The sequence below is a fragment of the Nicotiana sylvestris genome, chromosome 3, assembly GCF_000393655.2.
Source record: "Nicotiana sylvestris chromosome 3, ASM39365v2, whole genome shotgun sequence".
NCBI classification, from domain to species: domain Eukaryota; kingdom Viridiplantae; phylum Streptophyta; class Magnoliopsida; order Solanales; family Solanaceae; genus Nicotiana; species Nicotiana sylvestris.
The window spans coordinates 102412997-102485085 of NC_091059.1; the positions used below are offsets into that span (position 1 = coordinate 102412997).

The following is a 72089-nucleotide window of genomic DNA, read 5'->3' on the forward strand; positions in this document are numbered from 1 at the left end:
CGCGAGGTAAAGTATCCTAATTGGTTAGCCAATACTGTTGTAGTTCCAAAGAAGAATGGTAAATGGCGAGTTTGTGTGGATTACACGGACCTTAATAAAACTTGTCCTAAAGATTCTTTTCCACTACCACATATAGATCAGCTAATTGATGCTACTGCAGGGCATGAACTATTAAGTTTGTTTGATGCATATTTAGGGTACAATCAGATCAAAATGGATCCGGTAGATGAGGAAAAAACTTTATTCATAACAGACAGGAGGACTTACTGTTATAAAGTAATGCCTTTTGGTCTAAAAAATGCTGGTGCAACATATCAAAGGTTGGTTACTAAAATGTTTCAAGATCATCTGGGAAAAACCACGGAGGTTTATATAGACGATATGCTCGTTAAAACTCAGCATTCGAGAGATCATATATCACACTTGTCTGATATATTTCAGATTTTGCGCAAATTTAATATGAAATTAAATCCGAAAAAATGTGCATTTGGTGCCGCGTCAGGTAAGTTTTTGGGTTTCCTTATTTTTAATCGTGGTATTGAAGTGAATCCCGCATAGGTTAAGGCCATTGAAGAAATTCCTAATATGCTTTCAAGCAAAAAGGAAGTGCAGAGGTTGCACTTGCATTAATCATGGCATCTAGAAAATTAAGGTCTTATTTTCAATGTCATCTTATTGTTATAGTAACCGCTTATCCATTACACAATATATTACAAAAGCTTGAATTGTCAGGTAGGTTAGCTAAACGGGCTATAGAATTAAGTGAATATAATATCACCTACCAACCTAGAATTGCTATAAAATCTCAAGTGTTACCTGATTTCGTGGCTGATTTTAGCCAAGGGAGGCAATTAGAAGCAGAAAAAGAGTTGCAGGTGTTCAACGGAGCTAACCTAGGAACTTGGACCTTGTTTACTGATGGTTCATCTAACGTAAAAGGGTACTGGTTTAGGGATTGTTTTGGTACCACCTACGGGTAAAACTATTCGACAAGCTATAAAATGTCATTCTATAACTAACAATGAGGCAGAGTATGAAGCTATGATTGCAGGTTTAGAACTGGCACGAGAACTTGGCATAAATCAGATTATAATCAAAAGCAATTCACAGCTCGTAGTTAATCAAATGTTGTGGACTTATACGGCCAGGGAAGCAAGGATGCAACAATACTTAGAGAAGGTACGGGATTTGATAAAGCAATTTCAAACCTGGAAAGTAACACAAATACCAAGGGATGAAAATGTTGAAGCCGATGCCCTAGCTAATCTTGCATCTGCGGCAGACGTGGCAAGCAATGAAAACGCTTCAGTTATTCATTTGTTTCATTCATTTCTTCACCTCGATAAGAATGAGATAAATTTTAATTACTTAACTTGGGATTGGATGAACGAGATTGTTGCTTTTTTGCAGTATGGTACCGTCCCTGAAGATAAGAAGAAAGTTCATGCGCTTCGAAAAAAGGCTGTTCGGTATTGATTAAAGCAAGGCAATCGTTACCGAAAACTATTCGGTTTTCCCTTAGCAAGATGCCTCAGACCTTCTTAGACGGAATACGTAATAAGAGAAATACACGAGGGGCATTGTAGGAATCACGCAGGAGGAAAGTCATTGGTAAGAACCTTAATTAGGGCAGGTTATTATTGGCCCAAAATGGAAGAAGAAGCGGAAAGTTTCATGGCTAAATGTGATAAATGCCAAAGGTACGGTAATAATATGCATAGGCCCGCGGAATTATTACATCCGGTCATTACACCATGGCCATTTATTAAATGGAGGATGGATATTGTGGGACCAATAGCGCAAGCAAAAGGACAGATAAAATTTTTGCTCGTACTCACTAATTATTTTACTAAATGGGTAGAAGCAGGAGCATTTAAACAGGTGCGAGAAAAGGAAGTTAAAGATTTCATTTGGCGGAATATCATATGCTGATTCAGTGTGCCAAAGGAGATCGTGTGTGATAATGGTCCTCAGTTTATAGGCACTCAAATCACAGAATTCTTTCAAAGTTGGCAGATTAAAAGGATTACGTCTACACCTTATCATCCGGTGGGTAATGGGCAAGCTGAATCAACAAACAAAGTCATTATCAACAATTTAAAGAAGCGTTTAGAGGAATCCAAAGGTAATTGGCCAGAAGTGTTACCTGGTGTTTTATGGGCATATCGCACAACAGCAAAAATAAGTACAGGAAAAACACCATTTTCATTAGTTTATGGAGCTGAAGCTTTAATTCCAGTTGAGATAGGAGAGCCGAGTACATGATTCTCACAGGCGACAGAAGAATCTAATGACGAGGAAATGCGTGTAAATCTTGATTTACTTGAAGGAAGAAGAGAAGCTGCACTAATAAGAATGGCAGCACAGAAGAAGGTCATAGAACGATACTACAACCGAAAAGCATACCTCAGATTCTTCAAAATTGGGGACTTCGTGCTAAAAAATTATTTCAATCTACAAAGGCAGCAAACATTAAAGAAACGATAGAAGTCAAGGATAACAGGGTCAATAGCTGGTTTAAATCCTAAAGTGAAAGGGTATGTATAAACAAAGGAAAATTCGGTTAAGTAGGAAGTAATTCTTTGATTCGGATTGGGAATGATAATAGGAAAATGATGACTCCAATGGCAGTCTCTACGAACTATAGAAATCAAACCTTCAGTAATTTGAGTGGGATAGATATCAGCACGATCTAAAGAACATACTTGGTTTCTAAGAGACTCTCTGTCATGATAAAAAGACAGTTCCGCAGGAACTATCTCTTCTACTGAAGGCTCACGAAGAGGTTCAGAAGGTTCTTTACCCCTAGAAGAAGATCTTTGTGAAAAAGAACCTCTAGTTCAAGGGCCAGAACTAGGTGAAGGAATAGAAGAACCACGTGCAGATCCTAAACTACGGAGCCTACCTCCTCTTCTGCTCCTACTAGGGGCATTAGGGAAGGTATCAAAAATGGGAACCCTTCTAGGGTAAGGGTTTGATGAATACATGATGATACGATGAAGAAGCGAACAGAGATTTAAGAAAATAGGATGTTCAGAAAACTTTATGTGGTAAAGACAAAGAAGGAAGTTATATTTATACTGATAAGCAACCGCCAAAGGAAAAGGTGCAATGATGGAAGGACTATAATAATGATAACTGACGCTTTGTGAATAGTGAAACCGTGAAAAAGCCTTAAAAGTGCTGCAAAACTAATGAAAAGGTGACACGTGTGAAGAGCATTAAATGGAAGTGACAATTGAAGCATCAATTCTGTCATAGCATTAATGTGACAAAAATCCTCATTTTAATGAAATCCACTTCCCAAATATTCAAACGGTGAATAAATGGCAAGTGGGGGGACTATCTGTATTGGGAAAAATTGAGTTTACATATTAAAGTGGTGAAAAGATGACGTGTCATGACACATAGACTGGTCAAAGAGTTACAACTGGCAAAGAGGCACGAGTTGCAACAGATACGAGCAGAGGCAAAGGAAGAGGCACGAGCGGTTATCCAAAAGACTCAGCGCTCGTACTTATTTAAGTCCAAGAATCAAGGGGAATGAATATGACACTACATGGGAGTACAGATACAGTATTTAATGAGCCTTAAATACTAGAAACGTTAGAGAATCTGTATTAAATACAATGATTATGTAACGTAGCATTTAATGTCTTTAATTGTCCATAATGACCTTATTATGACAAAGGCAAAACGCATATCTCCAAAATAGCTATAAAAGGGAGAGAACATATCAATTGTAGGGACACAAAATATTATCTGAATATACCGATTTACTTGTTTTTCTTCTAATTATCTTATTGCTAGCCAAATTACTTTCTTTCATATATTCTTTTGATTATCAGTAACCCGAGTTCTTCTAAATTAAAGCTTTGACCGAAATCCCATTTTTTGGTTAAACAGAAGTGAACCTCTGTCTTTGAATCCTATGTTAAAAGGACAAGCGATGATGGAGCGGTAAATATTTATTTGTATCAGATATTTATATCAAATTAATTTAATTTATAATAGTTAAGTCATTTAATGAAGTAAAAATTGTATTAATTAACCATGCTTAAATGATGAAAGTTTATGGGCAAACATCAAATACAAATAGCATTAGTAGTACCAAAAGTGAAGTAACAATTCCTTTAGCATGAATAAGTGGACTTACCAAGCTTATGATGATCACCCTGCCATTATTTGATTTCTTTTAAAATTATCGTCGAAAATGAGGGCAGTAATGAACAATGGAAGTGTGGAAGGTAGAACAAGGAAATCTCCCAGTCCTAAAAATACAAACAAATTATAACCTTAAGTTGAAATAAATTACTTTGATAGGAGGAAAAAGGTAAGAGAAAATATTAAAAGTAAAGTACCTCTTCAATTTCAAGAAATAGCAAAATCAACTCTTGTAAGAAAAAAATTCATTATATATAGTTTTAATTTTCCAAATACCAAATGTCTAAAACTTTTTACGGAATGTTAAAACTAGCTCTTCTCTGTATAAATTGTTTGCAACCCCCATCCAGGGCAGGAATTTTTATAAGTGGTGTCGAAATTTATAGAAGAATTGAAATATAACTTTGATTATCATACGTTTAAACAAGAAATAGCCTTAGTCTATTGGCTTTGTTTAGTCTTAAGTTAGAAAATGTCTTGAGTTCAATTCTACTTCATCACAATTTTTAACCACAAATACTCTATCAAATTTGCTAATTGAGGTTTGAACCTTTGACCTGATAGAGCAAAATTAAGCACATAACCAACACACCAAGACACGACTTATTTCAAGTGCTGTCATTTTTTTCTACTTATTCGTTTCTGTATAATATAAATAGATATATTTAATAAACTTTTCCGACGAAACGATATCGTGTGACATTGCTTCGGTAAGCGTGCACCCGCCCCTTCCCCAAATCTTTTGCATTTGAAACAAACGAATACAATTGAATGCTATAGACAATTAGATAGATAGTGTTTGTGTAAGCTTACACTTAACCAAATCAATTTAAAGTACTTTTTAGTTTACCTCTATGCGTTTGGTAAATTATGGTGAAATAGAAATGCTTATAAACAATAAAAACAACAAAAACCCATAAGTTAGTCAGCCTTAATTTAATTCTTTGTTTTATCTCTCTATATATTTTGAAAAAGCGACAAAACTGCCCCTAATTTATTCGTTTTGATTTAAAAATACCCATGTCCGCCTATTTGTAAAAATTGCCTCTAACATCAATTTTTTGGCCCGCTCATACCCTAAAAACTAACGGTCCTATTTTGATTAAGAAAAAGTTTTATTACTTAATATATGTCAATTTCCTATTGGTTTAAATTAAAACCACATCCACATCTACTTATTAGCTTGCTCCAGGACCCAAAATATTCATACCCGACCCATGACCCGCTTATTAAAATGCCCTAACTTCACCTCTCAACTTCTACTCTTGCATCCCTGCCCTCCCACTCTACATCTTCTCTAATCATAAGGCCAAATACCTATGCGGCCCCTTAAACTTGGCTCGAATTTTTATTTTAATACTTTAACTAAGGCCAGTACCTATTGAACACTCTAACCTGGTCTTACTTGTACCTATTAAACACAATAGCTGACATGGCAAAAAAATGTGTATTTCACCACTCTTAAGCACGTGAATGGATCTGAAATTATATTTTTCCTTCTTTTTTATTTAAATAAAAACCTCTTTTTCTAAAGCAACCATATCACCACCTTATTAACTCCATTAATTCCGCTCTCCGCCATTAGTGCGACCATTTTCCTTCATTCTTCTTTCTCCTCACACCACCCTCCACCCTTCCCCTTCTTCCTCCTCCCTACCCACCACTGTCGCCACCACCCTCGATTCTTTTCTTTCCCTCCTTACATGAAATTGAGATTTAAAAATTTAGAGACGGAGAACAAGTTGACTCAGGAGGTTGAATTGATGAGATAATTAAAATTGATCAGAAATTGGATCACAGAAAATTGGAGAAGTATGAGATTGACGAAGAAGACGACGATGGAAAATTTTCCGACCATGAAGCTCTGCAAATTTCCCATGAACTTCAAATTATTTTTTGTCTTTAGATATTTATTTTTTAGTCAATGGATCAACCTCTTACATCGTCAATCTACTGCAGAGCTTGAAAGAAATCAGATTCCATAGAAGACTCTCCCCAATACTCAGCGTTTAAACAAATGGAATGAAACCCATTTTTTCTCTCTTTTTCTTTCTAGATTTTTTACTTTTCTTTTTCTTTGCTGACTTGTCTTTTCTTATTGGTGTCATTTGTTAGGTCAATGGCAAGTAGCTTCACGCTTTGAAGTCCGTTTAATGTTATAAAAAATGTGTTTAACAGGTATAAGTAAGATAAGGTTTAAGTGTTCAATAGGTACTCACCTTAGTTAAAGTGTCAAAATGAAAACTAGAGCCAAGTTTAATGGGTCGTACATGTATTTAACCATTGTCGACAGAGGACCATCGTCGGCTTAACTTTAAGATCTTCACCCTTCAGTACCTATGAATCTCCCTCTCCCACTCAAATTTTTCGGCATTAATTTAATTTTTAAATTAAAATTTTTTTTTGTAAATTTAATTTTCTGAGTGAAATTTGGTATTCTTTAGAATTGAATAAATGGTTCATTTTAAGATTTTAAGGTTGAATAAGTTATCTTTCTGCTTAAATTATATTTGTTGTTCGGCGGTGATTTGGTTGGAAAACTATCAACAGTGATTAAGTTGGGCAAGAAGAACATGGAAAGAGTTAGGGTACCAAATAATAAATTTATAAAAGAAAAATATGACATTTTGACAAATGGAACCTAAATAACGATTGGATCATAAGTCAGGTATGGAATTGGGTGTTTGAGAGGCTAAAAGTTTTATCGGGTTGGAACGATTAAGATGGATCATTAGTGGGTTATTTACAGATCAGATGTGGGTTAGAATGGGATTTTTAATTTTGACCAATAAGCAATTACCACGTCATATATAATAATAATTTTTTATTCAGCAAAGGTCTAGCAGAAATAAGGGCATGAATAAGCCAAATTTTAAACGGTGAGGGCAGTTTTTACAAAATAGGTGAACAAAGAATATTTTTAAACCAAAGCGAATAGGTTAGGAACATTTTTGACCCTTCTCCTATATTTTTTGTAATCCTCAAGTGCACTTCCAAAAAAAAAAAACACTACAGGTTCCATTTTTACTCTATTTCCATCATCGGACTTTTTCATGAAGAAAGAACTTTTAAATGTATATTTTTTGTTTTTACTCTATTTCCATCATTGGATATTTCCTGAAGAAAGAAATTTTAAATGTATATTTTTTGCACATGTTTGTAATTCTGAAATTATTGTGGATGAATATATTAAATGAGAATTGAGAAGAACTAAAATCATGTTGAAGGAGATTGTCTCAAAAGACCTATAAATTCTTGAAATTAATGCAATCAATACAAACTTAACTAAAAATATGACACAATAGAGAAAGAAGATCCATATAGTTGATATCCACTAATGGAAAATAAGTATAGAACTTTTAGTATTAATATTAATATTACCATTATTATTATTACTAGTAATATTTTTTTATAATTAAATTATTTTATAATTTTATTTTATTTGGTATAATGATGACATGAGTTGAGCTTAAAAAGAAAATTAGGATTAATATAGCAGACTCCAACTTATTTTGCATTGACGCGTAATGTTATATTTTTCTAAATAATTTTAAGGACATTTCAGTCATTTTAGTATATAATTTTTTTTAGTTAAACACACCAATATTTATTATAAGATTCAAGACTTTTATCTAAATATATAATTATATATTTATAAAATCAAGTTCAATGTCTTAAAATATAACTTGTCGAACATCAACTTTCAGTCAAACAAACTATACGAACTCATATATTGACTTTTAACATTTTCTCCCATAAAAATCAAAATACATCCTGAGCTTGCAGATTCTTTCATTAAAGCACACTCGGAGCTCAAAAAGTCGAAAAAAGACTGGAAGATATTTTCAAGATCAAGCAAGGAGACTCAGAATTGCTTAGGGAGTTCGTGGACAGATTCCAACGTAAAAGAATAACACTACCACGTGTACCTGATAATTGGGCAGCTATAGCTTTCACAAGTAATTTGAATGAAAAGAGCTCAGAAGCGACGAGGCGACTCAAGGAAAGTCTTATAGAATTCCCAACTACAACATGGAATGAAGTTTACAACAAGTATAAGCACGAAGTTAAGGATAGAAGAAGATACTGTTCCATGATTCCAAAAAGAAGAAAAAGTAAGTTCGAGATGGGCGGAAACCGAAAAAAGGTCCGGTAAAAACAGGTACGAGGCATACATGGGACCTGCGGGAAAAGATTCACGGTCAAAACAGGAGAATCAAAGGTATGATCACAAATCAAAGAATAGAGAGTCAGGCTATTAATCAAGATTTAGGAATGATCGAAACACCCATGAGTCACGAGACGATGATAGAAATTTGAAGGCGAGATTTGGCGGTTACAATTTCAATGTGAGCACTTCCGAGCTCGTAGTTGTTTTAAGAAGCATGGGTGATAAGGTACGGTGGCCAAAAGAGATGAGATCGAATCCAAACAGGCGCAACCCTGATCATTGGTGTGAGTTTCATAATGATAACGGGCATAAAACAGCAGACTGTAGATTTTTACAAAGTGAAGTTGATCATTTATTAAAACAAGGGTATCTCACCGAGTTATTCAATGAGAAAGGTAAGCAAGCTTACATGACGAATAGGCAGGAACCACCTAAACCACCTTCTCCTAAAAGGACCATCAACGTTATAAGCGGGGGTGAAGACATTAATGGCGTAACATACACTGCAACTAATAAAATTTCCAAAGTCACAATTACCCAAGGGAAACGGGTGCGACATGTATTAGAGGAAGACAACATTATATTTGATGATGCTGATGCGGATGGAGTATTATCTCCTCATAACGATGCCTTGGTAATATCTTTAATTGTACATGATACTAATGTGAAATGAATTTTGATTGATCCAGGTAGTTCCGTGAATATTATTTTGCTAAGAGTATTACGTGAGATGCAAGCTGAGGATAAATTAATACCAAAGGCGCATACTTCTGGATTTGACAATTCTAGTGTTGTGACTAAAGGAGAGGTAACACTCACCACATTCGCAGAAGGAGTTGTCAAAGACACAAAGTTTCAAGTAGTAGATATGGAGATGGCTTACAATATGATCCTTGGGAGACCATGGATCCATGAAATGGATGTCGTTCCTTCAACCTTGCATCAAGTTATTAAATTTCTATCACCATGGGGAATATGTCAAATCCGCGGGGATCAACATACGTACAGGAGCATCAACTCTGTAGAGATTCGAGTACAAAAAAAGAAGAAAAATAGCAATCACAGAAGACAATTGAGGGCACCACAGCACAAACCTCAACTGAACAAGGGCGGACAGATGTGGATTCAAGGCCTGATACCATTCAAGAACTAGAAGAAAACGAAAATATCAAAACAACAATTGAAGAACTGGAGGCTGTGATGTTATTTACACAATGGCCTGATAAGAAAGTCTACGTAGGGGCCAATCTAAGCCAAGGCATGAGAGGTAAGTTAATTGAATTTTTGAGAACTAACGTGGACTATTTTGCTTGGTCTCACTCTGACATGACAGGAATACCACCGGAGGTAATGACTCACAAACTGAATAAAGACCCAATGTACCCTCCTGTCAAACAAAAGAAAAGAAAGCAAGGAACTTTCAAGAACCAGGTGATTCAAGAAGAAGTTCAAAAATTGCTAAAGATTGGATCCATCCGCGAGGTAAAGTATCCTAATTGGTTAGCCAATACTGTTGTAGTTCCAAAGAAGAATGGTAAGTGGCGAGTTTGTGTGGATTACACAGACCTTAATAAAACTTGTCCTAAAGATTCTTTTCCACTACCACATATAGATCAGCTAATTGATGCTACTGCAGGGCATGAACTATTAAGTTTGTTTGATGCATATTTAGGGTACAATCAGATCAAAATGGATCCGGTAGATGAGGAAAAAACTTCATTCATAACAGACAGGAGGACTTACTATTATAAAGTAATGCCTTTTGGTCTAAAAAATGCTGGTGCAACATATCAAAGGTTGGTTACTAAAATGTTTCAAGATCATATGGGAAAAACCACGGAGGTTTATATAGACGATATGCTCGTTAAAACTCAGCATTCGAGAGATCATATATCACACTTGTCTGATATATTTCAGATTTTGCGCAAATTTAATATGAAATTAAATCCGAAAAATGTGCATTTGGTGTCGCGTCAGGTAAGTTTTTGGGTTTTCTTATTTTTAACCGTGGTATTAAAGTGAATCCCGCATAGATTAAGGCCATTGAAGAAATTCCTAATATGCTTTCAAGCAAAAAAGAAGTGTAGAGGTTGCACTTGCATTAATCATGGCATCTAGAAAATTAAGGCCTTATTTTCAATGTCATCCTATTGTTGTAGTACCCGCTTATCCATTACACAATATATTACAAAAGCATGAATTGTCAGGTAGGTTAGCTAAATGGGCTATAGAATTAAGTAAATATGATATCACCTACCAACCTAGAATTGCTATAAAATCTCAAGTGTTACCTGATTTCGTGGCTGATTTTAGCCAAGGGAGGCAATTAGAAGCAGAAAAAGAGTTGCAGGTGTTCAACGGAGCTAACCCAGGAACTTGGACCTTGTTTACTGATGGTTCATCTAATGTAAAAGGGTACTGGTTTAGGGATTGTTTTGGTACCACCTACGGGTGAAACCATTCGACAAGCTATAAAATGTCATTCTATAACTAACAATGAGGCAGAGTATGAAGCTATGATTGCAGGTTTAGAACTGGCACGAGAACTTGGCATAAATCAGATTATAATCAAAAGCAATTCACAGCTCGTAGTTAATCAAATGTTGGGGACTTATACGGCCAGGGAAGCAAGGATGCAACAAAACTTAGAGAAGGTACGAGATTTGATAAAGCAATTTCAAACCTGGAAAGTAACACAAATACCAAGGGATGGAAATGTTGAAGCCGATGCCCTAGCTAATCTTGCATCTGCGGCAGACGTGGCAAGCAATGAAAACGCTTCAGTTATTCATTTGTTTCATTCATTTCTTCACCTCGATAAGAATGAGATAAATTTTAATTACTTAACTTGGGATTGGAGGAACGAGATTGTTGCTTTTTTGCAGTATGGTACCGTCCCTGAAGATAAGAAGAAAGTTCATGCGCTTCGAAAAAAGGCTGTTCGGTATTGATTAAAGCAAGGCAATCTTTACCGAAAACTATTCGGTTTTCCCTTAGCAAGATGCCTCAGACCTTCTTAGACGGAATACGTAATAAGAGAAATACACGAGGGGCATTGTAGGAATCACGCAGGAGGAAAGTCATTGGTAAGAACCTTAATTAGGGCAGGTTATTATTGGCCCAAAATGGAAGAAGAAGCGGAAAGTTTCATGGCTAAATGTGATAAATGCCAAAGGTACGGTAATAATATGCATAGGCCCGCGGAATTATTACATCCGATCATTACACCATGGCCATTTATGAAATGGAGGATGGATATTGTGGGACCACTAGCGCAAGCAAAAGGACAGATAAAATTTTTGCTCGTACTCACTAATTATTTTACTAAATGGGTAGAAGCAGGAGCATTTAAACAGGTGCGAGAAAAGGAAGTTAAAGATTTCATTTGGCGGAATATCATATGCTGATTCAGTGTGCCAAAGGAGATCGTGTGTGATAATGGTCCTCAGTTTATAGACACTCAAATCACAGAATTCTTTCAAAGTTGGCAGATTAAAAGGATTACGTCTACACCTTATCATCTGGTGGGTAATGGGCAAGCTGAATCAACAAACAAAGTCATTATCAACAATTTAAAGAAGCGTTTAGAGGAATCCAAAGGTAATTGGCCAGAAGTGTTACCTGGTGTTTTATGGGCATATCGCACAACAGCAAAAATAAGTACAGGAAAAACACCATTTTCATTAGTTTATGGAGCTGAAGCTTTAATTCTAGTTGAGATAGGAGAGCCGAGTACACGATTCTCACAGGCGACAGAAGAATCTAATGACGAGGAAATGCGTATAAATCTTGATTTACTTGAAGGAAGAAGAGAAGCTGCACTAATAAGAATGGCAGCACAGAAGCAGGTCATAGAACAATACTACAACCGAAAAGCACACCTCAGATTCTTCAAAATTGGGGACTTCGTGCTCAAAAAGTTTTTCAATCTACGAAGGCAGCAAACATTAAAGAAACGATAGAACTCAAGGATAACAGGGTCAATAACTAGTTTAAATCCTAAAGTGAAAGGGTATGTATAAACAAAGGAAAATTCGGTTAAGTAGGAAGTAATTCTTTGATTCGGATTAGGAATGATAATAGGAAAATGATGAATCCAATGGTAGTCTCTACGAACTATAGAAATCAAACCTTCAGTAATTTGAGTGGGATAGATATCAGCACGATCTAAAGAACATACTTGGTTTCTAAGAGACTCTCTGTCATGATAAAAAGACAGTTCCGCAGGAACTATCTCTTCTACTGAAGGCTCACGAAGAGGTTCAGAAGATTCTTTACCCCTAGAAGAAGATCTTTGTGAAAAAGACTAGTTCAAGGGCCAGAACTAGGTGAAGGAATAGAAGAACCACGTGCAGATCCTAAACTACGGAGCCTACCTCCTCTTCTGCTCCTACTAGGGGCATTAGGGAAGGTATCAAAAATGGGAACCCTTCTAGGGTAAGGGTTTGATGAAGACATAATGATACGATGAAGAAGCGAACAGTGAAGAAGCGAACAGAGATTTGAGAAAATAGGATGTTCAGAAAACTTTATGTGGTAAAGATAAAGAAGGAAGTTATATTTATACTGATAAGCAACCGCCAAAGGAAAAGGTGCAATGATGGAAGGACTATAATAATGATAACTGACGCTTTGTGAATAGTGAAGCCGTGAAAAAGCCTTAAAAGTGCTGCAAAACTAATGAAAAGGTGACACGTAAGAAGAGCATTAAATGGAAGTGACAATTGAAGCATCAATTCTGTCATAGCATTAATGTGACAAAAATCCTCATTTTAATGAAATCCACTTCCCAAATATTCAAACGGTGAATAAATGGCAAGTGGGGGGACTATCTGTATTGGGAAAAATTGAGTTTACATATTAAAGTGGTGAAAAGATGACGTGTCATGACACATAGACTGGTCAAAGAGTTACAACTGGCAAAGAGGCACGAGTTGCAACAGATACGAGCAGAGGCAAAGGAAGAGGCACGAGCGGTTATCCAAAAGACTCAGCGCTCGTACTTATTTAAGTCCAAAAATCAAGGGGAATGAATCTGACACTACATGGGAGTACAGATACAGTATTTAATGAGCCTTAAATACTAGAAACGTTAGAGAATCTGTATTAAATGCAATGATTATGTAACATATCATTTATTGTCTTTAATTGTCCATAATGGCCTTATTATGACAAAGGCAAAACGAATATCTCCAAAATAGCTATAAAAGGGAGATAACAGATCAATTGTAGGGACACAAAGTATTATCTGAATGTACCGATTTACTTGTTTTTCTTCTAATTATCTTATTGCTAGCCAAATTACTTTCTTTCATATATTCTTTTGATTATCAGTAACCCGAGTTCTTCTAAATTAAAGCTTTGACCGAAATCCCATTTTTTGGTTAAACAGAAGTGAACCTCTGTCTTTGAATCCTATGTTAAAATTGGACAAGCGATGATGGAGCGGTAAATATTTATTTGTATCAGATATTTATATCAAATTAATTTAATTTATAATAGTTAAGTCATTTAATGAAGTAAAAATTGTATTAATTAACCATGCTTAAATGATGAAAGTTTATGGGCAAACATCAAATACAAATAGCATTAGCAGTACCAAAAGTGAAGTAACAATTCCTTTAGCATGAATAAGTGGACTTACCAAGCTTATGATGATCACCCTGCCATTATTTGATTTGTTTTAAAATTATCGTCGAAAATGAGGGCAGTAATGAACAATGGAAGTGTGAAAAAATTCATTATATATAGTTTTAATTTTCCAAATACCAAATGTCTAAAAATTTTTACGGAAAGTTAAAACCAGCTCTTCTCTGTATAAATTGTCTGCAACCCCCATCCAGGGCAAGAATTTTTATAAGTGGTGTCGAAATTTATAGAAGAATTGAAATATAACTTTGATTATCGTACGTTTAAACAAGAAATAGCCTTAGTTTATTGGCTTTGTTTAGTCTTAAGTTAGAAAATGTCTTGAGTTCAATTCTACTTCATCACAATTTTTAACCACAAATACTCTATCAAATTTGCTAATTGAGGTTTGAACCTTTGACCTGATAGAGCAAAATTAAGCACATAACCAACACACCAAGACACGACTTATGTCAACTGCTGTCATTTTTTTCTACTTATTCGTTTCTGTATAATATAAATAGATATATCTAATAAACTTTTCCGACGAAACGATATCGTGTGACATCGCTCCGGTAAGCGTGCATCCGCCCCTCCCCCAAATCTTTTGCATTTGAAACAAACGAATACAATTGAATGCTATAGACAATTAGATAGATAGTGTTTGTGTAAGCTTACACTTAACCAAATCAATTTAAAGTACTTTTTAGTTTACCTCTATGCGTTTGGTAAATTATGGTGAAATAGAAATGCTTATAAACAATAAAAACAATAAAAACCCATAAGTTAGTCAGCCTTAATTTAATTCTTTGTTTTATCTCTCTTTATATTTTGAAAAAGCGGCAAAACTGCCCCTAATTTATTCGTTTTGGTTTAAAAATACCCATGTCCGCCTATTTGTAAAAATTGCCTCTAACATCAATTTTTTGGCCCGCTCATACCCTAAAAACTAACGGTCCTATTTTGATTAAGAAAAAGTTTTATTACTTAATATATGTCAATTTCCTATTGGTTTAAATTAAAACCACATCCACATCTACTTATTAGCCCGCTCCAGGACCCAAAATATCCATACCCGACCCATGACCCGCTTATTAAAATGCCCTAACTTCACCTCTCAACTTCTACTCTTCCATCCCTGCCCTCCCACTCTACATCTTCTCTAATCATAAGGCCAAATACCTATGCGGCCCCTTAAACTTGGTTCGAATTTTTATTTTAATACTTTAACTAAGGCCAGTACCTATTGAACACTCAAACCTGGTCTTACTTGTGCCTATTAAACACAATAGCTGACATGGCAAAAAAATGTGTATTTCACCACTCTTAAGCACGTGAATGGATCTGAAATTATATTTTTCCTTCTTTTTTATTTAAATAAAAACCTCTTTTTCTAAAGCAACCATATCACCACCTTATTAACTCCATTACTTCCGCTCTCCGCCATTAGTGCGACCATTTTCCTTCATTCTTCTTTCTCCTCACACCACCCTCCACCCTTCCCCTTCTTCCTCCTCCCTATCCACCACTGTCGCCACCACCCTCGATTCTTTTCTTTCCCTCCTTACATGAAATGGAGATTTAAAAATCTAGAGACGGAGAACAAGTTGACTCAGGAGGTTGAATTGATGAGATAATTAAAATTGATCCGAAATTGGATCACAGAAAATTGGAGAAGTATGAGATTGACGAAGAAGACGACGATGGAAAATTTTTCGACCATGAAGCTCTGCAAATTTCCCATGAACTTCAAATTATTTTTTGTCTTTAGATATTAATTTTTTAGTCAATGGATCAACCTCTTACATCGTCAATCTGCTGCAGAGCTTGAAAGAAATCAGATTCCATAGAAGACTCTCCCCAATACTCAGCGTTTAAACAAATGGAATGAAACCCATTTTTCTCTCTCTTTTTCTTTCTAGATTTTTTACTTTTCTTTTTCTTTGCTGACTTGTCTTTTCTTATTGGTGTCATTTGTTAGGTCAATGGCAAGTAGCTTCACGCTTTGAAGTCCGTTTAATGTTATAAAAAATGTGTTTAACATGTATAAGTAAGATAAGGTTTAAGTGTTCAATAGGTACTCACCTTAGTTAAAGTGTCAAAATGAAAACTAGAGCCAAGTTTAATGGGTCGTACACGTATTTAACCATTGTCGACAGAGGACCACCGTCGGCTTAACTTTAAGATCTTCACCCTTCAGTACCTATGAATCTCCCTCTCCCACTCAAATTTTTCGGCATTAATTTAATTTTTAAATTAATATTTTTTTTTGTAAATTTAATTTTCTGAGTGAAATTTGGTATTCTTTGGAATTGAATTAATGGTTCATTTTAAGATTTTAAGGTTTAATAAGTTATCTTTCTGCTTAAGTTATATTTGTTGTTCGGCGGTGATTTGGTTGGAAAACTATCAACAGTGATTTAAGTTGGGCAAGAAGAACAGGGAAAGAGTTAGGGTACCAAATAATAAATTTATAAAAGAAAAATATGACATTTTGACAAATGGAACCTAAATAACGATTGGATCATAAGTCAGGTATGGAATTGGGTGTTTGAGAGGCTAAAAGATTTAACGGGTTGAAACGATTAAGATGGATCATTAGTGGGTTATTTACAGATCAGATGTGGGTTAGAATGGGATTTTTAATTTTGACCAATAAGCAATTACCACGTCATATATAATAATAAATTTTTATTCAGCAAAGGTCTAGCAGAAATAAGGGCATGAATAAGCCAAATTTTTAACGGTGAGGGCAGTTTTTACAAAATAGGTGAACAAAGAATATTTTTAAACCAAAGCGAATAGGTTAGAAACATTTTTGACCCTTCTCCTATATTTTTTGTAATCCTCAAGTGCACTTCCAAAAAAAAAACGACACTACAGGTTCCGTTTTTACTCTATTTCCATCATTGGACTTTTTCATAAAGAAAGAACTTTTAAATGTATATTTTTTGTTTTTACTCTATTTCCATCATTGGATATTTCCTGAAGAAAGAAATTTTAAATGTATATTTTTTGCACATGTCTGTAATTCTGAAATTATTGTGGATGAATATATTAAATGAGAATTGAGAAGAACTAAAATCATGTTGAAGGAGATTGTCTCAAAAGACCTATAAATTCTTGAAATTAATGCAATCAATACAGACTTAACTAAAAATATGACACAATAGAGAAAGAAGATCCATATAGTTGATATCCACTAATGGAAAATAAGTATAGAACTTTTAGTATTAATATTAATATTACCATTATTATTATTACTAGTAATATTTTTTTATAATTAAATTATTTTATAATTTTATTTTATTTGGTATAATGATGACATGAGTTGAGCTTAAATAGAAAATTAGGATTCATATAGCAGACTCCAACTTATTTTGCATTGACGCGTAATGTTATATTTTTCTAAATAATTTTAAGGACATTTCAGTCATTTTAGTATATAATTTTTTTTAGTTAAACACACCAATATTTATTATAAGATTCAAGACTTTTATCTAAATATATAATTATCTATTTATAAAATCAAGTTCAATGTCTTAAAATATAACTTGTCGAACATCAACTTTCAGTCAGACAAACTATACGAACTCATATATTGACTTTTAACATTTTCTCCCATAAAAATCAAAATATATCCTGAGCTTGCAGATTCTTTCATTAAAGCACACTAGGAGCTCAAAAAGTCGAAAAAAGGATGGAAGATATTTTCAAGATCAAGCAAGGAGACTCAGAATTGCTTAGGGAGTTCGTGGACAGATTCCAACGTAAAAGAATAACACTACCACGTGTACCTGATAATTGGGCAGCTATAGCTTTCACGAGTAATTTGAATGAAAAGATCTTAGAAGCTACGAGGCGACTCAAGGAAAGTCTTCGTGAATTCCCAACTACAACATGGAATGACGTTTACAACAGGTATAAGCACGAAGTTAAGGATAGAAGAAGATATTGTTCCATGATTCCAAAAAGAAGAAAAAGTAAGTTCGAGATGGGCGGAAACCGAAAAAAGGTCCGGTAAAAACAGGTACGAGGCATACATGGGACCTGCGGGAAAAGATTCACGGTCAAAACAGGACAATCAAAGGTATGATCACAAATCAAAGAATAGAGAGTCAGGCTCTTCATCAAGATTTAGGAATGATCGAAACACCCATGAGTCACGAGACGATGATAGAAATTTGAAGGCGAGATTTGGCGGTTACAATTTCAATATGAGCACTTCCGAGCTCGTAGTTGTTTTGAGAAGCATGGGTGATAAGGTACGGTGGCCAAAAGAGATGAGATCGAATCCAAAGAGGCGCAACCCTGATCAGTGGTGTGAGTTTCATAATGATAACGGGCATAAAACAGCAGACTGTAGATTTTTACAAAGTGAAGTTGATCATTTATTAAAACAAGGGTATCTCACCGAGTTATTCAATGAGAAAGGTAAGCAAGCTTACATGAATAATAGGTAGGAACCACCTAAACCACCTTCTCCTAAAAGGACCATCAACGTTATAAGCGGGGGTGAAGACATTAATGGCGTAACATACACTGCAGCTAATAAAATTTCCAAAGTCACAATTACCCAAGGGAAACGGGTGCGACATGTATTAGAGGAAGACAACATTATATTTGATGATGCTGATGCAGATGGAATATTATCTCCTCATAACGATGCCTTGGTAATATCTTTAATTGTACATGATACTAATGTGAAATGAATTTTGATTGATCCAGGTAGTTCCGTGAACATTATTTTGCTAAGAGTATTACGTGAGATGCAAGATGAGGATAAATTAATACCAAAGGCGCATACTTCTGGATTTGACAATTCTAGTGTTGTGACTAAAGGAGAGGTAACACTCACCACATTCGCAGAAGGAGTTGTCAAAGACACAAAGTTTCAAGTAGTAGATATGGAGATGGCTTACAATATGATCCTTGGGAGACCATGGATCCATGAAATGGATGTCGTTCCTTCAACCTTGCATCAAGTTATTAAATTTCCATCACCATGGGGAATATGTCAAATCCGCGGGGATCAACATACATACAGGAGCATCAACTCTGTAGAGATTCAAGTACGAAAAGAGAAGAAAAATAGCAATCACAGAAGACAATTGAGGGCACCACAGCACAAACCTCAACTGAACAAGGGCGGACAGATGTGGATTCAAGGCCTGATACCATTCAAGAACTAGAAGAAAACGAAAATATCAAAACAACAATTGAAGAACTGGAGGCTGTGATGTTATTTACACAATGGCCTGATAAGAAAGTCTACATAGGGGCCAATCTAAGCCAAGGCATGAGAGGTAAGTTAATTGAATTTTTGAGAACTAACGTGGACTGTTTTGCTTGGTTTCACTCTGACATGACAGGAATACCACCGGAGGTAATGACTCACAAATTGAATAAAGACCCAATGTACCCTCCTGTCAAACAAAAGAAAAGAAAGCAAGGAACTTTCAAGAACTAGGTGATTCAAGAAGAAGTTCAAAAATTGCTAAAGATTGGATCCATCCGCGAGGTAAAGTATCCTAATTGGTTAGCCAATACTGTTGTAGTTCCAAAGAAGAATGGTAAGTGGCGAGTTTGTGTGGATTACACGGACCTTAATAAAACTTGTCCTAAAGATTCTTTTCCACTACCACATATAGATCAGCTAATTGATGCTACTGCAGGGCATGAACTATTAAGTTTGTTTGATGCATATTTAGGGTACAATCAGATCAAAATGGATCCGGTAGATGAGTAAAAAACTTCATTCATAACAGACAGGAGGACTTACTGTTATAATGTAATGCCTTTTGGTCTAAAAAATGCTGGTGCAACATATCAAAGGTTGGTTACTAAAATGTTTCAAGATCATCTGGGAAAAACCACGGAGGTTTATATAGACGATATGCTCGTTAAAACTCAGCATTCGAGAGATCATATATCACACTTGTCTGATATATTTCAGATTTTGCGCAAATTTAATATGAAATTAAATCCGAAAAATGTGCATTTGGTGCCGCGTCAGGTAAGTTTTTGGGTTTTCTTATTTTTAATCGTGGTATTGAAGTGAATCCCGCATAGGTTAAGGCCATTGAAGAAATTCCTAATATGCTTTCAAGCAAAAAAGAAGTGCAGAGGTTGCACTTGCATTAATCATGGCATCTAGAAAATTAAGGTCTTATTTTCAATGTCATCCTATTGTTGTAGTAACCGCTTATCCATTACACAATATATTACAAAAGCATGAATTGTCAGGTAGGTTAGCTAAACGGGCTATAGAATTAAGTGAATATAATATCACCTACCAACCTAGAATTGCTATAAAATCTCAAGTGTTACCTGATTCCGTGGCTGATTTTAGCCAAGGGAGGCAATTAGAAGCAGAAAAAGAGTTGCAGGTGTTCAACGGAGCTAACCTAGGAACTTGGACCTTGTTTACTGATGGTTCATCTAACGTAAAAGGGTACTGGTTTAGGGATTGTTTTGGTACCACCTATGGGTAAAACCATTCGACAAGCTATAAAATGTCATTCTATAACTAACAATGAGGCAGAGTATGAAGCTATGATTGCAGGTTTAGAACTGGCACGAGAACTTGGCATAAATCAGATTATAATCAAAAGCAATTCATAGCTCGTAGTTAATCAAATGTTGGGGACTTATACGGCCAGGGAAGCAAGGATGCAACAATACTTAGAGAAGGTACGAGATTTGATAAAGCAATTTCAAACCTGGAAAGTAACACAAATACCAAGGGATGAAAATGTTGAAGCCGACGCCCTAGCTAATCTTGCATCTGCGGCAGACGTGGCAAGCAATGAAAACGCTTCAGTTATTCATTTGTTTCATTCAGTTCTTCACCTCGATAAGAATGAGGTAAATTTTAATAACTTAACTTGGGATTGGAGGAACGAGATTGTTGCTTTTTTGCAGTATGGTACCGTCCCTGAAGATAAGAAAAAAGTTCATGCGCTTCGAAAAAAGGCTGCTCGGTATTGCTTAAAGCAAGACAATCTTTACTGAAAAATATTCGGTTTTCCCTTAGCAAGATGCCTCAGACCTTCTTAGACGGAATACGTAATAAGAGAAATACACGAGGGGCGTTGTAGGAATCACGCAGGAGGAAAGTCATTGGTAAGAACCTTAATTAGGGCAGGTTATTATTGGCCCAAAATGGAAGAAGAAGCGGAAAGTTTCATGGCTAAATGTGATAAATGCCAAAGGTACGGTAATAATATGCATAGGCCCGCGGAATTATTACATCCGGTCATTACACTATGGCCATTTATGAAATGGATGATGGATATTGTGGGACCACTAGCGCAAGCAAAAGGACAGATAAAATTTTTGCTCGTACTCACTAATTATTTTACTAAATGGGTAGAAGCAGGAGCATTTAAACAGGTGCGAGAAAAGGAAGTTAAAGATTTCATTTGACGGAATATCATATGCCGATTCAGTATGCCAAAGGAGATCGTATGTGATAATGGTCCTCAGTTTATAGGCACTCAAATCACAGAATTCTTTCAAAGTTGGCAGATTAAAAGGATTACGTCTACACCTTATCATCCGGTGGGTAATGGGCAAGCTGAATCAACAAACAAAGTCATTATCAACAATTTAAAGAAGCGTTTAGAGGAATCCAAAGGTAATTGGCCAGAAGTGTTACCTGGTGTTTTATGGGCATATCGCACAACATCATAAGAACAGGAAAAACACCATTTTCATTAGTTTATGGAGCTGAAGCTTTAATTCCAGTTGAGATAGTAGAGCCGAGTACACGATTCTCACAGGCGACAGAAGAATCTAATGACGAGGAAATGCGTGTAAATCTTGATTTACTTGAAGGAAGAAGAGAAGCTGCACTTATAAGAATGACAGCACAGAAGAAGGTCATAGAACGATACTACAACCGAAAAGCACACCTCAGATTCTTCAAAATTGGGGACTTCGTGCTCAAAAAGTATTTCAATCTACAAAGGCAGCAAACATTAAAGAAACGATAGAACTCAAGGATAACAGGGTCAATAGCTGGTTTAAATCCTAAAGTGAAAGGGTATGTATAAACAAAGGAAAATTCGGTTAAGTAGGAAGTAATTCTTTGATTCGGATTGGGAATGATAATAGGAAAATGATGACTCCAATGGCAGTCTCTACGAACTATAGAAATCAAACCTTCAGTAATTTGAGTGGGATAGATATCAGCACGATCTAAAGAACATACTTGGTTTCTAAGAGACTCTCTGTCATGATAAAAAGACAGTTCCGCAGGAACTATCTCTTCTACTGAAGGCTCACGAAGAGGTTCAGAAGGTTCTTTACCCCTAGAAGAAGATCTTTGTGAAAAAGAACCTCTAGTTCAAGGGCCAGAACTAGGTGAAGGAATAGAAGAACCACGTGCAGATCCTAAACTACGGAGCCTACCTCCTCTTCTGCTCCTACTAGGGGCATTAGGGAAGGTATCAAAAATGGGAACCCTTCTAGGGTTAGGGTTTGATGAAGACATGATGATACGATGAATAAGCGAACAGAGATTTGAGAAAATAGGATGTTCAGAAAACTTTATGTGGTAAAGACAAAGAAGGAAGTTATATTTATACTGATAAGCAACCGCCAAAGGAAAAGGTGCAATGATGGAAGGACTATAATAATGATAACTGACGCTTTGTGAATAGTGAAGCCGTGAAAAAGCCTTAAAAGTGCTGCAAAACTAATGAAAAGGTGACACGTATGAAGAGCATTAAATGGAAGGACAATTGAAGCATCAATTCTGTCATAGCATTAATGTGACAAAAATCCTCATTTTAATGAAATCCACTTCCCAAATATTCAAACGGTGAATAAATGGCAAGTGGGGGGGACTATCTGTATTGGGAAAAATTGAGTTTACATATTAAAGTATTGAAAAGATGACGTGTCATGACACATAGACTGGTCAAAGAGTTATAACTGGCAAAGAGGCATGAGTTGCAACAGATACGAGCAGAGGCAAAGGAAGAGGCACGAACGGTTATCCAAAAGACTCAGCGCTCGTACTTATTTAAGTCCAAAAATCAAGGGGAATGAATCTGACACTACATGGGAGTACAGATACAGTATTTAATGAGCCTTAAATACTAGAAACGTTAGAGAATCTGTATTAAATGCAATGATTATGTAACGTAGCATTTAATATCTTTAATTGTCCATAATGGCCTTATTATGACAAAGGCAAAACGCATATCTCCAAAATAGCTATAAAAGGGAGTGAACAGATCAATTGTAGGGACACAAAATATTATCTGAATATACCGATTTACTTGTTTTTCTTCTAATTATCTTATTGCTAGCCAAATTACTTTCTTTCACATATTCTTTTGATTATCAATAACCCGAGTTCTTCTAAATTAAAGCTTTGACCGAAATCCCATTTTTTGGTTAAACAGAAGTGAACCTCTGTCTTTGAATCCTATGCTAAAACTGGACAAGCGATGATGGAGCGGTAAATATTTATTTGTATCAGATATTTATATCAAATTAATTTAATTTATAATAGTTAAGTCATTTAATGAAGTAAAAATTGTATTAATTAACCATGCTTAAATGATGAAAGTTTATGGGCAAACATCAAATACAAATAGCATTAGCAGTACCAAAAGTGAAGTAACAATTCCTTTAGCATGAAAAAGTGGACTTACCAAGCTTATGATGATCACCCTGCCATTATTTGATTTCTTTTAAAATTATCGTCGAAAATGAGGGCAGTAATGAACAATGGAAGTGTGGAAGGTAGAACAAGGAGATCTCCCAGTCCTAAAAATACAAACAAATTATAACCTTAAGTTGAAATAAATTACTTTGATAGGAGGAAAAAGGTAAGAGAAAATATTAAAAGTAAAGTACCTCTTCAATTTCAAGAAATAGCAAAATCAGCTCTTGTAAGAAAAAAATTCATTATATATAGTTTTAATTTTTCAAATACTAAATGTCTAAAACTTTTTACGGAAAGTTAAAACCAGCTCTTCTCTGTATAAATTGTCTGCAACCCCTATCCAGGGTAGGAATTTTTATAAGTGGTGTCGAAATTTATAGAAGAATTGAAATATAACTTTGATTATCGTACGTTTAAACAAGAAATAGCCTTAGTCTATTGGCTTTGTTTAGTCTTAAGTTAGAAAATGTCTTGAGTTCAATTCTACTTCATCACAATTTTTAACCACAAATACTCTATCAAATTTGCTAATTGAGGTTTGAACCTTTGACCTGATAGAGCAAAATTAAGCACATAACCAACACACCAAGACACGACTTATGTCAAGTGCTGTCATTTTTTTCTACTTATTCGTTTCTGTATAATATAAATAGATATATTTAATAAACTTTTTCGACGAAACGATATCGTGTGACATCGCTTCGATAAGCGTGCATCCGCCCCTCCCCCAAATCTTTTGCATTTGAAACAAACGAATACAATTGAATTCTATAGACAATTAGATAGATAGTGTTTGTGTAAGCTTACATTTAACCAAATCAATTTAAAGTACTTTTTAGTTTACCTCTATACGTTTGGTAAATTATGGTGAAATAGAAATGCTTATAAACAATAAAAATAACAAAAATCCATAAGTTAGTCAGCCTTAGTTTAATTCTTTGTTTTATCTCTCTATATATTTTGAAGAAGCGGCAAAACTGCCCCTAATTTATTCGTTTTGGTTTAAAAATACCCATGTTCGCCTATTTGTAAAAATTGCCTCTAACATCAATTTTTTGGCCCGCTCATACCCTAAAAACTAACGGTCCTATTTTGATTAAGAAAAAGTTTTATTACTTAATATATGTCAATTTCCTATTGGTTTAAATTAAAACCACATCCACATCTACTTATTAGCCCGCTCCATGACCCAAAATATCCATACCCGACCCATGACCCGCTTATTAAAATGCCCTAACTTCACCTCTGAACTTCTACTCTTCCATCCCTGCCCTCCCACTCTACATCTTCTCTAATCATAAGGCCAAATACCTATGCGGCCCCTTAAACTTGGTTCGAATTTTTATTTTAATACTTTAACTAAGACCAGTACCTATTGAACACTCAAACCTGGTCTTACTTGTGTCTATTAAACACAATAGCTGACATGGCAAAAAAATGTGTATTTCACCACTCTTAAGCACGTGAATGGATCTGAAATTATATTTTTCCTTCTTTTTTATTTAAATAAAAACCTCTTTTTCTAAAGCAACCATATCACCACCTTATTAACTCCATTACTTCCGCTCTCCGCCATTAGTGCGACCATTTTCCTTCATTCTTCTTTCTCCTCACACCACCCTCCACCCTTCCCCTTCTTCCTCCTCCCTACCCACCACTGCCGCCACCACCCTCGATTCTTTTCTTTCCCTCCTTACATGAAATGGAGATTTAAAAATTTAGAGACGGAGAACAAGTTGACTCAGGAGGTTGAATTGATGGATAATTAAAATTGATCAGAAATTGGATCACAGAAAATTGGAGACGTATGAGATTGACGAAGAAGACGACGATGGAAAATTTTCCGACCATGAAGCTCTGCAAATTTTCCATAAACTTCAAATTATTTTTTGTCTTTAGATATTTATTTTTTAGTCAATGGATCAACCTCTTACATCGTCAATCTGCTGCAGAGCTTGAAAGAAATCAGATTCCATAGAAGACTCTCCCCAATACTCAGCGTTTAAACAAATGGAATGAAACCCATTTTTCATCGTCAATCTGTCTTTAGATATTTATTTTTTTACTCAGCGTTCATTTTAAGATTTTAAGGTTTAATAAGTTATCTTTCTGCTTAAGTTATATTTGTTGTTCGGCGGTGATTTGGTTGGAAAACTATCAACAGTGATTAAGTTGGGCAAGAAGAACAGGGAAAGAGTTAGGGTACCAAATAATAAATTTATAAAAGAAAAATATGACATTTTGACAAATGGAACCTAAATAACGATTGGATCATAAGTCAGGTATGGAATTGGGTGTTTGAGAGGCTAAAAGATTTAACGGGTTGGAACGATTAAGATGGATCATTAGTGGGTTATTTACAGATCAGATGTGGGTTAGAATGTGATTTTTAATTTTGACCAATAAGCAATTACCACGTCATATATAATAATAATTTTTTATTCAGCAAAGGTCTAGCAGAAATAAGGGCATGAATAAGCCAAATTTTTAACGGTGATGGCAGTTTTTACAAAATAGGTGAACAAAGAATATTTTAAAACCAAAGCGAATAGGTTAGGAACATTTTTGACCCTTCTCCTATATTTTTTGTAATCCTCAAGTGCACTTCCAAAAAAAAAAAAAACGACACTACAGGTTCCGTTTTTACTCTATTTCCATCATTGGACTTTTTCATGAAGATAGAACTTTTAAATGTATATTTTTTGTTTTTACTCTATTTCCATCATTGGATATTTCTTGAAGAAAGAAATTTTAAATGTATATTTTTTGCACATGTTTGTAATTCTGAAATTATTGTGGATGAATATATTAAATAAGAATTGAGAAGAAATAAAATCATGTTGAAGGAGATTGTCTCAAAAGACCTATAAATTCTTGAAATTAATGCAATCAATACAGACTTAACTAAAAATATGACACAATAGAGAAAGAAGATCCATATAGTTGATATCCACTAATGGAAAATAAGTATAGAACTTTTAGTATTAATACTAATATTACCATTATTATTATTACTAGTAATATTTTTTTATAATTAAATTATTTTATAATTTTATTTTATTTGGTATAATGATGACATGAGTTGAGCTTAAATAGAAAATTAGGATTCATATAGCAGACTCCAACTTATTTTGCATTGACGCGTAATGTTATATTTTTCTAAATAATTTTAAGGACATTTCAGTCATTTTAGTATATAATTTTTTTTAGTTAAACACACCAATATTTATTATAAGATTCAAGACTTTTATCTAAATATATAATTATCTATTTATAAAATCAAGTTCAATGTCTTAAAATATAACTTGTCGAACATCAACTTTCAGTCAAACAAACTATACGAACTCATATATTGACTTTTAACATTTTCTCCCATAAAAATCAAAATATATCCTATGGTACACTCTTAATACACGTGGTTTTCATGAAAATTCACAGGAAAAGCCAGCTGATATGGTCTAAAAAAAGGTAATCACTCGAAAACATTATGTAGCAAGTTGGCAATTGTTACTGACGTTGTACTTCAAAGGCCACAAAAATTAGTTGGTTCATGCGACCACTCGTATTGTGCATATCCGACAGGTAAGCAACCCTTGATTTCCAAATATACATACAGAAATGGAAATAATGAAATAAAAAGGCAAAATCACAACCAGAAAAAGACTACCAAAAATCAAACCTTCGTCAAGTACACGTAGGAATATGCATCAAAAGATCCATCAACCAACAAAAAACAAAAATCAATTGGGTCATATCAAATCCTGGATGCCCATCATTTTCTTTTTTTCTTCTTCTTTTCTCATGGTGCAGTATAACCAACATAACATCCAAATAGATTATTGTTAACTATTTTTGATTAAATGAGAAACCTTATAGAAAGATATATATTATGGACATACTTTGGTGGACAGAGTCATTCTGATGAAATAATCTAAATACACCTAAATTGTCATTAGACACTTCTAAAACGTATATTATGGACATGTCATTTGGTACAAGGATGGGATACAAATAACTATTTTCGGTCTCATTTCTTGTTCTTTCCATATATTTCATTTATTTTTCAATCAAGTACATAAAAGAAAGAAAATTGTTGCAGATTTCTTAAGCCTTCAACTGGAAAAATGAAGGCCCACTCAACAAGCCGTTGTATCTCTTTTAGATCACTTCAACTACATGTTCCACCGGCTACTTTACTCCGGCGGAAACATATATTCAAAAGACTCAATTTCCACGTCAGCATTTCAGTCCGTTGTTCGGCCGACGGTACCGATAACTCCGCCGAGGTAATTAGTTCCTCGGCTACAAGGCGTAATGTACTGCTCATGCCTTTACTTACAATCGGAGCTTGTGCTCTTCGGTCGGCAGTGTCCAGAGCGGACGACAAGCCGCCGCCGGAGAGTACGCCGTCTACTCCGGTGACTACAGCTGAGACTCCGTCGCCTGCTCCGGCAGTTAAGGCGGAGGAAAAGAAAGAGGAAGTGATAAATTCGAGGATTTATGACGCGACGGTAATAGGAGAGCCGTTGGCTTTGGGGAAGGACAAGAAGAAGGTGTGGGAGAAGCTCATGAATGCTCGGGTTGTGTATTTAGGCGAAGCCGAGCAAGTTCCGACTCGAGATGATAAGGAATTGGAGCTGGAGATTGTGAAGAATATGAGGAAGAGATGCGCTGAAGCAGAGCGACCCATTTCGTTGGCTTTAGAAGCATTTCCCTCTAATTTACAACAACAACTCAATCAATACATCGCTAGAAGGTTAGAATTCCCTGCCAGTATTTCCATAATTGGTTATTGAAAATAAAATAAAAACTATTTTTTGCCCTATCTGCACAGTATAATATTTCAATGAAGGTGATTCAATTGAACCTCCTTCCTTCAAGCTAGCTCCGCCCCTGAAATAAACCTTGTTTAGGGTTAATGCGATATCGTTATCAAAGAGTTTGTTATAGTCCACTTGTTACATCTATAATATATAGAGAAATTTTCACATGAAATAGTTGCATTGAGATATTTGTATGATACAGTATCTGATGTTATGGACTTGATATTGCAGGATAGATGGAGAGAGTTTAAAATCTTATGTAGCACATTGGCCAACTCAATATTGGCAGGAGTATGAGCCCTTACTAAGTTATTGTCGCGACAATGGGGTTCGGCTGGTCGCATGTGGTTTGCCGCTAGAGGTACTTATTATCTGTGTTTTCATCTATTAGTTGACGGGCATGAACTAGAAATATTTCTGAATCCAGAGGAAAAAGCAGCAAACAATAGTACCTATGAATGATATTCAGCATAAAAAGGATGGACTCCTTTTATTATCATAAAAGATCTCTTCGTTCTTAAAATTCCAATTCTTTTCACTTCCTTTAAGTGCTCTGCATTGATCAACTTTTTCTAGCTTCATAAGTTTCATGTGGAAATGATAAATTTTCTTGTTTTTTTCTGGATTAGGTCCTACGAACAGTTCAAGCAGAAGGTATTCAGGGGCTTTCAAAAGCTGATCATAAGAAATATGCTCCTCCAGCTGGTTCAGGTTTCATCTCAGGCTTTACGTCAATGTCACGCAGATCATCCATTGATGTAAATCTGCTGAACCAGCCTACTCCTTTTGGACCAAGCTCGTATCTCTCTGCACAAGCAAGAGTTGTTGAGGAGTACAACATGTCCCAGATAGTTTTACAAGCAGTGATGGATGATGGAGCAGCTGGTATGCTTGTTGTTGTCACAGGTGCTACCCATGTCATGTATGGATCAAGAGGGACTGGAGTGCCTGCTAGAATTTCAAGGAAGATACAAAAGAAAAATCAAATTGTTTTACTACTTGACCCTGAAAGACAATGGTTAAGGAGGGAGGGAGAAGTTCCTGTTGCTGATTTCTTGTGGTACTCCGCAGCTAGACCTTGTAGCAGAAATTGTTTTGATCGTGCAGAAATTGCCCGTGTGATGAATGCAGCTGGCAGGAGACGAGATGCCTTACCACAGGTTAGTCATTTATGCTTCAAGGTGAAGGACTTTAACTAATCAGCTTCCAAAACTCACATTTGGCTGCAGTCAAACATACAGATTGAATCATTAAAACAGATAGTCTCCTGCTAACTGAGTCTGTCAAGCTTCTGATATGGAGCTTGAAGTTATTAACCAAAAAAATCAGTTATGCTTTACAAGATCTACCAATGCTCCTTCTACCTGAGTTCTTCAGAGTTGGGGTTTCAAAACCAAATTTCTTAGCTTGTACGTTATAGAAATTGAAGAAATGATGAAAAAAGAAAAGCTTGCTTCTTTACACCAAAAGCTTGTCAGATGAAGTTAATAGATTAATAGAATATCTTTAGAATGCACTAACATTCAGTATGGCGAAAAATATACAAATTACCGAACCTCTTATAAATCTTGGAAAAGTTTTAGGCCAAGACATCCATACCACATTTGTAGAGAATACTTCCACCTGGAGATTTGTGATTATGCTTTCTGAAGAGACTTATATCTAATGAAGGACCTGAGATCATTTGGCTGCAGAATCCTGCTCTCAGTCAGTAACCAGAGATGGGAATCTTCACTCTACCTTATCTTGATCTGGTTCAACATAACGTTTTCTTACTATCGCATGTTGTCTTTGCGAGGTATATTCTATATGTGAAGGATATCCTATAACCTCAAACAGCACTATATTCGATGTATGAGGTTCATGTTCGTGATTAAGACCAGTTACTGAATTGAAAATTATGCATCAGTTCACTCTGGTCCATGTTCAATGCTCTCTCCTTGGCTGCTTTATCTGATTCCCTAAGATCCTGTCTAGCTTGACTTGTCTCTGGGCCCATTAGCAATTAGATATTTCTCACTTATTAAAATGAATTCCATTTGCAAATGGACTTTTAGTACTGTGGAGAAGAACTTTTCTGATTGAATCCTACCCTTCCCAGATTTGCAATTATCATGTTCCGGAAGCACCGTCTAGTTTCTCTCATGTGCATCACATCTACTTCATTTTCTTATGATGATGGTGTTCGGGCCAACTTATGCGCACATCGGCTGCTACCTCCCACCAGCACCGATTCTGCTTGAATCTAGCCACTAAAGCATAGGCAAATGGGAAGAAAGAACCTAGTGTTTTCTTCATCAAGAAATAACCTATTGTATTTTGTCTCTGCTAGGATTTGAACCCTGGTCTCCAAGGTTCGCACCACTTCATTAACCACTAGGCTACATCTGCTCACGTCTACTTCATTTTTGAAACCATCTTTTCAAGTGGCAATAACTTTCATACTACAAGACCCACTCCTTGTATAATAAGAGTCCTGCACTGGTGGCATTTATACCATTTACCACAACCTTGACCCGTGAATAGTGTGTTAAAGGTCATTAGATGCAACTTTCTTCGTTCTATCTGCTGTATTGAATTGGTTTTTGATACCTCTGCTTGTTTATTTGTTAGGTATCTTCTCTGCTTTAGCAAGCATCGGTCATATTTTCATCTTCTCTGCTTTAGCAAGCATCGGTCATATTTTCATCTCAGTAGTAAACTAGATCCCACAATTTTTTTTGAAGTTACTCATCATAAACTTTTCTATCACATTTTGTGGACATGGCTTGGCGCACCGGTAAAAGTTGACGCTATGTGACCAAGAGGTCAAGGGTTCAAGCCGCTAAAATAGCCGCTTGCAAAAATGCAAGGTAAGGCTGCGTGCATAATACCTAAGGTAGTTTGGCCCTTCTCCGGGCCCCGCACATAACGGGAGCTTAGTGCACAGGGCTGCCTTTATTTTTATTTTTTTTGAACATGGCTTCCTGGGCATTTAATGGATGCACAAAATATTAGGTGTTAATTGAAAAATCTCTTACTGCAAATGTACTAAATAATTCCAGAAGTAAAGGGGTTACAAGTTTCATAATTCATTACAGGATAATTGCTATTCCGACCAATAAACCGCAACACCCTGCTACTTTCGTATACTACAACCAAGTTTGAGTTTGGATAATAATGCCCGTTAAACATTTGGGTCCCAAAAGCATTAGTAAAAAGGGGCTTGTCCTTTTAGTCTTTGATCAATAAGTGAGAGTGACACAAGGCTTGTCTTTCCGGGTGTAATATATCACATCTTCATAATGGTAGAAAGTAATTGAGATAAAATTGAACTAAGTGGCACAAGGAACTGTTGGAAGTATTTGGTAAGAAACTTCATTCTGGAAGCACGTATTTTTTTCATTTGTGTATTTGAATCAATCAGCACTTTTTCTTATAACCAAATATCCTTGCTTTTTTCAGCTTCAAAACTTGGTGACACTAGGCTCACTTTTTACCCTTCTCCTTCACTAATCAGGATTCGCACTCGTGACGTGCCCCTACAACACATTCCGCTCTGTGCTTATTTGCCTTTGAACCAAATCCCTGGGAGCTATAGCACTTTTTTAATAGGGTGTAAGGCCCCGTGAATTTCCTGCTCAGAACCCCGAATCCCGTGGCGCCAAGTTAGGAGCATGTGTTAGGGTTCACAAAAAAAAAAATTCTTCGCTCGCCGCGGTTCGGACCCCTTTGGATACAGTGCATTAAAAAGTCTAAGAAATAATGTTTTCCAGAGAAGTGCGATTTTGCGGTCGAGAATGCGGTCGCATATCAGGTATGCGAACCGCATAGGGGGCATAGTCACCGCAAAGTGAGTCAGTGTGTTAGTCAAATTTAAGGTTAAATATGCGGTCCACTATGCGATCGCATAACCGATATGTGGACTGCATAGTCGTCGCATAATTTCCTTGGGATTTTGTAAGGAGCAGTTCTGCGGTGCATTATGCGACCGCAGAACGGGTATGTGGACCGCATTTCTGCCGCATACCCAGACAAAATGTTCAGATTTTGGGAGCACTTTTGCGGTCCATTATGCGGGCCGCATTTCCACTTTGCGATCGCAAACCTGACTCGGGCTCCAATTTTCTAAATTTTTATAACCCGACCCCATTTTAATATATAGTCTTTGGGGCTTCATTTGGGGTCATTTTTCTACTGATTTTAGAGAGAGTTGAGAGCATTTTAGAGAGAGAAGGAGGAACCCAACATTCAATCATCCAATCTTGCATCAATTTTCAAGAATCAAAGAAACCAATCACAAGTTCTTCATCTAAGAGGTAAGATTCTATACATTAGACTTTAATTTCGAGTTTGGGGTATAAGATGAGATATTGAGGTATGATTCTTGGGTGTAATACTATTATGTATACATGCATGTACAAATTAGGTTTGTGGAAAGATTGTTGAACATAAATGAGTAAAGATTGGGTTGGGAAATGAAGGAAATCTTGTAAAAGAGATTTGAAATCAAGATGCACAACTAGTATTTGATAAAATGCTCAAACAAGCTGAAACCATGAATACCTTCCTAATTTGTGTTCAATTTTGTTATGTCTCAAAGTAGATTGGGGTTGCTAGAATTTCCGGAACGTCATAGTAACTTAAGGAAATCTTAAACAAGGCATGTATGGCTAAAACCCCCTCCTCTTAGAAATTGAGCTCCCATGGTGCCCGTGTAAGTGTTGTAAGTTCGAAATGTGACTGATGCAATGCTTGTTATGTTAAGTGAATTGATGTTGTGAAAATGTATGTGGTAAGTACTTCTTTATGTGTTTAATGTGCTATTCTTATAAATGGAAGATGTGTGGAGAACATGATTTATGTGCTAAATGCCTAACTGTCATGCCAAGGTTACTTTGGAACTAACATGCCAAACTTGATGAATTTCCTTCTATGCTTATGACTTAAATTGCTTTTGTATATGCCTATGACTTTAAGTGGCAAGGTGAATGTTGGAAATGGGAATAATGTGAAACGTGAGTTATGAAACGTGGAAATTGTGGCCCCAAGCGCCGGTAAACTAATACATGTGTAGCCGAAGATCGGTATAAGATGAATAACGGAAAATGGTAACGTCTCGGGGAGACAGCTTAGCTGATCGGACCGTGATCGGACGCCATGATATATATATACACATGGTGGTAATGTATTGATGATTGAAACTGGAAGGTGTGAATGAAATAATGGTAACGTCTCGGGGAGACGACTTAGCCGATCGGGCCGCGATCGGACTCCGCTCACAGAAGCGGTGGTAATATGGATAATGATGCAACAGTGTGGGGTGCTCCAATCTAAAATTGCAAGAACCCTGTAGAAATCATGTGAACCTTCTTATATTGTTGGCATGGTGCTTATTTGAAACTTTGTTGCCTTTACTATTTCCTCTTTACTCTTGAATGGTTGTTCTTTCTAACAAGATGGTGTTTAGTTATACATACTAGTACTATTCCATGGTACTAACGTCCCTTTTGCCGGGGGCGCTACATTTTTAAATGAATGTAGGTGGCTCTATAGTGGATAGTACCGATCGTATGTAGCAGAGCATCCTTTTCTCAAAATCTTGGTGAGCTCCTTCCTCCTTCAAGGGGTCATGTGGTACACCTTTTGTTATAGATATCCATTTTGAGGTATAGCCGGGGCCTTGTTGCCGGCGTTGTTATCACTGTCTTTTGTATCCTTAGAGGCTCCGTAGACGTTTGTGTGAGTTATGTACGGGTATTGGATAGGTCAATGAACCATGTTGTGACCTTGTACTCTTGCTTTCCTTTAAACTATAACTGTGTGGAATCTTGGACACTTAACTACGATTTAATGTTGTGATATAAAATGAACTAAAATGTTGAATGTACTATCTTTCCTTGTCTAAATAAATGAAAGCATAGTTTCCCTATTCATATTGAGTTGGATGGGGTAGTGTTTTATGAGGCTTGCTCAGTTGGGTTCACTCGATTGAGCACCGGTCGCGCCTCCCGAGGTGGGGCGTGACAAACTTGGTATCAGAGCCTAAGGTTTGGAAGTGTCCTAGGATGTCTCGGAGCCGTGTCTAGTAGAGCCCTTCTTATCGGTGTGTAGTCGACCACATATATAAATTGGAGGCTACTTGGGCATTTAGGAATAACACCCTTCTTTGATGTTCTGGATCGTGCGGTGAAACTGTCCCTCTCTAATCAGTGCAATGTTCTATCTTTTAGTAAATGATACCTAAGAAGAAAGCGAGAACTGGCCAAGCAGCTAATGCCACCTCAGTAGTGGCTGATGATTCACTGCTTGATACTGTTGATGAGGGTAGCCGCCTTGCTAATGCTCTGCCTGGTTCTTCTACTCCAGAGCAGACTACCCCAGTTCCCACACCCGTGGAGGGTACCACCATCCCTCCCGTTGATACTCCTATCCCGCCTCTAGCTCCAGCTTCCGGTTCTGGTATTTCGGATGGGGATCTTAAGAGAGCTATTCAGATGTTGACCCAGCTAGTGGCCTCCCAGGCCTAGAGGTCGAATGTTGCGCCTAGTTCATCCAGCCAGCAAGGGGATTCTACTAGTTCCAGAGTGAACAGATTTCTTCAGTTAGACCCTCCGGTGTTTACAGGTGCCAATCCAGAAGAAGACCCTCAGGATTTTATTGATGAGATGCACAAGACCCTCAGGGTTATGCGTGCAACTGAGACAGAAGGAGTAGAGTTGGCTGCCTACCGCTTGAAAGGGGTGGCCTATTCATGGTTTGAGTTATGGGAAGATTCCCGTGAGGAGGGGAGCCCTCCGGCGAGGTGGAGTGAGTTCGCTGATGCCTTTATAGATCATTTTCTGCTGTTGAGACAAGCGCAACCCATGCAGCGGAGTTCGAAAATCTGAAACAGGGTAGCAGAAGTGTGTGGGAGTACCACATGGAGTTTGCTCGCGTGTCCAAATATGCTATTCACATGTTGCCCACAATGGAGGCTAGGGTGCGTCGGTTTGTTCAGGGCCTTAATCCTTTGACCATTAATGAGTCCTCTACAGCTGCCTTGAATTTTGACATGAATTATGGGAAGATGGTGTGTTTGCTCAGGCTACAGAGAACCGCAAACTGAAGAACAGAATGGAGAGAGAGGGTAACAGAAAGACCCGGTCTGCGGGCAACATGGGTGAGTCACTGGGTGGGGGAAGACCAGCTTTTCGGGGAGGATCATCAGGACCGTCCCAGTCTGTTGCACAGTCTTCAGCTACTGCACCGCCATCAGGGCCCAGCCAGCAGCAGCAGTGGAGTCATTTCAGGCCCAGTCAGGGCAACAGAGGATCCTATCAGCGGGGTCGGTCAGGAGAGAGACCCCAGCAGCAGTAGAGGTCCCCACGCCCCAAGTGCGGGAAGATACATTCAGGGGTTTGCTACTTGGAGTTACCCGTGTGCTATGAATGCAGGATGAGGGGTCACATTCAAAGGTATTGTCATGCATCTCGCCAGGGAGCAGGTAGGGGCATAGCACATTCATCCGGTTCAGCAGTTTCTACATCTTCAGCCCCCTCTCCAGCTCAAGGTACCCCAGCACCCGCAGGGCGATGTGCAGTTAGGGGTGGTGCACAGAGTTCAGGAGGGTCCAGCCGGTTCTATGCTATGAGTGGACGCCAGACTGTAGAGGCTTCCCCAGATGTTGTTATAGGTATTCTGACTGTCCAATCTCATGATGTGTATGCACTTATTGACCCCGGTTCCACCCTGTCATATGTTACCCCTTTTGTTGCTATGGAATTTGGGATAGAACCAGAGCAGCTTCATGAACCTTTCTCAGTATCTACTTCGGTTGGTGAGTCGATTTTGGCTACTCGAGTTTATAGAAGTTGTGTTGTCACGGTGCGTGTTACCATGGCCGATCTTATTGAACTAGGGATGGTGGATTTCGATGTAATAATTGGAATGGATTGGCTCTATTCATGTATTGCCAAGCTTGATTGTCGAACTAGAGCTATGTGGCTTGAGTTTCCTAATGAGCCCGTGGTTGAATGGAAGGGAGATAATGTAGTGCCTAAGGGTCGGTTTATTTCTTACCTTAAGGCCACAAAGATGATCAAGAAGGGGTGTATCTATCATTTAGTCCATGTTACAGACACCGATGCCGAGGCACCTAGCCTTGAGTCCCTACCTGTTGTGAATAAATTTCTGGATGTCCTTCCAGATGAGCTCCCTAGGGTTCCACCAGACAGGGAGATTGACTTTGGGATCAATGTGATGCCAGGCACACAGCCTATATCAATTCCACCTTACAGAATGGCACCAGCGGAATTGAAAAAGCTAAAGGAACAATTAAAGGATTTGCTAGAAAAGGGTTTCAACTGGCCGAGTGTGTCACCGTGGGGCGCACCGGTCTTGTTTGTAAAGATGAAAGATGGTTCGCTACGGATGTGTATTGACTACCGGCAACTCAACAAAGTCACAATTAAAAATAAATATCCCCTTCCTAGGATAGATGACTTGTTTGATCAATTGCAGGGTGCTGTGTGTTTTTCAAAGGTTGACTTGCGGTCCGGGTATCATCAATTGAAGATAAGGGAGCAGGATATTCCAAAGACAGCTTTCAGGACTCGGTATGGGCACTTTGAATTTCTGGTAATGTCTTTTGGGCTAACAAATGCCCCGGCAACTTTCATGGATCTTATGAATCGAGTCTTCAAGCCATTTCTAGACTCCTTGGTGATAGTATTCATTGATGATATTCTCGTATATTCCCGAAGTCAAGAGGATCATGCTAACCATCTCAGGGCAGTTCTGCAGACCCTTCAGCAACATCAACTGTATGCTAAGTTTTCGAAGTGTGAATTTTGGCTTGAATCCGTCACGTTCTTGGGTCATGTCGTCTCCAGGGGAGGAATTATGGTTGATCCTCAAAAGATTGCGGCAGTGAAGAAATGGCCTAGGCCTACCACTCCAACAGAGATTCGCAGTTTCTTAGGTTTGGATGGGTACTACCGAAGATTTGTGGAGGGGTTTCTACTCTTGCCTCTCCATTGACTAAATTGACCCAGAAAGCAGTTAAGTTCCAGTGGTCCGATGCTTGTGAAAGGAGCTTCCAGGAATTGAAATCAAGACTGACTACAACGCCGGTGTTAACCCTACCAGAGGGTACAGAGGGATTTGTGGTATATTGCGATGCTTCCTGGATCGGGCTTGGGTGTGTGTTAATGCAACACGGCAAGGTTATAGCCTACGTTTCTAGGCAACTCAAGAATCATGAAAAGAACTATCCAACTCATAACTTAGAGCTTGCGGCAGTGGTGTTTGCGCTAAAGATTTGGCGACATTATTTGTATGGGGTCCATGTGGATATATTTACGGATCATAAGAGCCTCCAATATATTTTCAAACAGAAGAGTTGAATCTGAGACAGAGAAGATGGCTAGAGTTACTCAAAGACTATGACATGGATATCCTCTATCACCCGGGAAAGGCTAATGTTGTAGCGGATGCTCTTAGTCGAAAATCCATGGGAAGTTTAGCTCATTTGGAGGCCCATCAGAGGACATTGGCCAGGGAGGTTCACCAGTTGGTTAGTTTGGGAGTTCGCCTTGCTGACTCTAATGAAGGAGGGGTAATCGTGCATAATAGGGCTGAATCATCGCTTGTGGCAGAGGTGAAAGAGAAGCAATTCGTGGATCCGTTGTTAGCACAACTGAGAGAGGGGATTCTCAAACACAAAACCACAGCTTTTTCCTTTGGCATGAATGATGGTACCCTACGGTACCAAGACCGCCTATGTGTTCCTAATACCGACGGTCTTCGGGAAAGGATCATGGCAGAAGCTCACACTTCCAGGTATTCCGTGCACCCAGGTTCCACGAAAATGTATCATGATCTCAAGGAAATTTATTGGTGGAATAACATGAAGAAAGATGTGGCGGACTTTGTGGCAAAATGTCCGAATTGTCAGCAAGTAAAGGCCGAACACCAAAGGCCCGGTGGATTGGCTCAAAGCATAGCAATTCCAATGTGGAAATGGGAGATGATCAACATGGATTTTGTGGTAGGGTTACCACGCACTCCGCGCAAGTTTGACTCAATTTGGGTGATTGTTGATCGACTCACAAAGTCAGCGCACTTCCTGCCAGTCAAATCTATCGACACAATGGAACGGTATGCTCAGTTGTATATCAAAGAAATAGTCAGGTTACATGGCACTCCAGTCTCAATCATTTCAGATCGAGGGGCTCAGTTCACAGCCAACTTTTGGAAGAAGTTTCAGCAAGGTTTGGGTACGCAGGTAAATCTTAGCACAACTTTTCATCCACAAACCGATGGTCAAGCATAGCGGACTATTCAGACGCTTGAAGACATGTTGCGCGCTTGTACTCTTGATTTTAAGGGTAGTTAGGATGACCATTTGCCACTCATAGAATTTGCTTACAACAACAGCTTCCACGCTAGTATCCAGATGGCACCATTCGAAGTACTGTATGGTAGGAGATGTAGGTCTCCCATTGGGTGGTTCGAAGTTGGAGAAGCGGAATTGATAGGGCCGGACCTCGTGCATCAGGCCATGGAGAAAGTCAAGATTATTAAGGAGAGATTGAAAACTGCTCAGAGTCGCCAAAAATCCTATTCGGATGTGCGTCGCAGAGATTTAGAGTTCAAAGAAGATGATTGGGTATTTCTGAAGGTTTCCCCTATGAAGGGCATCATGCGGTTCGGAAAGAAGGGAAAATTGAGTCGAGGTATGTCGGACCGTACAAAATCTTTCAGAGGATTGGTCAGGTGGCATACGAGCTCGAGCTGCCACCCGAGATGTCAATGGTACACCCGGTTTTTCATGTGTCCATGTTGAGAAAGGTAGTGGGAGATCCATCCTCTATTGTGCCAGTTGAGACTATTGAGGTTAATGAAGAGCTGTCATATGAAGAAGTTCCAGTTGCCATTCTTGATAGACAAGTTCGGAAATTGAGGAATAAGGAAATTGCATCCGTGAAAGTGTTATGGCGAAACCAGCAAGTTGAGGAAGCCACTTGGGAAGCCAAGGATGAGATGAAAAAGAAGTACCCACATTTGTTCGAATAGTCATGTAATAGCTTTTATGCACTTAGCTCCTATGAACTCTTATCTTCTGATTTGATCTATGTAAAACTGTCCTGTTTTGGTTATATATATACGTGTTGCCAATGCGGCCATGGTTAGTATTGTACGAGTTATGTCGCCTTATATCCATGGAATGTGTACCCGCTGCTAGGATATGTTTCTGGGGCTCTCTGACAGGTGGATAGGCCTAAATACAAAGGAAACTCTAGCGAAATTTTCGGAAATATAGGGAGTTAGCTAAATTTGGGGACTGGCAACATGTTTCAGGTTATAAAGACCAGAAGATTGCACTAAGACTGTTAATAAGTGAACCTTGATCCTCATTCGAGGACGAATGATCTTAAGTGGGGAGGATGTAAGGTCCCGTGAATTTCCTACTCAGAACCCCGAATCCCGTGGTGCCAAGTTAGGAGCATGTGTTAGGGTTCACAAAAAAAAAAAATTCTTCGCAGCGAGCTTGCTCGCCGCGGTTCGGACCCCTTTGGATACAGTGCATTAAAAAGTCTAAGAAATAATGTTTTCCAGAGAAGTGCGATTTTGCGGTCGAGAATGCGGTCGCATATCAGGTATGCGAACCGCATAGGGGGCATAGTCACCGCAAAGTGAGTCAGTGTGTTAGTCAAATTTAAGGGTAAATATGCGGTCCACTATGCGATCGCATAACCGATATGTGGACTGCATAGTCGTCGCATAATTTCCTTGGGATTTTGTAAGGAGCAGTTCTGCGGTGCATTATGCGACCGCAGAACGGGTATGTGGACCGCATTTCTGCCGCATACCCAGACAAAATGTTCAGATTTTGGGAGCACTTTTGCGGTCCATTCTGCGGGCCGCATTTCCACTTTGCGATCGCAAATGAGATCGCAGACCTGACTCGGGCTCCAATTTTCTAAATTTTTATAACCCGACCCCATTTTAATATATAGTCTTTGGGGCTTCATTTGGGGTCATTTTTCTACTGATTTTAGAGAGAGTTGAGAGCATTTTAGAGAGAGAAGGAGGAACCCAACATTCAATCATCCAATCTTGCATCAATTTTCAAGAATCAAAGAACCCAATCACAAGTTCTTCATCTAAGAGGTAAGATTCTATACATTAGACTTTAATTTCGAGTTTGGGGTATAAGATGAGATATTGAGGTATGATTCTTGGGTGTAATACTATTATGTATACATGCATGTACAAATTAGGTTTGTGGAAAGATTGTTGAACATAAATAAGTAAAGATTGGGTTGGGAAATGAAGGAAACCTTGTAAAAGAGATTTGAAATCAAGATGCACAACAAGTGTTTGATAAAATGCTCAAACAAGCTGAAACCATGAATACCTTCCTAATTTGTGTTCAATTTTGTTATGTCTCAAAGTAGATTGGGGTTTCTAGAATTTCCGGAACGTCATAGTAACTCAAGGAAAGCTTAAACAAGGTATGTATGGCTAAAACCCCCTCCTCTTAGAAATTGAGCTCCCATGGTGCCCGTGTAAGTGTTGTAAGTTCGAAACGTGACTGATGCAATGCTTGTTATGTTAAGTGAATTGATGTTGTGAAAATGTATGTGGTAAGTACTTCTTTATGTGTTTAATGTGCTATTCTTGTAAATGGAAGATGTGTGGAGAACATGATTTATGTGCTAAATGCCTAACTGTCATGCCAAGGTTACTTTGGAACTAACATGCCAAACTTGATGAATTTCCTTCTATGCTTATGACTTAAATTGCTTTTGTATATGCCTATGACTTTAAGTGGCAAGGTGAATGTTGGAAATAGGAATAATGTGAAACGTGAGTTATGAAACGTGGAAATTGTGGCCCCAAGCGCCGGTAAACTAATACATGTGTAGCCGAAGATCGGTATGAGATGAATAACGGAAAATGGTAACGTCTCGGGGAGACAGCTTAGCTGATCGGACCGTGATCGGACGCCATGATATATATATACACATGGTGGTAATGTATTGATGATTGAAACTGGAAGGTGTGAATGAAATAATGGTAACGTCTCGGGGAGACGACTTAGCCGATCGGGCCGTGATCGGACTCCGCTCACAGAAGCGGTGGTAATATGGATAATGATGCAACAGTGTGGGGTGCTCCAATCTAAAATTGCAAGAACCCTGTAGAAATCATGTGAACCTTCTTATATTGTTGGCATGATGCTTATTTGAAACTTTGTTGCCTTTACTATTTCCTCTTTACTCTTGAATGGTTGTTCTTTCTAACAAGATGGTGTTTAGTTATACATACTAGTACTATTCCATGGTACTAACGTCCCTTTTGCCGGGGGCGCTACATTTTTAAATGAATGTAGGTGGCTCCATAGTGGATAGTACCGATCGTATGTAGCAGAGCATCCTTTTCTCAAAATCTTGGTGAGCCCCTTCCTCCTTCAAGGGGTCATGTGGTACACCTTTTGTTATAGACATCCATTTTGAGGTATAGCCGGGGCCTTGTTGCCGACGTTGTTATCACTGTCTTTTGTATCCTTAGAGGCTCCGTAGACGTTTGTGTGGGTTATGTACGGGTATTGGATAGGTCAATGAACCATGTTGTGACCTTGTACTCTTGCTTTCCTTTAAACTATAACTGTATGGAATCTTGGACACTTAACTACGATTTAATGTTGTGATATAAAATGAACTAAAATGTTGAATGTACTATCCTTCCTTGTCTAAATAAATGAAAGCATGGTTTCCCTATTCATATTGAGTTGGATGGGTAGTGTTTTATGAGGCTTGCTCAGTTGGGTTCACTCGATTGAGCGCCGGTCGCGCCTCCCGAGGTTGGGGCGTGACACAGGGTTTCCGTGAGATTGTAGAGTCACGGATCCTGTAGCTACAATGGTAATATCTGTGGAATACATATTCCTCTTACTGTTTTCCTGATGTCCCATCTGTTGTGGTTAATTGACACTTCATAGTAGAAAGTCGAAGTAATTACTATCCATGGCTTCAAATTTCAACTAAGATACACTACTTGCAACTTGAAAGTATCTGGTACTGCAGCCGTTGAAAATGTTTACATGCTAGTAATTGTGCGTATTCTGTTGAGTTGCACTCTGAGGAACTTTATCTCATTACAGTAGCGACTTATTCTTTTTTTTTCAGGATCTTCAAAATGGATTAGATCGTGGTCTGGTGTCTCCGGAAGTGCTGCAGAACTTTTTTGATCTAGAGCAATATCCTTTCATTTCAGAATTAACTCATCGCTTTCAGGTGTGTGCTATGATAAACATCTATTTTTACACCACCAGAAGGAGAAAAGAGCATGAATAAAGAAAGAAAAACTTAAATAAAAAGGATAAATTTTTTCTCTCTTTATTTTGTTTATTTTACGCTTGTAATTGTGTATAAAGAAAATGCTAAGTTGGTCGAAGTTGAAAAAAACTTGTTCTGATGCAGGGTTTTAGAGAGAGATTGTTGGCCGATCCTAAATTTCTACATCGATTAGCTATTGAAGAAAGTATATCAATAACAACAACTCTCTTGGCACAGTATGAGAAACGTAGAGAAAATTTCTTTGAAGAGCTTGATTATGTTATTACAGACACTGCCAGGGGTATAGTCGTGGATTTTTTCACAGTGTGGCTTCCTGCTCCAACGATTTCTTTCTTGCCAGTTGCTGATGATGTTGATGCGCCTAAGAGCGTGGAAGCATTGAAAGGCCTCCTGGGTTCTATCCCAGATAATGCTTTTCAGAAAAATCTTGCTGGGAAGGATTGGAATATGAGCCACAGAGTTGCATCTGTGCTTGTTGGTGGCCTTAAATTGACCGGTGTAGGATTTGTTTCTAGCATCGGCGCAGTGGCTTCATCAAATATCTTGTATGCAATACGCAAAGCCTTAAATCCGACCTTTACTACTATCCAAAAGAGCAAGCGGTCTCCAATACTGAAAACAGCGCTTGTGTATTCATCATTTCTTGGTACATCTGCAAATCTACGGTATCAGGTACCTTAAAAATCCACATATGCTTGAAAGTTTAGTCTTTCATACCATTGTTTTCAGATCCAAGATGATGATTATTTATTTTCATTGGATATATCCCTTTCAAGTTTTAAAAGAAAGGCCATTGAACGGAAAAATCTGATTCTTAATCCGCTTTGGTCCCTTCATCTTTTACTAATATGTTTGACACGAGCGTTCACTCAAACATATAGTAGATGTTACTTTAGAATACCTATCTAACAATGATTGAACTGTTAGTTCTATAGGTTGGTGCCTTTTCAAGTTCCTTAACTTCCTATTAAGGTGTTTTAGGTTCAACTAAACATAACAATATACTTGAAATGCAGGTTATTGCAGGATTAGTAGAACACCGGATTGCAGATCAATTAGCGGACCAAACATTACTTGTAAATATGCTATCTTTTGTTGTTCGAACGATCAACTCCTACTGGGGAACCCAGGTTAGATATGGCCTAAAATTCGTTGAAGTTAATTTTTTTCTTCTTCTTTTTCTTATGAGTAACCGATGATGAACTTCTTTATGAGTATCGCAGTGACTAGTCATGTAGGCATAGGTAATGATAATCGAGAAATTCTCGAGGTCAAGTTGGCGCATGGTTCGGAACTCAGTGGATAATATGGCTGTCCCTCTACCCTACTTAAAACCTTTTATTCAAATTTCCCATTCTTTTCCATTATTTTCCTGGTCTTTATCTTTCGTCCGCTCCATTCCCAATTAGCCTTTTTTTTTTCTTGCAAAAAAAAATTGACACTTAGAAACATAGTAGGAGATACTGCTTTTCTTTCAAGAGAAGATCCCTCTAACCTCACAGTAGCTTTGAAGTAAGATGCAATGAACGAGTAATGTTACCAAACAAAACAAATCAGATTCGAACCAGGGTAATGAGCCCTACTGATCCAAGCAAATCCTCCAATAATGAACTGAACAAATACAAGTACTAATTAAGGGACTAGACTGTAGGAACATAATTACACTTGAAAGAGAAATAAGGAGAGAGACTAAGAAGAACAGAGAAGGTGGGACAGGAAACTAGAAAAGGGAATGAGAGGGACCAGATAATTCTCAAAACCATAGGATTTTCCCTATCATACTACTATTATTTATTTCTCCCATTATCCAAATTCATGCCTCACATGCTGTTATTCCCGGGTCTCACACATTGTTTTCTAACCTCCCAAACTTGCACTCCCATAGCCTCTTGCCAATTTCATTCATAATATAAGAGTTCAATGACTATTTCACATTTGGTTTGTTTCTTACTGTAAACGTTGTAGCGTTTAAGTTATTCGCCTTTCTTCGTTTTACTGATCATTCATCTACCTATCATCTCATTAGTGATAAAGTAATTTTCTGTTTGCAAATAATTAATACTTCTGTATCTCTTCTTCCGCAGCAATGGATCGACCTTGCACGGCTTACAGGATTGCAGGCTCAAAAGAGTGAGCAAGTTTCGGATCTTGCTCCAGATTCAGCAAATCCTGCTGCCGTTGGTTGCAATACACCAGAAGATACCAATATTGACGAAATCAACAATCAATAGTAACAGTGTCACTTCCTTATCTTCTCCTCTACTTTCTAGCATAACTTGTAAGCAGCAGTTTTGATTCTTTGCTGTATATCATTCATCTTTTAGCATGTCAATATATACATAGTTGAAACACACGTCCAATAAATCTTTTTGATTCATAGACTCGATCTACTTTGCCGAGAATAAAAGCTGGCTGAAGCTACATTAGAGCACTGTATACCTCTAAGCGAATACAGCAGCACTGGATACGTTTAAACACAATTGACTTTAGTTGCACTTGGACACCTTATTAATAATTAAAACTTTAAAATTGCATTTTTTTTTGCTGAAGATAGTGAAATATAGGAACTTACTGCGACAATCTGATACTATCAACACCGAACAATGAGATAAACTTTGTTTATCTAAGTTGCTGAATACAAGGTACTTAACTTACAAAAACTGAGAATCTTGTAAATGGCGAGGTGGACATCATTGATGAGCCCTATCTCTCAAAGTACGTCTATGCGCCAGCATTTGGTAATGTAGACTAGTAAAAGAGGAATAGAGGAAAAGGATAAAAACATGTACGCGAAAGATGCGCAGAAGCCAAGTTTTGATGGCTGTTTTCCCGCTTATTATTTAGTGCTTGAGAAATAGTTGCTACAGAGATTTGGATAAATTGAGAATACTTTAGAGTACATTGTCAAAATTGACTTCTCAAGAAATGTTTTAGTAAAAGTTGCAAACAAAGATAATCTTGATACAAGGCAATGAAACATTTTTATTGTCAGTTTTTAACCAAATGCCTTTCGTTTTTGAAGTACATTGTCGAAACTGAGTTCTCACGAAATGTTTTAGTAAACAATGCAACCAAAATCATCTTAATGATACAACAAATGAAACATTACAAGACCAAGAAAGCGAGTTATAAAGTTCCCATTCATTAGCATCCTTCAGCAGACTAGAACTTAGATATGATAGGATCCTGCAGCTCCTTCGACCTCTCTTCAAGCTTCTGTTTAGTTTTCTCCACTGCTACTTCTAAATTTTTCATCTGCACCTTCATTTTTATGTTCAGCATTTCTTCTCTTTTTGCTACTAAGAAATTATGATTCAGTTGCAGAATACGAAAATAGTATTATACCTGTTGCCTGGCAAACCTATTGTGTATGAATAGCCCGCTGAATAGATCAAAACTATCTCTAACTGAGCTCTCCTTCTGCATGTTGTCCAATTTTAGTGTGTAACAAAAAACCAGAGATCTCAGAAGTTGAAAGTTAGTTCTAGAGGAAAAACACGCTTAATTTGCTACAAGTATAATCTTGAAAAGGTACAAGTCAATGTTGTATTTACCACTTGAACAAGTTTCTGAAATCCCTTCGTGTCTATGGGGGTGGGTTCAACCTCCATTTCGGATAAGATCCTGTTAGGTGAAGAAGATTAATAGTAGTTGGTAATTGTGATGACCTCTTTCTACAGTTGTAGGTGACACAAGTTACCTGCCAATTGTGTGAGTCAGAAATTGACTTCGAGCAGCCAATTTGTCATGCTCTTCACAAGTCATTTCCAGCATTTTGCACCCCTGCAACAGAAGATTCGTGCAATACTCAGATATGGGGTTCTCTTTCCTCAGTTTTCCAGTCAATACAGGAGAATTTCAGCTCAAGGAGCTAGTAATAGAATGAACCATGCTAGTCTAGCTAGCCAAAATCAATGAGAAAGTAATAACATTGACGAACACAACTTTGGGCATATTTGAACTTCTTACCTCACTTGAGAATATTTGCAGAAAACTGGAACACAGAGATTTATCTCTAATTCGAATCATGTCGTACATAAAAGTCAAATCAGTCCATCCATCTTTTCCACTTTGTGGTCCAAACATTGGGTGAGTACACAGCAAGTCGCACTCCTCGGGCAATATCTTTCGAACACATAGTATGCAACCGTTGTTAGACATATTACTGTTCAACATACAAACGTATGTGAAGCTGCAGAAGTCAAAAGTCTTGAAATTAATAATGTTGGTGTGAATTGCATACTCGCAAAAGGACATCTTTTGGGTGTTCTTTAACTGAGAGTACATCAACGAAAAGTGTAGGCCGCTTGAGACAATGGAATGGTATGGACTCTACAACTCGTGATAGAGACAGTATCGACGTGCTAATTATAATAACCTCATTGTCTGATTCAAGAAATGCACCCATATCCCTGCAAGTGAATAAATGAACATAAGCAGTCATTAGCTGGAAAAGTTGTTCATTCTTTATTATCGAGAAATCGTCTGCATATACCTGAAGAATAGGATACCCAAATTTGCGCACAAGTCTGAATAATCTGATCTAGAAGTAGCCCTGATTATATGGCCTTGTTTTATCATGGTTTTGGTCAAAAACTGTGCGAAAGGACCAAATCCAATTATGCCTATACGCATAGTTCTTTGTTGGGAAGACGAAGAAGAAGATGAAGGAGACATGGTGCGAGAGAGAAAAAGATAACAGCGGCAAAGGCGAGGAAGAAGATGTACGTAATTAATGGGGTTTTATCTGACCAAGTAATGTGGGGTTTAATGAATCGGACACGTCTTATACTTTTCTCAGTACAGGGAGGCCGGTCAAAATGTTGTGATGCGACGAGCAAACGCGGGACGCTAGCTATAAAAAAGACCGAAACGGAAACGACTCTACGTCTTTTTTAAATGTCCCTTCTGGGATGTCGTGTTCGGTTGTCCGACGATGAAAAGCACCAAACTAGATCGGATATGGTTTTGCGTACAAGTTTATCATTAAAATCTAGGAATTTTTACATTCCTATGCCATATAGGAAATTATATTATCCTCAATGTTTAAGGTTTGATATAATTACATTTAGTATACTTAATTACCAATTATATACCATTAGTGGTTTTTAAGGGTATTAATTACACTCCTAATTTAATGGTACCGTATATTCCTTATAATACCACTCTTCCCACGTTTCTCTCTCCAATTCCCACACCTTCACCCACGTTTCCTTCCCACACCCACGATTTCTGTTTCAAAATCCCATTATTTCTTCCATAGCCAAGGCTTTGAATTCGAATTTGGGTTTTCAAAAGACATTGTTTGTTTGGATTGGATGTTGTTGCAAAGAATTGAAAATTCTCTCTACGTCTCTCTCTATCTCGCAATCCCAAATTTCAGTAATATAAGAGGAAAGGAAAAGAGAGCAACAATTCCACCATTGACATCTATTAAAAAGCTTTGAAGCTTTGAATTCTAATTTGGGTTTTCAAAAATCATTATTTGTTTGGATTGGGTGTTGTTGTAAATAATTGGGAATATGGTTTGGAGTTTATATCTCAATTTTTGAGGGGTTTTGGTGAAGATTAGACTTGGTTTTGGCTGAATTTCAGATTGAAACTTGAAGAAGAAGAAGACATGACATACATTATATTGCAGAAATTGTAGATAAATTGTAGAAAAATTGTAGACTGTTGTTTATTTATTTTTGAGCTTTGTGTTTTTGTGTTAAAAGTTTTGATGGGAGCTTGTTATTCCACTTCGTCTGTTTTGGAGCAAACTTGTGCAGAGGAGAAGATGTTTTTAAGTTATATATATTGCTATACCTTTAAATTCAAGAAAGTATGGTTGTATTGTATTTAAAAGAGGCATAAATTTGTAGAATATGTTGAATGTGAGGAATGAGTCAAATAAGACTTACAATGGCTTGGTTTCTACATTTAATCTACAACAAAACTACATATCATTTGAAAAATTAATATGAAAATACTGAATTTCAATGTTTCTACGAATTATCTACAAAATTTCTTAGGAAGATCTATCCTTTCAGCATGTTTTTTTGGATTCCATATTTAGCATAGCAGTTTCGTAAGGAGTAACAAGAGCATATAGGAGAATCACAGAATTGTAGCATAATCGGGATTTTCGACATAATTGCGTTTTTTGCAGAAGATTTGTAGAAGTTTTAGTCATTTTTGATTTGTGAAAACAGAAAACAAAGCATTTATAATCAGAACACAAATAATCTACAATTTATCGACAAAATATCTACAAACTGGGTACATTGAATTTTACTATCCCAATTCTCATTCAATTGTAGCATAATTGGGATTTTCGACATAATTGCGTTTTTTGCAGAAGATTTGTAAAAGTTTTAGTCGATTTTATTTGTGAAAACAGAAAACAAAGCATCTACAATCACAATACAAATAATCTACAATTTATCTATAAAATATCTACAAACTGGATATATTGAATTTTAATATCCCAATCATCAATTGTAGCATAATTGAGATTTTTGACATAATTGCATGTTTTCAGAAGATTTGTAAAAGTTTTAGTTGTTTTTTATTTGTGAAAACAGAAAATAAAGCATCTACAATCAGAATACAAATAATCTACATATTTGAACTCGACATGCTTCCCCTGAAATGTATGTTTCACATTTTTGATACATATTTTTGTCCAAACCAGTACTAAATCATCCACTTAAATACAATTTTTATACAATGTTGTTAAACATTCATACAATAGGTAAATGAATAAAAGAAAAAAAATAAACAACAGTCTACAATTTTTCTTCAATATTTCTACAATTTCTGCAATATACGTCTTCTTCTTCTTCTTCTTCTTCTTCTTCTTCTTCTTCTTCTTCTTCTTCTTCTTCGAGTTTCAATCTGAAATTCAGTCAAAACTGATAACTGTGATTTCTACGTGTTTTATACCCATTCTTACCTAAGCTTTATGCATTAACTGCCATAAATTAGTCCCAAAATACTTGCAAGTTGCGCTTGATTGCAGGTTTGAGCGACAAGATGACAAATACCAAAGATCGGCTCAAAAAAGAGTGAAATCTGCCAAGTGTCAAAAGACAACTGAAGTGGGGAACAAAATGACCTGTGCGGTCCGCACTGATGTGTCACGCGGCCGCACAGGAGAGTTCAGAGGCTGGACAATTTCCAAGTCAACCTGCATGGTCCGCACTGCTTTGCCACGCGGCCGCACAGGATAGTTCAGAGACCATGCAATTTCAAGGTCAACCTGCGCGGTCCGCACTGCTTTGCCACGCGGCCGTGCAGGATAGTTCAGAGACCATGCAATTTTCAAGTCAAGATGCGCGATCCGCGCTCCTTTCCACGCAGTCCGCTCCCAAGAGTGTCAGAGACTCAGTCATTCAAGGCAAAAGCCCACGCGGCCGCACGTCACATTTGTGCGGTCCGCGCCCCCAATGTCAGAAGCAAGATATGAAGACCCAAACCCCTACGCGGCCGCGCGTCATTTGTGCGCGGTCCGCGCCAGACCCTCAGGGGTATTTTTGTCTGATTTTTCCTGTGTAGTATAAATAGAACATTTTATTTTTTAGATGGAGTTTTTTTAGTTTTGGTTTTTATCAGATAGCAGCTGAACTCGCGATTTCATATTTTTAGCCTATTTTGGGCAATTTCTTCTAGTATTAACGTGGATTGAGTAGATTAACATTGTAGTTAATTATTATGTCAAATTGCATCTACTATTTCTTCAATTTCTGTTTCTATTATGGCTAGCTAAACCCATTAGCTAGGGTTGTGGCTCAACCCTAGTGTGGGTAATTAATGAGTGTGATTGTTTAGTGCATGAATGATGTTGGGTAGTTGTTATTTGGATTAATCTTATGTTTTCATTAAGATATGGTGGTTGCAAACACTAAGTCTAGCTAAGTGAGTCTTGACTCTTCTTGAGAAAGAGAGTCTATGACCCCAAGATTAATTCCAACAAGGATTTGGGATGGACCCATGAGAATGGTAGTCCCAATTAACGGGTTAAACCTCGAGAGAGTAATTACCCAACTTGAACCATAAGTTGCTTGGGCACATTGGCCTACCCAATTGGTCTCGAGAGAGTCAATTGGAAAAAATCACTCTCTCTACCGAGAGGTGTGAGAGAGGGTGCAAAAGTGCAACGGTTATAGCATAAGTCCCATATTCATCATTCTTGCATTAGAAATCTCTACCCGTTAGTTGACCAGCTAGGTACATGCTACGACCCTAGTGTCTTTCTCTATATTGCATACAACTTAGAATCAATATCTTAGCCTAACTTAGCTTTAAACTTGTAGTTGATAATCAAAAGAAAACCAAAAATGTTAGAAGATCAATTAGGAGCTAAAACATAGTCATAGACCATACAAACACTCAACTCCAAATTGAAGCTCCCTGTGGAAAATTGACCCTGATACCACTTTTGGGTAAAAGTATTAGCGCCCACTCTTCCTTAGGTTGAGTCCACTGCGATCAAAAAGTCTAATCTTCACCAAAACCCCTCAAAATTGAGATATAAACTCCAAACCATATTCTCAATTATTTTCAACAACACCCAATCCAAACAAATAATGATTTTTGAAAACCCAAATTTGAATTCAAAGCTTTCAAGCTTTTTAATGGATGCCAATGGTGGAATTACTGCTCTCTTTTCTTTTGCTTTGTATTACTGAAATTTGGGATTGAGAGATAGAGAGAGATGTAGAGAGAATTCTGGAAACAGAGTGTATCGCAAAAACAGAGTATGGAAAATCTTGATCTGCGTTGTGAAAGATCAGAGTGAAGCCGACGATAATTATGAATGTGCGTGATCTGCATTGTGGAAGATCATGAAGAATATTTAATTCCCTAATTTTAGCGCGCCTAAATAAGGAATCCTACAGCTACAATGATTCCTTATTTAATGCATTGTCTATATTTTGTAGGAATACTATTAGCATGAAGGGTAATATGCAAACTATAAACATATTTGGTAATATAGTTTCCTATATGGTATAGGAACGAACATTTCCCAAAAATCTATCTATATCTATCTATATAAAATAGAAAACACAAAACACTCTTAGAATTGTATGGGGTAAAATTGATTTTTAATAAATGGTAGCATGATACGTGAAATCGAAGATAGGCAAAATGTAAGTCAAATAACAACCAATACCAGATACAACAATTGCAAACGACATCGGGTAAAGCCCGAAGGGAGCGTAATCAGCGGAAGCAGATCATTTCATGGGATAGCATTTAATGATAGAATATTCTCTAACATTAAATGAGCAACCGTTACAGAGAATATTTGCATTTATGACATGCCGTTACATCAATGATACTTTTATTATCATTTAAGAAGAGTTTGATCCTAGGATCTTGCTTCACTAGATAAAAGTATAAATAGTAGGCTCAATAGCCATGGTAGGACACAGAATTCTTAGCAAACATATAATGTATTCTGCTTTTGCTCTCAATTAAAATAACTTTACTTGTTCTTTATCATTGCTTTCACTTTTGTCTCTGAAGACATTGCGTTCGGAGCCAGGCTTGTCATCTTCTTCAATTTCAATGCTAAGTCTCATTTTTAATCTTATTTCTTTATTATTTTTGGATCAAATCAGTTCGCTTGTTTATAAATTACGTAACAAATTTAATTGTACCGTTTTACGGGTAAACAGTTTGGCGCCCACCGTGGGGCTTAAACAATTGCGTAATTGCTTTGGTCCTTATGCTATGTCACTAACTTGTTTAATTTTTCCCTTAGATATGGAAGTTAATGATGTCAACATCACACACAACTTTGAGGGACACAAAAATTTTCCTCAACATGATGGTTCTCAGCGACACCTATAACGAAGGGGACGGAGCAACCCTGGTTAGTGAAGGGCAGTACCCCCGGCATGTCCATGAGCCAATTCCCGATGATGCGGAGGAGGAACATGTCGCAAAAATAATGAAAATCTTAAGAGAAAAACAGAAAGAAATCATGAGCCACCTCTCAAGGCAGGATCGGGTAATGACAGAGTTAAAACAAGCATTGGCAGGTACCTTCAATAATGCAAACGGAAGGGACCCAGTTCCTCCTAGAGCTCCTGCAAATCAAACAGCTCAGAGGGTCGACAACAACATCCCAAAGGGTGAAGTCAGTTTCAATGGCGATGAGAGAACCAGTACCAGATCTGGGAATGATAACAGGAATGGACCCTTTAAAACTGAGCTCATGAGGTTTATGAGGGAAATGAACGAATGAATGGATCAAAATTCTAAGGAGTTTCACGCCCGAATGGATCAGATTCTTGAGGTACCGCCGGTTCTGAAAGGCTCAAATTCAAAAAAATACATGCAATTGCCATTTAACCTGAGCGCAATGCCAGAGTTAATTCCGAAGAGGTTCAAAATGGCGGACATACCAAAATATGATGGTACCTCGGATCCACAAGAGCACATCACAATCTACACCACGGCTGTGAAATGGAATGGTTTGTCTCAACATGGGATCGAGTCGGTCTTGCTGAAGAAGTTTGGCGAAACCCTCACAAAAGGCGCTTTGACATGGTATTCACTCTTACCCGAGCATTCAATTGGTTCTTTTGAGATGCTTGCAGATTCATTCATTAAGGCCCATGCCAGGCAAGGAAGGTCCAAGCCAGGAAGGCGGACATATTCAGGATTGCACAAGGTGAGTCCGAATTGCTGTGAAAATTCGTGATCCGATTCTAGAAAAAGAGGATGATGTTACCGGATGTACCAGATGAGTGGGCAGCAGAGGCATTCACAAAAAGTTTGAATCCACGGAGCTCCGACGCCACCTGAAAGTTGAAGGAAAGCCTGCTTGAATTCGAATCAATCACATAGGTGGATGTCCATAACCATTATGAGTCAAAAATAAGGATAGAGGACGATTAACTCAGGTTCCCGACATCAACCAAGGGACGGGACCTAGAGAAGAACCAGGACAAGGTTAAGAGCGATTTTGATGTGGATCAGTGGTCTTCTAAAGGTCATTTCCTGCCATATGAAAGAACTGAGGGACGAAACTGGTGAGGGTTCTGGTCCTCGGATAGGTTCGATCTCGATAGAAGAACCGACCGTGGCCGGAACAACATGTCATTACAAGAAAAAGAGGTACCAAGGGCCTAAGACACCATATATCCCAGGTTATTGAATTGCAACTTCAACATCAGCTTAGTGGAGTTGGCATCGGTGATAAGGAATATCAAAGAAGAACGATTCCCGAAGCCAATTAGATCTGATCCTAGCCACAGGGATCCTAACTTGTGGTGTGAATATCATGGGACTCATGGCCAAAGAACTGGGGACTGCTCGTATCTACGTGAAGAGGTGGCGATGTTATTGAAGAATGGCCATCTCAAGGAACTTTTAAGTGATCGAGCCAAAAACAACTACGGCCGAGGCTGGGACAATGCAGAGCCTTCGAAAGCGGCAGAAGACTCCCCTAAGATGACTATGAACATGATTTTCGGAGGGAATGAAATCAACGGTATAACTTTCTCGGCGGCCAAGAAAATAAAGATATGATGACTCACAACAAGAGAGTACAGGAAGTCGCCGAAGATGATATCACCTTCACAGAGGAAGATGACGACGGACTTCTTCTACCACATAATGACACTCTGGTATCTCTCTTAATGTTTTAGATTTCAAAAATAAGTATGTTTTGGTTGACCCAGGAAGCTCAACCAATATCATCCAATGGAGAGTGCTGGAGCAAGCAAAGCTGACCAAAAGCATCACTCTACAACAAAACATTTAGTTGGATTCAACTTGAAAAGTGTGACAACCCGAGGGGAGATCCTATTGCCCTCGAATGACGTAACCAAGGCCACCTTATTCGAAGTGGTAGATGGCGACTTGGGCTATAATGTAATCCTCAGGAGGTCATGCATACACGAGATGAAGGCTGTGCCCTCAACGTATCATCAATTGTTGAAATTCTCGACCCCGTAGGAATCAACCAGAATAGAGGAGATCAATCGGATGCAAGGGAGATGAACACAGTAAATGTTTCCAGCAATAAGGGAAAAGATCCACCAAATAACAATCACAGGAACCGATGCCTTCTCCATTTTCAAACAAAGACGATAAAAACAAGGAGTCATCAGAATCTTATCAAGTTCCAAGATATTTTTAGGTACTGGAGGAGATGGATGCAACCAAGTCTATCGCAGAGGAACTTGAGCAAGTGGCCTTATTCGAAGAGTTCTTGGATAGGATGTTCCATCTAGGGACATGACTAAACCCCGAGCTCAGGTTAGGGTTTATAAATTTTCTTAAAGCTAATGTTGACTGTTTTGCATGGTTGCACACAGACATGGCAGGTATCCCATTAGAGGTGGCCATGCACAAGCTAAGCCTAGATCCAAACTTCCCACTAGTAAGGCAAAAAAATGCCAGATAGCGGAGGTCAGGAACATGTTTATTAAAGAATAGGTAACCTGATTACTCAATATCGATTCCATACGGGAGGTAAATTATCCAAAATGGTTAGCCAATGTAGTTGTATTTCCGAAAAAGAATAACAAGTTTAGAATATTCGTGGATTATAAGGATTTAAATAAGGCGTGCCCTAAGGACTGGTTTCCACTGCCAAACATTGATCAAAAGATTGATGCTATGGCAGGACACGAGTTGATGAGTTTCCTTGATGCTTACTCCAGGTACAATCAAATCAAGATGAACCTAGAGGATCAGGAAAAAACTTCTTTCATAACGAACTTTGGAACATATTTCTATAATGTGATGCCATTTGGGCTTAAGAACGCCGAAGCCACTTATCAGAGGCTCATTAATAAAATGTTTGAAATTCAGATAGGCAAGACAATGGAGGTATACATTGATGACATGTTAGTGAAGTCTTTGAATGCATGAGACCATTAGAAACACCTCCAAGAAACCTTCGATATCTTTAGGAAGCATAACCTAAAACTCTACCCAAAAAATATGCGTTCGGGGTTAGTTTTGGAAAATTCTTGGGGTTCCTGGTCTCGTAAAGAGGGATTGAGGTAAATTTTTTGACAAAAATAAAGCTATCGAGGACATTTCGAACTAATTGACAAATGTAAAAGAGGTACAAGGGCTGACCGGAAGATTGGCGGCCCTAAGTAGATTCATCTCGAGATGCTCTGAAATGTTTCATCACTTCCTCTCACTCCTCAAAAAGAAAAACATTTTCGAATGGACTCCAGAATGCCATCACGCCTTGAAAAACCTAAAAAGGTACCTATCAAGCCCCCCATCACTATCAAAACCAGGGGAAGGCGAGTAGTTGCTAATATATCTAGCGGTCTTGGAAGTAGCGATAAGTGCTGTTTTAGTCCGAGAGAAAGAAGGTACACAATTTTCTGTTTATTAATGTTAGTAAAATATTCGAGAGCTTAGACTCGCTATCCATATCTCGAAAAGCTGGCTTTAGCTATCGTAGTCGCCTCTCAAAAGCTTAGGCCTTATTTTCAGTACCACCCGATAACTATTGTGACAACCTTTTCCTTAAGGAATGTCCTTCACAAGCCTGAGCTGTCAGGCCATTTGGCTAAGTGGGCAGTCGAAATTAGTGAGTTCGACATTGAGTACAAACCCAGGACTATGATCAAGTCACAAGTTTTAGTCGACTTTGTGGCCAATTGCAGTCCCGGGTAAATGCCCTTAGCTGTTAAGGAAGCAGTGCTTGTGTCAAAAAACGATATCAGGAGTCTGGACCTTCTTTACGGATGGAGCTTCCAGTGTTTCCGGTCTCAGGATAGTTCTAGTCACGCCATTGGGAGAAACCTTGAGGCAGGCCATCAAGACTATTCCATTAACTAACAATGAAGCAGAGTATAAGGCTTTGGTTGCAAGAATTGAAATAGCCCATGGACTCGGCTCCAAAGTCATCGAGATAAAGTGCGATTCCCAGTTGGTAGTAAACCAAGTATACGAGATTTTTGACACGAAGGAAGAGCGCATGCAAAAGTATGTGAACAAATTTCAAGTATTGCTCGCACGGTTCAGGGAATGGTCGATCATATACATTCCAAGGGAAGAAAATGTGGAAGCAGACGCATTGGCTAATTTGAGGTCATCTACAGAGAAGAAAGGATCTGACTCTGGTTCAGTTGTTCAACTTCTACACTCGATGTTGGATGTGGATGGTTACTGTAAGGTCAATTCAACCAACCTAGTCTGATAATGGAGGAATAAGTTCGTCGAATATCTTCGACATGGAAAATTACCCGAAGACCCAAAGGCATCCCGAGCACTACGAACCAAAGCCGCTCGCTACTGCCTCGTGGACAGGAAATTGTATAGAAGATCATACCAAAGACCATTGGCCCGATGATTGGGAGCCTCGTAGGCGGACTACATGATGGGATAAGTCTACGAAGGAATTTGCAGGAACCATCCATGCAAATTTGTTAGTTCTAAAGCTGGTTAGGGCAGGTTACTATTGGCCCCGGGTGGAGCAGGACGCAAAAGCATTCATTCAGAAATGGGATAAATGTCTACACCATGCACAATTGGTGCACCAACCAGTAGAACTCTTGCATTCAGTCTTGTCCCCGTGGCCATTGATGAAATGGGGAATGGACATTGTCGGTCCTCTTCCACTGGGACCCGGAAAGGTAAGAATAGTTTTAACTGGCTACTTCACTTAATGGGTTGAAGCAGGTTGTTACCAAAAGATTGGTGAGCGAGAAGGGGTTGACTTCATGTAGGACCACATAATCTGTTGGTTTGGAATACCGAAGGAGATTGCCTGCGACAATGAACCACAATGCATAGGCTCAAAAGTTCACAAAACTTTTGGAAGATTTGAAAATCAAGAGGATTACATCCTCACCGTACCATCCAAGTGCTAATGGACAGGCAGAATCAATCAATAAGGTGATTATCCAAAACCTTAAAAATAAGTTAGAAGCTTTTAAAGGCAAATGGCCCGAAGAGTTACCAGGTGTGCTATGGGCATACCGGACAACGGCAAAATCGAGCACGAGAGAAACACCTTTCTCTCTTACATATGGCGCGGAAGCTCTGATACTGGTGGAAGTAGGGGAGACAACTTTAAGGTTTTCCCGAACAAACAAAGAATCAAACAATGACGTGTTGTTGGTATGGTTGAACTTGCTAGACGAACACAGGGACTTGGCGTACGTGAGGATGGCATCTCAAAAGTAAAGGATGGAACGATATTATAAACAAAGGGCCAATCTCTGCTTTTTCAAAGTAGGAGGCTTGGTTTTGAGAAAGGTGACTCAGAACACTCGGGAAGTCAATGCCGTGAAGTTGGGTCCAATATGGGAAGGTCCTTACTAGGTTTCAACTGTTACTGGTAAAGGGTTATATGAGTTGGAGAATCAAGATGGATTTAAGTTGCCTAGAAATTGGAACGTGACTCACCTCAAAAGTTATTATTGCTGATGGACCGTATCAATACTGAAAGTATGTGCTGCAATTTTTTCCCTTCGTCCAGTTTTTGTCCAATTGAATTTTTCCAGCAAGGTTTTTAAGAAGGCAGCAACGAAAAACATACTACGAAGGGAGCGCCATGGGCAAAGGAAAGACCTTTAAATATCAAGGCACAAAAATTTTCACATCATTGGCAAACAATTATGTGTATGGTTAAATAATCTTTGTTTCGATGGAAAGATTTGGCTTTCATCACTAGAAAAGTTTATTTAACCATCCACAAGTCATTTTTACTGGTGAAGCAAGACTTCCACTGTTTGAATTCGCATGCTTCACATCCAAACACTGGGGGGGGGAGGGGGAATAGTATAAGATACGACAACAAGAATACCACAAAAATTGGGGACTGCTAGAACCGGGAACAATAATGCCTTATCAGGATCGGGGACTGCATGATCATCCCCGTAGAAATAGGTTGTACAAGTTAGCCACATGTATTTGTAGTTTTTACTTTAGCAAATGAATGCTTATGTACTTTTAAATATAGAATGAATAAAATAATCCTTTTATTTTTATCTTATTGCTTGTCTAAATAATAAGTTAATTTTATCATTTGTAAGTTAACAAAAACTTCAAATGCTTGGGCTGGAATGAACAAGAGAAGTCCTCTTCAAGAGTATCGTAAACATAAGAGGACCCTCTCTTAACTCTTCATAGTAAAGGGTTGATTCCAGAAGAGTTTATGCCCGGGAGCAAAAGCTATTGGATGAAAATATACCCGAAGCTTTAACTAATTCAATGCAAAAGAAATATATTTTGCACAACACTTACGCAAAAAATTCTTCGTTTATCAAAGTGCCAAACCCGATGAAAAGTTTGGCATAATTACAAAGTACAAAAAAAAGATAAAAAAGAAACTAAGCATCATTGCTGCCGGAGCCCGAAGGGAGAGAGGGATCTGCGTTTCCCCTAGTGGTGGAAGGCGGATCAGCTGCCGGTTCTTGGCCTTCATCTTCATCTTCCTCAATCTCCCCTTCAGTCCCCGAATACTCTGAACCAGAGCTCGGGAAGTCAGTTGCAGTGGGCCGAGCAAGAAGGCGTTCACGAGTAGACAACTCCAATTCTCGGGCCTGGGCAATACAATCATCTATATTAGCAATGCCCATTTGGCCTCTTCCAAGGTTTTCTTCTTCATGTGAATATATAGCATAAGTCTTCTAAAAAATGAGGGAATCCCATTGGTCCTGGAGCTTTGCTTGGAGCCTATCAATTTTGGCTTGAAGGTCGTTCCTTTCGCATCTCAGGGCACTAAGGCGAGAATTGAGCTCAACATTTGTAGCTGAGTGAATCCGGTTTTGATCCATGTCCCTCTTGATCCTCCATCTTATCCCTCTTCTCCTCGACAACATTGGCATCCTCGATTTTGGAACTTAAGCTTGCCTTCAAATTATTTATTTGCTCTTCAAAGGCAGACTTATGCTCGGCAGCAGCAAGATCATCATCATGGAGCTCGGCGCACTTAGCCTTAGCCTCTTGAAGTTGATCGTAAAATTGAGTGGGTTCTTGGATGTGGGATATTTTATCTTGCTTGTTCTGGATCAATCAGGCCTCAAGATCGCCCATCTCAACAACTTTTGCCTCCAACACAGGGAGGCGCACAACACATTGTTTTCTTTCGGCCCACAGTTGATCCCGCTCAGAATTGAGTCCTTGCTTATCGAGGATCAATCTCTGCAGGCCTTTGAAAGCGAGAAAGTTGGAATCTAAAAAGAGTATCAAGGTTAGGATTCCTATTGCACCAGGTAAATGGAAAAGAAGTTATAAGAAAACAAGTATGGTACCTTTGTCGCGCTGTGCATGGCATTGTTTAACAGGTATTCTCCTAAAAAGGAGCATATTTTCTTCCAATCTTTTTCTAAAGTCAACGGATTCAGATAGTTCGCAAGCTCCACCGAGTTGGACAACAGATGGAACTCCTTCGAAACCAAAAGAGTAGCACTTCTACTCCCTTAAGGATCTGGGGAAGGGGAATTGTGCCCCAAATTCCCATGGTAGGGAGACCAAAGAGGATAAGCACCCCTTTCTCAAACATCTACTGTCGGTTGAGGAGATGCTGTTGGTGCTAGTGGCGAAGGTGTAGCTGGTGTTGAGGGGCATGAAGTTGTTTATATGGAAGGATGAGAAGCAGCTGCAGTATGGGTAGTGCTGATTGTTGTTTGCTCGGTTGCCGAAGGCAGAAAAGGCCCAAGGTCCAAACTCCTTAGACCGGAGGTAGAAATAAGGATTGGAAAGTGATAATTGGTATTTTCCACCAAGTCCATTATGACTCAAAATGCTTGGGTTTCTCCTACGGACGAGTTTTGAAGCTTCCCCGACTTAGCATCCAGTTGAGTTGATGAAGATATTTTCATCCTTTGGAGGGAAGCCTCTCCATCATTAGCTTCCCCTTATTATTAAGGACCATTGTGATTGTGGCCGGCTTGGTCATTGTTTCCTTTATCTTCTTCCTTTGAACCCCAGCTGAGGAAGAAAGTCATCTTTTTGGTTGCTTGTTCTCGGGTTAGGGCTTCCGAGAAGAGGTACCCTCACTGGAAGCATATCTGCTGCCACTGCTTCAATCAAGCTCACTTTAAAGCACAATCCTGGTCTCTTTGGGTTCAGCTAAGACGTCGACCTTGTGGTAGGTGACAGAGCCTTGCAAAAGTCCTGAATAAAAAAAGAAGTGAAGTTAGCAACTTTTTTATGAAGTTCCCTGTGTTCTTACAAAGATAAAAGGAAGAAGGACTTGCATTACCATGAATTTTGGCCTTCCACCCATATTTGAAGGCCATCTCCTTCCACCAGCGGGATTCTAGTGTTGTGATTTCCAGAATTTTCTGGACCCACTGCTCCAGACCTTGACTTGTGGTTGCTCCCATCGGGTACCTGGAACAAAAGAAATAAGAAGATCATCAACAATGGAATAAAATCTTTTCACAAAGGAAGGAATGAATTGAAAACTTAAGCGATTCCACGACTCAGGAAAAGACGGAGTAATGTATGGGATGATGTCCCTGGTAGCGATAATGATGAATCGCTCCATTGACCCGTGGTCATTGTCATCATCCACGCTGGTGAGAAGAGCATGGTGACCGTGTTTGCTGAAGTTTATTACTCCCTCACAAAACAATTAAGGAGAGTAAAGATTCATCATGTGTGCAAGAGTTATGGTTACTGATAACTGTGATTTCTACATGTTTTATACCCATTCTTACCTAAGCTCTGTGCATTAACTGCCATAAATTAGTCCCAAAATGCTTACAAGTTGCGCTTGATTGCAGGTTTGAGCGACAAGATGACAAATACCAAAGATTGGCTCAAAAAAGAGTGAAATCTGCCAAGTGTCAAAAGACAACTGAAGTGGGGAACAAAATGACCTGTGCGGTCCGCACTGATGTGTCACGCGGCCGCACAGGAGAGTTCAGAGGCTGGGCAATTTCCAAGTCAACCTGCGCGGTCCGCACTGCTTTGCCACGCGGCCGCGCAGGATAGTTCAGAGACCATGCAATTTCAAGGTTAACCTGCGCGGTTCGCACTGCTTTGCTACACGGCTGCGCAGGATAGTTCAGAGACCATGAAATTTTCAAGTCAAGATGCGCGGTCCGCACCCAAGAGTGTCAGAGACTCAGTCATTCAAGGCAAAAGCCCACGCGGCCGCACACCTAATCAGTGCGGTCCGCGTGGATGAAGTTCAGAAACACCCTACGCGGCCGCACGTCACATTTGTGCGGTCCGCGTCCCCAGTGTCAGAAGCAAGATATGAAGACCCAAACCCCTACGTGGCCGCGCGACATTTGTACGCGGTCCGTGCCAGACCCTCAGGGGTATTTTTGTCCGGTTTTTCCTGTGTAGTATAAATAGAACATTTTACTTTTTAGATGGAGTTTTTTCAGTTTTGGTTTTTTATTAGATAGCAGCTGAACTCGAGACTTCATAGTTTTAGTCCATTTTGGGCAATATTAACATGGATTTGAGTAGATTAACATTGTAGTTAATTATTATGTCAATTTCATCTACTATTTCTTCAATTTCTGTTTCTATTATGGCTAGCTAAACCCATTAGCTAGGGTTGTGGCTCAACCCTAGTGTGGGTAATTAATGGGTGTGATTGTTTAGTGCATGAATGATGTTGGGTATTTGTTATTTGGATTAATCTTATGTTTTCATTAAGATTTGGTGGTTGCAAACACTAAGTCTAGCTTAGTGAGTCTTGACTCTTCTTGAGAAAGAGAGTCTATGACCCCAAGATTAATTCCAACAAGGAATTGGGATGGACCCATGAGAATGGTAGTCCCAATTAACGGGTTAAACCTCGAGAGAGTAATTACCCAACTTGAACCATAAGTTGCTTGGGCAAATTGGCCTACCCAATTGGTCTCGAGAGAGGCAATTGGGCAAAATCACTCTCTCTACCGGGAGGTGTGAGAGTGGGTACAAAAGTGCAACGATTATAACATAAGTCCCATATTCATCATTCTTGCATTAGGAATCTCTACCCGTTAGTTGATCACCTAGGTACATGCCACAACCTTAGTGTCTTTCTCTATATTGCATACAACTTAGAATCAATATCTTAGCCTAACTTAGCTTTAAACTTGTAGTTGATAAATTGTAGTTGATAATCAAAAGAAAACCAAAAATGTTAGAAGATCAATTAGGAGCTAAAACATAGTCCTAGACCATACAAACACTCAACTCCAAATTGACGCTCCCTGTGGAAAATTGACCCCGATACCACTATTGGGTAAAAGTATTAGCGCCCACTCTTCCTTAGGTTGAGTCCGCTGCGATCACTTTTTGGCGCCGTTGCTGGGGAGCTTTACGGTGTTGACTATTTATGTAGCTAGTATTGTGTTTTGCTTCTCTTTCCTTCTTATTTACTAACTTTGTTTGTGTCGATCAATCAGGTACAATGGCTCTTAATGCAAATGACGCTCTCGGCAATGTGATAGCGGGGGAGGAGGTAGAGAATCTAGAACAAGATGAGGTCTTACCTCAACTTCCACGGAGAGGCCGACATGTCAATATAAATGCAAATGAGAACAACAACATTCCAGACCCTCCCCCGGTACCGCCGAGAGTGGCTCCCAGAGTTCTACCAAATCAAGGATATGCCAGTGCTATTGTTCCTCCCCGAATCCGGGCGTGGAACTTTCAAATCACAAATGTTATGCTGACCTTGCTCGAGCAAAGAGGTTATTTCATGGGTGCCTCCGATCAAAATGCCTACAAGCACTTGAAGGGGTTCGTGGATACATGTTGGGGTAGCAAGTAGACAAACGTGTCCGAGGATGCGTTGAGATTGAGGCTTTTCCCGTTTTCTCTTCGGGGTAAAGCATTGGATTGGTTAGAAAGGCTCCCCAATCATTCTATTACAACATGGGATGAATTGGCGGACAAATTTATTGCCAAGTTCTTCTCTCCAAGTCATATGGCAGCACTTCGTGATGAAATTCTAACTTTCAAGCAAGAGCCAACGGAACCTTTGCATGAGATATGGGAAAGATATAGAACAATGGTGAAAGAGTGCCCTCATAACGACATGACCGAAGCTATGATTCAACAAACCTTTTATCGGGGCATCAACGCCACAAATCAATGCATCGTGAACCAATTGGCCGGAGGGAACTTTATGAAACTTTCTTACCAAGAGGCATGTGATGTACTTGATGAAATGGCCGACAACTCTTCGGCATGGCAAAGTCGAGCAAACGTGCCCCAAGGTGAACCCACCGTCATCCATTTGCACAAGGAATTGCACGATCATGGCCAAGCTATAGCCGAGCTTACAACAACTATGAATCAATTGGCAAAGGTGCAATTGCAACAAGTCCAAAACCCGCGCCAAGTCAATGCAATGGAAGGTGTTTCTATGTTGAAAAGGAGGCAAAGAGGACGACAACAACCTCAAGGTAATTGTGAACAATATGACAACAACAATGATGGTGGTGCTTATTCAAATGAGTGCTATGATGATCAAAGCGAAGAGGTCCAATATGTCAACAACGATCAAGGTAATAGAGGTAACTCTTCAAACCAACAATGGCGTCCTCAAGGTAATTGGGGAAATCAACAACAAGGCGGAGGTAATTGGAATAACAACAACCAAAACAACAATTGGGGTAATCAAGGCAACCAAGGAAATTGGCATGGTAATAACAATAATTGGGGCAACAACAACAATCAAGGAGGGTCGAACAATGGCGGGAACAAAGGCAACTGGGGGAAAGGTTTTCAAAGGGCCCCCATGTACCAACAACCGAACAATCCACTCCCTTTCGCCCCCATGTGCCAACAACCGAACAATCCACCCCCTTTCCTTCTCAAGGTCCGAGTTCGTCCGGAAGCAAAATGGGGAGAATTGAAAGCATGTTCGAGCAAATGATGAAAAAGAACCAAGATTCTGAGGCCCAATTAGCTTCGCATAACACATATATCCGGAACTTGGAAGTGCAATTAGGCCAAATCTCTCAGTCTTTAAATACTCGCCCAAAGGGTGATCTACCAAGTGATACGGAAGTAAACCCCAAGGGTGGGCACAATAATCATGTGATGGCAGTGACAACGCGAAGTGGAAGAGGCGGTGATGTGCATGCCTCACGAGGAAACCAAGTTACGGTAGATGAAGATGAGTTACGAAATGATGAGATCCCGTTGGTAGTTGAGGATGTTGTTGAACAAAGTGCAAGTGATGATGTGAGAATTGAAATTGATGAGGGTGAGGAGGAGACTCAAGAGGCCGTGAACCTGTCTAGGGAACATGTCATTGATATGCCCGAACCGGTGGTGCCAAAAGACAAGGCACCCTTGCCTAGACCTCCTCCGCCATATCCTCAAAGGTTGGCCAAGAAAAAGGGTGACAACCAATTTAAGAAATTCATTGAAATGGTGAAGAGTTTGACTATCAACGTGCCTTTGGTGTAGGCACTCGAGCAAATGCCAGGATACGAAAGTTCATGAAAGATTTGGTTACAAAAAAGAGATCAATGGAGTGTGAGACAATCAAGCTGACCCATCAAGTGAACGCAATTGTGCATTCTATGGCTTCAAAACTTGAGGATCCCGGAGTATTCACAATACCATGTACCATTAGAAGTGCCGATTTCACAAAAGCCCTATGTGACTTGGGGGCAAGTATCAATCTCATGCCATATTCGGTCTTCAAGACCTTGGGTATCGGATAACCTCGTCCAACTTCTATGAGGCTTCAAATGGCGGACCGGTCATTGAAGCGGCCTTTGGGGATTAATGATGATGTCCTTGTTCGTGTTGATAAGTTCATATTGCCGGCCGATTTCGTGATCTTGGATTACGAAGTGGATTTCGAGGTACCTATCATTCTTGGAAGGCCCTTCCTAGCTACAGGGAAGGACTTGGTTGATGTGGAAGCCGGAGAATTGACCTTCCATGTTGGAGATAAAAAGGTGGTGTTCCACGTGTGCAAATCAATGAGGCAACCGGATAGCACCGAGATATGTTCGTTTGTTGACATTGTCACGGCGGTGATAGTGGATGACACAAGCGCAATGGCAAATGTTGAGGACCCATTTGAGGCCGTGTTATTGAACATGGATGTTGATGATGATGCTAGAAGGGTGGAGTGTGTGAACGCATTACATGGCATGGGCTCATATTCTTATGAACCGAGGAAGTTATATCTTGATCTTGAAAATCGCAAAACTACACCCACCAAACCATCTATTAAGGAGCCACCGGTGTTGGAGTTGAAACCACTTCCTCCTCACCTCAGGTATGAATTTTTTGGTCCTAATTTCACTTTACCGGTTATTATTTCTTCTTTCTTGACTAACATGTAGGTTGATGCCACTTTGGCGGTTCTTCAAAAGCGCAAGCGGGCGATTGGATGGACAAGATATTCGGGGTATTAGCCCCGCGTTTTGCATGCACAAGATAATATTGGAGGAGGATGCTAGGCCGTCTCTTGAACATCAAAGGAGACTCAATGAGGCCATGCAAGAGGTGGTCAAAAAGGAAGTCATCAAGTGGCTTGACGCCGCTGTGGTGTATCGAATTTCTGACAGTTCGTGAACTTCTCCAGTACAATGTGTGCCAAAGAAGGGAGGAATGACGGTGGCGACCAATGACAACAATGAACTTATTCCGACTCGTACTGTGACGGGTTGGAGGGTATGCATGGACTACCGGAAGTTGAACAAGGTGACTAGAAAGGATCATTTCCCATTGCCGTTCTTGGACCAAATGCTTGATCGTCTTGCGGGCCGAGCTTTCTATTGTTTTCTGGATGGGTATTCAGGCTATAACCAAATTCTCATTGCCCCGGAAGACCAAGAAAAGACAACCTTCACATGTCGTTATGGCACATTCGCCTTCTCTCGAATGCCATTTGGATTATGTAATGCACCGGCGACCTTCCAACGATGTATGATGGCAATCTTCACCGATATGGTGGAGGACATATTGGAGGTCTTCATGGATGATTTTACTGTGGTTGGGGACTCATTTGGTGAATGCTTGCAAAACTTGGACCGTGTGTTGGCCCGATGCGAAGACACAAACTTGGTTCTCAATTGGGAGAAATGCCATTTTATGGTAGAAGAAGGAATTGTGTTGGGTCACAAAATTTCAAAAAGAGGGATTGAGGTTGATAAGGCGAAAATTGAGGTTATCTCAAGGCTCCCCCTACTTCTGTCAAAGGGGTGAGGAGTTTTCTTGGACACGCGGGTTTTTACCGAAGATTCATCAAAGACTTTTCTAAGGTAGTTAACCCGTTGTGTAATTTGCTAGAGAAAGATGCCAAATATGTGTTCGATGAGAGATGTATGGAGGCTTTTGAGCTTCTAAAGCAAAAGTTGACGACTACCCCCATCATTACCGCACCAAATTGGAGCTTGCCCTTTGAGCTCATGTGCGATGCTAGTGATGTTGCGGTGGGGGCGGTCTTGGGCCAAAGAATCAACAAAATGTTCCATCCGGTGTACTACTCAAGTAAGACAATGAATGAAGCTCAAAGGAACTACACAGTCACCGAGAAGGAATTGCTTGCCATTGTTTTTGCCATGGAGAAGTTTCGCCCATACCTTATGGGGACCAAAGTGATTATTCATACCGATCACGCCGCCCTTAGGTACTTAATGACGAAGAAAGATTCAAAAACGAGGTTAATGAGATGGGTGCTTCTTCTTCAAGAATTTGATTTGGAGATTGTTGATAGAAAGGGTAGTGAAAATCAAGTGGCGAACCACTTTTCTCGTTTGGAGGAGGAAGGGAGGCCTTTGGACGGCCTTGAGATAAATGATGATTTTCCGGATGAACAACTCCTCTCAGTTTCAATGCTAGACATGCCATGGTTTGCCGACATTGCCAATTATCTTGTTACCGGTGTGGTTCTGTATGAGCTCTCTTCTAACCAAAGGAAGAAGCTCAAGCGGGATTGTTTGGACTACTATTGGGATGAGCCGTATCTTTTAAAAATTTGCACCGATGGTGTAATTCGCCGGTGTGTTCCCGAAGAAGAGCAATTGAGTATTGTGGAAGCTTGTCACTCTTCACCCTATGGTGGCCATCATGTCGGGGCGAGGACCGCGTCTAAAGTGTTGAGTTGTGGTTTCTATTGGCCTTCTTTGTTCAAGGATGCCGATGACTTTGTGAAAAGATGTGATGAATGCCAACGTGCCGGAGGGATTTCGAAGAAAGATGAGATGCCCCTTAACACGATTCAAGGATACGCCAGTGCTATTGTTCCTCCCCAAATCCGGGCGAGGAACTTTCAAATCACAAATGTTATGCTGACCTTTCTCGAGCAAAGAGGTTATTTCATGGGTGCCTCCGATCAAAATTCCTACAAGCACTTGAAGGGGTTCGTGGATACATGTTGGGGTAGCAAGCAGACAAACGTGTCCGATGATGCGTTGAAATTGAGGTTTTTCCCGTTTTCTCTTCGGGGTAAAGCATTTGGATTGGTTAGAAAGACTCCCCAATCATTCTATTACAACATGGGATGAATTGGAGGACAAATTTATTGCGAAGTTCTTCTCTCCAAGTCATATGGCAGCTCTTCAGGATGAAATTCTAGCTTTCAAGCAAGAGCCAACAGAACCTTTGCTTGAGATATGGGAAATATATAGAACAATGGTGAAAGAGTGCCCTAATAATGACATGACCGAGGCTATGATTCAACAAACCTTTTATCGCGGGATCAACACCACAAATCAATGCATCGTGAACCAATTGGCCGGAGGAAACTTTATGAAACTTTCTTACCAAGAGGCATGTGATATACTTGATGAAATGGCCGACACCTCTTCGGCATGGCAAAGCCGAGCAAATGTGCCACAAGGTGACCCCACGGTCATCCATTTGCACAAGGAATTGCACGATCATGGCCAAGCTATAGCCGAGCTTACAATAACTATGAATCAATTGGCAAAGGCGCAATTGCAACAAGTCCAAAACCTGCGCCAAGTCAACGCAATAGAAGGTGTTTCTATGTTGAAAAGGAGGCAAAGAGGACAACAACCTCAAGGTAATTGTGAACAATATGACAACAACAATGATGGTGGTGGTTATTCAAATGGGTTCTATGATGATCAAAGCGAAGAGGTCCAATATGTCAACAACTATCAAGGGAATAGAGGTAACTCTTCAAACCAACAATAGCGTCCTCAAGATAATTGGGGAAATCAACAACAAGGCGGAGGTAATTGGAATAACAACAACCAAAACAACAATTGGGGTAATCAACGCAACCAAGGAAATTGGCATGGTAATAACAATAATTGGTGCAACAACAACAATCAAGGAGGGTGGAACGATGGCGGGAACCAAGGCAACCGGGGGCAAGGTTTTCAAAGGGCCCCCATGTACCAACAACCGAACAATCCACCCCCCTTTCCTTCTCAAGGTCCGAGTTTGTCCGGAAGCGAGATGAGGAGAATTGAAAGCATGTTCGAGCAAATGATGAAAAAGAACCAAGATTCCAAGGCCCAATTAGCTTCGCATAACACATCTATCCGAAACTTGGAAGTGCAATTAGGCCAAATCTCTCAGTCTTTAAATACTCGCCCAAAGGGTGCTCTACCAAGTGATACGGTAGTAAACCTCAAGGGTGGGCACAATAATCATGTGATGGCAGTGACAACGCGAAGTGGAAGAGGCAGTGATGTGCATGCCTCACGAGGAAACCAAGTTACGGTAGATGAAGATAAGTTACGAAATGATGAGATCCCGTTGGTAGTTGAGGATGTTGTTGAACAAAGTGCAAGTGATGATGTGAGAATTGAAATTGATGAGGGTGAGAAGGAGACTCAAGAGGCCGTGAACCCGTCTAGGGAACACGTCATTGATATGACCAAACCGGTAGTGCCAAAAGCCAAGGCACCTTGCCTAGACCTCCTCCGCCATATCCTCAAAGGTTGGCCAAGCAAAAGGGAGACAACCAATTTAAGAAATTCATTGAAATGATGAAGAGTTTGACTATCAACGTGCCTTTGGTGGAGGAACTCGAGCAAATGCCGGGATACGCAAAGTTCGTGAAAGATTTGGTTACAAAAAAGAGATCAATGGAGTATGAGACAATCAAGATAACCCATCAAGTGAGCGCAATTGTGCATTCTATGGCTCCGAAACTTGAGGATCCCAGAGCATTCACAATACCATGTACCATTGGAAGTGCTGATTTTGCAAAAGCCCTATGTGACTTGGGGGCAAGTATCAATCTCATGCCATATTCGGTCTTCAAGACCTAGGGTATCGAACAACCTCGTCCAACTTCTATGAGGCTTCAAATGGCGGACCAGTCAATGAAGCAACCTTTGGGGATTATTGATGATGTCCTTGTTCGTGTTGATAAGTTCATATTGCCGGCCGATTTCGTGATCTTGGATTGCGAAGTGGAATTCGAGGTGCCTATCATTCTTGGAAGGCCCTTCCTAGCTACGGGGAAGGCCTTGGTTGATGTGGAAGCGGGAGAATTAACCTTCCATGTTGGAGATGAAAAGGTGGTGTTCCACGTGTGCAAATCAATGAGGCAACCGGATAGCACCGAGGTATGTTCGTTTGTTGACATTGTCACGGCGGTGATAGTGGATGACCCAAACGCAATGGCAAATGTTGAAGACCCACTTGAGGTCGTGCTATTGAACATTGATGTTGATGATGATGCTAGAAGGGTGGAGTGTGTGAACGCATTACATGGAATGGGCTCATATTCTTATGAACAGAGGAAGTTATCTCTTGATCTTGAAAATCGCAAAACTCCACCCACCAAGCCATCTATTGAGGAGCCACCGGTGTTAGAGTTGAAACCACTTCCTCCTCACCTAATGTATGAATTTCTTGGTCCTAATTTCACTTTACCGGTTATTCTTTCTTCTTGCTTGACTAACGTGCTGGTTGACGCCACTTTGGCGGTTCTTCAAAAGCGCAAGCGGGCGATTGGATGGACAAGATATTTGGGGTATTAGCCCCGCATTTTGCATGCACAAGATAATATTGGAGGAGGATGCTAGGCCGTCTCTTGAACATCAAAGGAGACTCAATGAGGCCATGCAAGAGGTGGTCAAAAAGGAAGTCATCAAGTGGCTTGACGCCGGTGTGGTGTATCCAATTTCTGACAGTTCGTGGACTTCTCTGGTACAATGTGTGCCAAAGAAGGGAGGAATGATGGTGGTGACCAATGACAACAATGAACTTATTCCGACTCGTATTGTGATGGGTTGGAGGGTATGCATGGACTACCGGAAGTTGAACAAGGTGACTAGAAAGGATCATTTCCTATTGCCGTTCTTAGACCAAATGCTTGATCATCTTGCGGGCCGGGCTTTCTATTTTTTTCTGGATGGGTATTCAGGCTATAACCAAATTCACATTGCCCCGGAAGACCAAGAAAAGACAACCTTCACATGTCCTTATGGCACATTCGCCTTCTCTCGAATGCCATTTGGATTATGTAATGCACCGGCGACCTTCCAATGATGTATGATGGTAATCTTCACCGACATGGTGGAGGACATATTGGAGGTCTTCATGGATGATTTTAGTGTGGTTGGGGACTCATTTGGTGAATGCTTGCAAAACTTGGACTGTGTGTTGGCCCGATGCGAAGACACAAACTTGGTTCTCAATTGGGAGAAATGCCATTTTATGGTAGAAGAAGGAATTGTGTTGGGTCACAAAATTTCAAAAAGAGGGATTGAGGTTGATAAGGCGAAAATTGAGGTTATCTCAAGGCTCCCCCCTACTTCTGTCAAAGGGGTGAGGAGTTTTCTTGGACACGCGAGTTTTTACCGAAGATTCATCAAAGACGTTTCTAAGGTAGTTAACCCGTTGTGTAAATTGCTAGAGAAATATGGCAAATATGTGTTCGATGAGAGATGTATGGAGGCTTTCGAGCTTCTAAAGCAAAAGTTGACGACTACCCCCATCATTACCGCACCAAATTGGAGCTTGCCCTTTGAGCTCATGTGCGATGCTAGTGATGTTGCGGTGGGGGCGGTCTTGGGCCAAAGAATCAACAAAATGTTCCATCCGGTGTACTACTCAAGTAAGACAATGAATGAAGCTCAAAGAAACTACACGGTCACCGAGAAGGAATTGCTTGCCATTGTTTTTGCCTTGGAGAAGTTTCGCCCATACCTTATGGGGGCCAAAGTGATTATTCATACCGATCATGCCGCCCTTAGGTACTTGATGACGAAGAAAGATTCAAAAGCGAGGTTAATGCGATGGGTGCTTCTTCTTCAAGAATTTGATTCGGAGATTGTTGATAGAAAGGGTAGTGAAAATCAAGTGGCGGACCACTTGTCTCGTTTGGAGGAGGAAGGGAGGCCTTTGGACGGCCTTGAGATAAATGATGCTTTTCCGGATGAACAACTCCTCTCGATCTC

The 72089-nt window shown here is 39.1% G+C and overlaps 2 protein-coding genes across 3 annotated transcripts; one reads left to right on the forward strand and one right to left on the reverse strand.

The window, feature by feature from the left end:
- The first annotated feature begins 27588 nt into the window (after positions 1 to 27588).
- LOC104211781 (protein RETICULATA-RELATED 5, chloroplastic-like) lies at positions 27589 to 45172 on the forward strand. The gene is made up of 7 exons (XM_070170911.1): positions 27589 to 28401; positions 28700 to 28829; positions 29098 to 29628; positions 42625 to 42732; positions 42919 to 43467; positions 43812 to 43925; positions 44880 to 45172. The coding sequence occupies exons 1-7, from the start codon at positions 27770 to 27772 to the stop codon at positions 45024 to 45026; spliced, it is 2211 nt and encodes a 736-aa protein (XP_070027012.1). The 5' UTR covers positions 27589 to 27769; the 3' UTR covers positions 45027 to 45172.
- A 581-nt stretch (positions 45173 to 45753) lies between these two features.
- Positions 45754 to 47624, reverse strand: LOC104211780 (arogenate dehydrogenase 1, chloroplastic-like). Of its 2 annotated transcripts, none has more exons than XM_009760901.2 (7): positions 47291 to 47624; positions 47039 to 47207; positions 46765 to 46920; positions 46496 to 46578; positions 46350 to 46419; positions 46141 to 46215; positions 45754 to 46056 (listed from the first exon to the last, which is right to left on the reverse strand). In XM_009760901.2, exons 1-7 carry the CDS (start codon positions 47470 to 47472, stop codon positions 45958 to 45960), a joined length of 834 nt encoding a protein of 277 aa, XP_009759203.1. In that variant the 5' UTR covers positions 47473 to 47624; the 3' UTR covers positions 45754 to 45957. The 2 variants fall into 2 exon arrangements, with proteins under 2 accessions (XP_009759203.1, XP_009759204.1); XM_009760902.2 differs by having other exon boundaries at positions 45754 to 46050; positions 47291 to 47623.
- Positions 47625 to 72089: the final 24465 nt, after the last annotated feature.

Coding starts and splice junctions, on each gene's coding strand:
- LOC104211781 (XM_070170911.1), top strand. CDS start 27,770: ATGAAGGCCCACTCAACAAGCCGTTGTATCTCTTTTAGATCACTTCAA. Junction 42,733..42,918: donor AATTAACTCATCGCTTTCAG/GTGTGTGCTATG, acceptor GTTCTGATGCAG/GGTTTTAGAGAGAGATTGTT. Junction 43,468..43,811: donor CTGCAAATCTACGGTATCAG/GTACCTTAAAAA, acceptor CTTGAAATGCAG/GTTATTGCAGGATTAGTAGA.
- LOC104211780 (XM_009760901.2), bottom strand. CDS start 47,472: ATGTCTCCTTCATCTTCTTCTTCGTCTTCCCAACAAAGAACTATGCGT. Junction 46,921..47,038: donor CAAAAGATGTCCTTTTGCGA/GTATGCAATTCA, acceptor TGTGTTCGAAAG/ATATTGCCCGAGGAGTGCGA. Junction 46,579..46,764: donor TGCAAATATTCTCAAGTGAG/GTAAGAAGTTCA, acceptor CTTCTGTTGCAG/GGGTGCAAAATGCTGGAAAT.